This window comes from Sprattus sprattus (assembly GCF_963457725.1).
Source record: "Sprattus sprattus genome assembly, chromosome: 6".
In the NCBI taxonomy this organism is placed as follows: domain Eukaryota; kingdom Metazoa; phylum Chordata; class Actinopteri; order Clupeiformes; family Clupeidae; genus Sprattus; species Sprattus sprattus.
In genome coordinates, this window is record NC_137925.1 from 19545005 (window position 1) to 19617093 (window position 72089).

Consider the following 72089-nt stretch of genomic DNA (forward strand, 5'->3'; position numbering starts at 1 on the left):
TTTAGGTGATTTCTCACATCTCCAGTCAGCCTTAGTACATTTCCTGAGCTGCAAAAACCGCAGGAAAAAAGCAGCGATGACACTAAAGAACTGCTTTCACTGCAAACAACCAGTGTTCATAACATCCACATGATTAACATTCAAAATATCCTTAATTACTGACAACTGACGCAGACACCACATTTTTTATGAGATGTACTTGACAACCTGGTAACAGCTAACGACAGCTGCCTGTTTTAAGACAAGAATGTCATACATATGTTGACAAGTAAGTTGGCATGTAGTCATTAGTCCACAAGGATATCCAATGACATAACTGAGATGACAATGACACAATGACGTCCATCATGTTAATGTTATTGATATTTGTCATGACACCTCATACAGTGTTAGGGGCACAGCAGACTGTGTCACATGCAAATAAGCTGCCATTAAACATTATGAGAAAATCCCTGACGATAACCAGTAATGGTGAACATAGCACCATCATTGGATATGATCTGTCGTAAAACTGTGTGATGGTTTCAGGCATCTGAAATTACACATTTATGACATGGTAGTATGATAAGGTAAGCAGCATCCACAAACTCGTGGTGTTTATGTGTAAATAATTTAATAATTAGACTGTGAGCATTCTCCCCCTTACAGACGGCAGAGTGTAAGAGAGTGGCAGGGAGTCAATAATTACTCACATTTGCCAAAGACCATGGCCTCGGGCGAATCAGCCAGATTAGAGCCCACCGGCCCTGCTGCGGAGCTGGCCGAGATGTTAAGTGAAATAACTGGGATTGGGAAATTGATTGCGCTGTTGAGAACAACCCCAGGGGCTTCCTTCGCCATCTCAGACACCTCAGGTTCTAGCCATGAATTAATGATCTGAGGGGCGAAGGGCCTCCTCAGCGTTGTGATTGTTTATGAATTTTAAATGTCGACAGGACGTGTCACGAGAAGCAGCTGCACCACGTCTAGCGATTTGAGAAGACATATGAGTTAGTCATGCAGAGCGAGAGCTGATCGAGGATCAATTAAAAATGTATCCATTAAAGCTCGGATGAATATTGTTGTGACCATATAGAAGTAATTCTAAATAGAACACTATATGATTGGTGATTCCATGTGATTTTGAAATGTATGCAAAATAAAATAAAATAAAATAAAATAAAATAAAATAAAATAAAATAAAATAAAATAAAATAAAATAAAATAAAATAAAATAAAATAAAATAAAATAAAACAAAATAAAATAAAATTGAATCAAATAAAATGAAAGAAAATGAAAATGAAAATGAAAATGAAAATGAAAATGAAAATGAAAATGAAAATGAAAATGAAAATGAAAATGAAAATGAAAATGAAAATGAAAAAATAAAATAAAATAAAATAAGATAAAATGAACCAATAACTATGTGTATGTAGATGCTGAGGGTCTGTGTTGTTGTGTTAGCGCTGCTTCAGAGCCAAGAACTCCATCGTATTGATCAATAGAGCCGGGGGAGACCACAGGGACGACTCTCTGGCTCTCATCTCAGGATGCCAGCACATGGTTTCAGTGTTCCATTTCAGAGACCAACCGTGTTGATAATAAAATGCTGATAATCAACAAGAACAACAAAGCAAAAGAGCAGCATTAAAAACAACCAACAACAAGAGCAAAAAGCACAAGGATTTGAAGGTGTAGTCCTTGATCCTGGTGGAGGATGAGGACTCATCAGCCAACCAAATTACAACCCTAGCCTTTGCGGCCCTGAATCAGTGTTGTCAATTGGCTGGAATAGTTTATGGAGCCAGGACTGTGTACGAATATCTGCTTTCTTTTGAGCGCACACACAGAACAGACTGCTAGAGGATCATGAGGAGCCATTCGTGTGCAGACACCTGGAGTACAGAGCTGTGTTCCTGGTGCTTTGCTGCCTGAAGGCTGGGTCTGTCACCTGAAGGACATGTTGACATGGAGTAATAACTGAATAAAAATTAAAATAAACATAAAATAGACACTAACATCATGTTCAGCAATCGTATCTCTCTTCCAGCATTTCCTTTAGCATGACAGAGCATATTTTCTTATGTCTTCCTTTCTTTTTTTTTGCGCTGACATTACTCAACATGTTCTGGACTGGTGTGATTGCATGTGTTTGTGTCTGCTTCCCAATATGGGCCAGCCACTGTTTTCGGCATTAAAAACAGGCTCTGTGTGTGTGTGTGTTTATGTGTGTGTGTGCCCCTCAGTGTTTCCCGCAATGCGTGATGCTCTCATGCCCTTGCGCCAGCCTGATGTGATCATGTGATCTGATATGGATACTATGAGCGGAGCGGCTTGGCTGGCCGCTAATAAGGCAGCCCAGGAGGCCTCTCGGCATTGATCGCGGTGGCCACTAGACTGGTACCCAGATGATAAATCATGTGAAAAACGTTTGCGGGTGGCAAGAGACACAATTAAATTGGAAGTTTGCGGAGCAATCTGTAAACAGGAAAGGGCAATGGCTCCCCCGAGGGCCTAGTACGGAAGTCTCTCACACGCCTGGGCAAAATGTGTTGGAGAGCAAAATAATGTTTGGTCAAATAGAAGGGAGAGAGGAGGGGAGGAGGGAATGGGTGTGTGTGTGTGTGTGTGTGTGTGTGTGTGTGTAGGGGGGGTGGGATGGGGGTCGGACATGAAAGGCAAGTTTTGGAGGGTTTATTCTACACAAGCGGTGAGAGTGATCATCAGTCTGTGGACATGGCCCAAAGGATGCTTCTCAATTTGCTGCCGCAGAGGTGGGGAAGTCAATGGAGTAACCTGAGGTCAGCTGCAGGCCGGGCAGCTAGCGGGGCTATTGATGGAGGCAGACTACGCTTGCAGACATTCAGAAGAAGAAAAGCAGACATAATACTTCAACATGTAGATGTGTAAAAGTCAGTGTGAGAGAGGGAAGGTGTAGAGGAGGACTCTGATATTGCAGTGGGGAAATCTATATGAAAAAAAATCAATCAGTTAAAGAAAAATCTGGCCAGGAATTTATGCATCCTGGAAAGTGAAGAATATATTAATAATATATGTTATTATTATTACTTATATTACTAATAATATATGTTATCATATTTTCACCACTACTCAACACTATAAGTGCAAATCTATGTACTACATAACTGGCATTATCACTCCAGGCATTTAAATGTCACCCCCCCAAAAAAGGAAATAGATAGACAGAAATGGAGCTGAACAGAATGTAAACAGAACATGTTGTGTTATCAAGCCACTTAAAAGCCATCACAACTCATTACCAGTCTACCCCTGTATGGTTTGGTATTTTGGAGTAGTTTAAATGTCAGAGGAGAGGGGACAAATGCTGCATGTGTAGTGCCTAGTGTTAGCTCACACGGGAGCTTTATCTACTGGTTCATGGTTTCTTCATGCACCTATACCCCTTAAAGGGCTCCAACAAAACCCTCACCTGCCCACTGCCTAGAAACCCAGAGACCACCCCACCCCGGAGCATTCTGGGGGTGCTTTAGCAACCTGACTGGACAAGATCACAAACATTTCAAAGTGAATTAAAATTCACAGGAGCAGGACTAAAACCGTTCCAGGGTGTTTAAAATGCCCTGTACATCCAGAGGGCCGTAAGACTCAACAGCAATAGAAGCTACACAGCTCATGAACACGTTACTATGCTATCCATATGGAAGATTCTCACAAAGAGGCGAGTAAACAAGGGTTAATTCTCCACCCTCAATCAGATTTATGGATAGTGCTGGATGTATGCCTGCACACGTGGACCTTAATAAGCAATAAAATGCATGTTTATCTCATACCCGCATCATGTGGTTGTTTTGTTTCTTGTAAAGGTGTCATGTGGTGAGTATGTATTTATATATTTATTTGCAGCTTTGTATGTTTTGTAGAAAGAATGTGGAGGCACATGCATTTCATTGGATTTTAGTGGTGTGTGGTTGGTGTGCCTATAAAAGTGAAAGAAGTCATTCAAGGTAAATTCAGTTTGCAAAAGCCAAAAACGCATCCCAGTTACGCAATGCATTGATCTGGTCACAGAATAGGTTTAACAAGCACTTGTTTATCTTTTTTGGGTGTTTACTGGTAGTATTGACAGCATCATGTTTTTCATTACACATTTAGTTGCTGGTTCCTTCCCAGGAAAAATAAAAATTACGGGGGGAAATAAATGTGCTCAGACAAATACGATTACAGAAAGCAGGTCGAAAAATCATATCTATATATAACCTTTTAAAACCTGATCATCTGATACGCTACCTCAAAATGCAGGGGGTGAATATAATAATTCAGAGAATAATATGGATCAGTCCAACTCAGCTTTAGGGTCTGCTCATAATTCACAAACCAGGCGTTCCTTGATTGAGTAGCCTCAATAGGTAAACTATTGAATAATAAATAGCTTCTATTTTACGCCCTGCAAGGTTAATTACCTCATATTTATGTATATATAACCATTCAAGTGAAAGAGGTAAAATCTGTTAACAATCAGTAGGCATCCTGTTTTTGTTCTGGTTTTTAGGTATTGTTATTCTTTCAAAGACAGGTCTGTCAAAACAGGCCATAAGGCCTTTAAAGCTTATCATGTAGGTTCACAGTGTAAACATCAGCTTCGGCTAGAGAAATTACACCTGTCAACTAAATAGTGGGGTACAGCTGTGCCATGTAACAAGAGAGATTTTCTTTTGACTTTGTTTTAACCTCTTGGCTCAAAATCGTTTTTTCTCCTCTCTGTGCCACAGCAGAAGCATCGCTCTGTTGTGTGCTGTAAATAAAAAGTGGTCAAAAATTAGACCCGAAACCCAAACCAGGCAACGTTCAGGTCCAGGAGGTCGAATTTTAAATTGCCTGAAAAAAGCAGAAAATCTGAAACATTCCTCTCAGGCCGAGACCCTTTGGTGCCAGAATACAACCTTCCTCTGCTTTAAAGTAGGAACCACTGGTGATAGGCTTTGTTGTTACTACATTGTACTTTGCCCTTTAGACTGTTTTGCAAAACATTATTTTTAAAATGTCCTTCGTGATTGTTTATATTTCTCTCACCAAAGCTGTAGAGGTTTGACAGGCTTTGAACAGCATTTTTTTCATCCTCATGAATCTGCACACACATGGTCATTTGTGAGCTGTGTGGCAGCTCCCCAAATCTTGCATTACTAAACCAATTGGCTTTCCTGTAGAAATATTTAACGTTTTTCTTTTTATTGACTACAGGAGTAATGAAACAGGCTAACAGGCTTTCAACGTTACACACAGAGGTTGAACTTTAACAACATCAGCACAATTGTATCAGAAACAAGTGGCATTGACAGTATTTAGGTGATGCATTTCCATAGATGTACCGGACCGTGTTGATTGCGACTTGTGGCAATACTTTTTGAGCCGGAGTGAATCGCATTAGCTCATCTTCCCATTAATTGAATAGCACTGTGATTCAATTGATTAAAGCTTCCTGGCAAGGGGGCTGGAAATCCAATTCAATTATGCAATCATCCAATCAGTACAATCGAGTTCATAAATGCCATGAACTCTGTCTCGAGCATCATCTCACACGGTTGCGGACCGTCAACTGCTGTCAGACGCAGTGGCGTGTGGTGATGGAGCAGACAGAAAAAGGGGTGTTGTTGATGTGTGTGTGTGTGTGTGTGTGTGTGTGTATATGTGTGTGCGTGTGTGTGTGTGTGTGTTTGGGGGTGGGATGTGCATCAAAGCTCTTTCAGGTCAGTGACGGCGAGGGTCCACCACGGAGGGCTGTAGCGCCGTAGGAGGCATTCAGCAGTCACGCAGGGGGTCACCGGGAGCACAGGAGAAGCCAGCTACCTCCTGTAGAGTCCCATCAATTCACAGCCAGGATTAAAGCTCTGTACACTCAACACACACACACACACACACACACACACACACACACACACACACACACACACACACACACACAGATACACACACACACAGATACACACACACACACAGAAAATCATATACACAGACTTACACACACAGAGACACAGATACACACACACACACACACACACACAGACAATCATATGCCGAGACTTCCACACTTACTCACAGACTTACAGACACACAATCATACACACAACTTTTCCTGACCCCATCACCAGCTCCGAGGGCAACTGGATCCCTCTATAGTCCTTAGTTCCTGCAATGGGCCTGAGCAAAACAATCCCATTTCAGCGTGCCCATTATAAGAGAGAGGGTGACTGAGTGCATTCTGTCTTTTTTCCAAAAGCGTTTTTTTTTTTTTTTTTTTTAAGACTCGGGGGTAAAGTTGAAGAAAATAGTTTTGTTTACTGTGACTGTCACCCTGCAAAATCCAAGTGTTCCTCCCCAAACCCACCCCATCTCTTAACTTTTTTTTTCTTCTTTTCCTTTTCTGCCTTTGACTGCACGACTGTTGTTGCTGTGAAAGAAGCTCTCAGTTAGCACCGACATGAAAAGGAGAGGGGCTGAGCACCGTCATGTGATGGGCCTGTTACTTCCAGTGAAATGACGCAGTTGTGACCACCCGACACACTCAATGAAGGCCTTTCAGAGCGTGTGAGCTAGGATAGGTTGACGCAGCTCATAAATACAACCCATAACTCCCAGTGGAACTATGAGATCAATGAAATGATTGCTGTGATATGTGTGTATGTATGTGCACATGTGTTCGCTTTACTTGCATACGTTGTCTCCCCATGACATTACCGTGTCACACTGAATTTAATTCATTTTTAAATGAACTTGTAGGTGAATGCTGAATCCTTCAGAGAAAGGTTGTGGTGCTGTAAAAACAAGAAATGTGTTGAGCTGGGTGAACTGAGATACTTCCAAAGCGGCGGGCTATCTGGCCAGCCATTTATTTCATGTGTGCACAGCGCATGTACGTGAGGTGGGTAGACTCTTACACTCCTGCACTGGCTAAATCTGACAGCAGTTAGCAGGGCATATTACCTTTGCATTCAATAAGTGTCATTTAACAAGCAGTGAGAGGTTTATTAAACAAGCTATTTCATAACCACCTGCTTTCATTGAGCCAAGGGGGGGGGGGGGGGGGGGGGGGGGGGGTTAGCCTCCGTGAAAGAAGCACAATTATGAGAAAGGCACCACACCAATCAGCTAAAGGCTGACGTTAATAGTGTTTTATAAGACAGTATGCATTGTCATGAACACATGCTGTCAATGGAGTCATCTGTAATGTCATGACTTTGCCAAACGTGTAGCTATAGATGCTACTTTGTGCCTTGTATTCTTAGTTTTACTGGTATTGTAATCATTTGTTTACAATTAATATGTCATCCTTATTGAAATATGGGTGTGACTACCACTTCATCTTTCAGTTTACTAGTCTTTGGAAAATGAGAAATCCCTTAAAATATACTGTATGTAGCAAGTGGGCAAGAAGTGATAGTTTGGTGCTTACTTCCTCTCCAGTTGCACAGTTAGTCTCTCTCTATCTGTCTCTTTCTTTCTGTCAAACAGTACTACGTCACTAATTGGGGAATGGGTTGCAATTGATTAGGCTACCTGACATTTTATCCACAGGCTTATGTATAGACACCTGGGGTCCTAAAGCCGGTAGCTTGTCAACACCACTGGTTATTGCGATTTGTAGCAGAGGCACGGGTGCTTAGTGAAATCAGCAGGTATGTCTGAGCAAAGGTTTCTTTAAGTTCTTCCTTAACTGATGACTAGCTTGCTAAGTGGCTTCTTGTTAACTATTGTATAGGAGGGCAGACGTTGGCAGACCGGCTGTATTTGGATGTGCTTGATGTGCGTGTGAGGGACTGACGCTGTGTCGTTCGTTATTTAACGTTATTGAACGTATCCGTGGTCTTTTACTCTTTTGTTTGTTGCATAATACGGGCAAGTCATTCCACATTCCAACGCCTTATGGAACGGATGTTTGGTGATCGTCGCTATCAGTCTGTCCTCCTGTATCTTGATGATATCATCATTTTCTCTTCTACTGTACAACAGCACCTTGAGCGGTTGGGAGAAGTCTTCGCGAGGCTACAAAAGCAGGGCCTGAAGGTCAAGCTGTCTTAGTGCCGTTTTTTCCAACCCCAAGTGAGCTACCTGGGGCACGTTGTGTCTGCTGAGGGTGTGGCCACGGACCCCGCCAAGATTAAGGTAGTGAAAGAGTGGAGACGTCCAGGTCACCTGGCCGAACTGCGGTCTTTCCTTGGTTTCGCAAGCTATTATCGCAGATTTGTGGAGGGTTTCTCTAAGCTCGCAGCCCCTTTGCACCATTTAGTGGGGAAGCTGAGTGGGCCAAGACGGAAAGGTAAGAACCCCCACGTCCCTTAGACGACATTGTGGGACGATGCCTGCGAGAGGGCATTTCAGTCTCTAAGGGAGAGGCTAACCACTGCCCCTGTCCTAGCTTAAGCAGACTTCCAGAAGTCCTTCGTCCTTGGAGTAGATGCCAGTCATGGTGGCCTAGGGGCCATCCTCTCCCAGGAACATGATGGAAAGGTACGCCCAATCGCATTCGCCAGCAGGGGGTTGAAGCCAACCGAGAGGAACATGGACAATTACAGCTCCATGAAGTTGGAACTCCTTGCATTAAAATGGGCTGTTACTGAGAAGTTCAGAGAATACTTACTAGGAAACCATTTCACCATCCTGACCGATAACAACCCTTTAAGTCACCTACAGACTGCTAAACTGGGAGCAGTTGAACAACGCTGGGCCTCTTAGTTGGCATCATTCAACTTCACGATCAAGTACCGCCCTGGAAGAAATAACCAAAATGCTGACGCATTGTCCCGGCAATACCTCGAGCGATTTGCCATTGGCACGGAGGTCCCACTGCTGGGGGCATGGTCAGGTACCTTCGAGCGAGCTACCACAGAGTGCCAGTGCCAAGAAGTGATGGCTCTACCAGGCCACACACCCAGAGACCTACGGCTGCTACAAGAGGCAGACTCTGTGATCGGGCCTGTGTGTAGATACCATCGGGAAGGGAGATGGCCACGGGCTGATGGGCGGGAGGCTTTGTCTATTCCCAGCAAAGCACTGCTGCGCCAATGGGACCGCCTGGTCGAGGAGGAAGGGGTGCTGTACCGCCTAATCCATGCCCAGGGGGGAAGGTCCAGAGGTACTTCAGTTGCTGATTCCCCAATGCCAAAAGGAAAATGTCCTTCGTAGTGTCCATGACCAGCAGGGCCACCAGGGAATTGAAAGAACCCTCCAACTACTGCGGGCCCGCTGTTTCTGGCCAAATATGGCCCAGGACGTTGAAAGATGGTGTCAGCAGTGTCAGAGATGTGTGCTGGGAAAAGCAGTTCAGCCGAAGGTCCATGCATATTGGGGTACACTCCAGGCCACCCAGCCAAATTAAGTTCTGGCTGTGGACTTCACCACCTTGGAGCCGGCGAGTGACGGAAGAGAGAACGTCCTCGTCTTGACTGATGTATTCACAAAATACTCAAAGACCAGAGGGCTGCCACAGTGGCACGGCTGTTGGTACAGCAGTGGTTCCACCGTGCACAAGACCACATATGCTAGAGACCTGGCCTGAATTAAGTTCCCCTAGTGGCCCATTGCCGAGGTTCCCCAGTCCCCATATTGTGGTTATGTATTTTTGTATTATTTGCTTATCCGGTGACCAACCAACCCCACTGAAGTGTACTATTTATTAATAAAGACTCCTTTTGTACTTTCACAAAACAACTGTTGCAATAGTGTTATTGAGTTCCCCTTGCTCCAATATAATTAGATCACTTCAAGGGGTGGCGTAGTCGACAGTACCCGAGAGGGTGCTACATATAGTTTGGAAGTTTTAAGTCTTTACAGCCAGTTGAGGATACTTGGAGGAATATAGACACTGTGGTGCTCTGTAATCCAATTGTCCACTAGGCAGGACATTTGCCTTGTGTTCACTGAATTAAACAAAACAAAAAAAACAACAAATACTTCTTATTTAGTGCAGTGCAGATGACCGCAGAGGGATTAAAGACATGCATGTAATTCCTTAGAGCATGATTTAATTTTATGAACAACGTTTCTAAATTCTAATACAAAATCACATTATCCAGCCCCATATGACATAGAGAATAGCCTTGCTATCCAGCCGGCAGCGATGCTCTCTGTGATTTAAGCGAATCAAAATGGTGTACGACAGTATCCAAAAAAAAAGGAAAGAAAAAGGAAAAACACAGAGAGCACACTAACAGACCCACAGAATGGATACTACAGCGCTGAGCAAGAGAACTGGCGACACATTATATAACGGCTTACATGGAAAGAGCAGCAAGGCAGCACATGGGTTTCTTAAGGCCGTTCTTATCTCTCCGTTAAGGTTAGCTCCCTTCGGTGGATTGTTGGGAGAGCGTCTGGAAAGTCCGGCTAAGGCGGCGGGGAAATGCCACAGAGCGAACCCTGGGCACGTAATGATACCTGGAATCGTCTGCGTGCTCAAAGGGCACAGAGCATGTCTCACAGCCAGGGCCATGTGCCAGATACTGCAGATAGAGAGGATGGGGAGACAGAGAGAGAGAAAGGGGGGAAAGAGAGATGGACTGAGAGACAGAGAGAGAGGTAGGGAGGGAGAGTGAGAGAGCAGGATGGAAGGAGAGAGAAATTAAGAGAAGAGAAAAAGAGAGAAAGAAGGAGGAAGGAAGGAAGAGAATGGTTGAGAAGAGGAGGGGGGGGGGGGGGGAGAGAGTGCAGGAGTAGGCTTCATCCTCCAGGATGGCTGAAACGCCACCGCTCTGGTGATCTTTATCAGCCCCAGAGATTTCATAGACAAGCTTCAAAACAGCAATCTGAGGAGAGATAGTCAGCAATAAAGTCAAGGTTCTTCGCAGAATGCTATCAGGGCTTAATCCAGCCTCCAGATTATTAGATTTGGAGGCAAATGACTAGAATGGAAGATACACAACATTTGTCGTGCCCCTGGTCACTGCCATGATGCAACTGCGATAAAACGCCATTTTGACCCGTCTGCTGATATACTTCACGGCTGACCACACATGCTGGATCACTGACATATGCATGGGGACAGCTGCCCAAACAAGACAAATGCACAGAGCTGGTCATCCCAGTGTGAGTAGATATCACAAGATGACATGCTTCAGTACCACGATTCTCTTGCCTCATCGACAGACTTGGGCAATGTGGTATGCTGACAGAAGGTTTCATGGGTCTACGAGTCATGTAAGACAGAGGGACTTTTTATTTTCATATATCATTTATAAGCTCGAACAATAACAGGGACAATCTTCCTGCCTTTGTGGGTGACCTCACTCCACTGTGTGAGAAAAGCTTGGTGCCTAGATGTACTAATGGATTCTTGACACACACACACACACACACACACACACACACACACACACACACACACAAAAGGTAAATCTGGGGAGTATTCACAAGTACATGGTTTAGTAAGAACACATGGATAAGTCAACTGTGAGTAAAACCATATGGCTCTTCTTTAAGAAAGGTTTATGACTTTTACTCAGAGTTTACTACTTCACTTGGAACACCCCCTGGTCACATGCTAACTCACAGATGGAGCACTCCCCCAGTGGGTGTGTGTGTGGTGGTCCGGTGTGTGTGACGTCCCTGACCAAGATCACTTGACCTGGTCCCCGAGCCCCTAAAGGCTGGCAACTGCTCCTGGGGTCCCGGAGGAAGGACAGTCTAGGATGGGATATAAGCAGAGAGTGAATTCACTGCGACCCCGGCCTGCGTGTGCGTGTCTGTGTGTGTCCTGTGTCTCCACCTATATGCACGTGTGTGTTGCTGTGTGTCGTTTGTGCGACAATTAAAACTGACTGAAGTCAGCCTTGTTTTTGTGTGTGTGTGTGTGTGTGTGTGTGTGTGTGTGTGTGTGTGTGTAATGTCTAACTTACAGCTGGACAAGCACCGGCCCAGCATCAGACATGACAGACACACTCAGCATTAGGCATCACAGACACACAGTAGTACAACACTCAGCATTAGACATCACAGACACATACAGTATAGTACAACACTCAACATTAGACATCACAGACACACACAGTATAGTACAACACTCAACATTAGGCATCAGACACACACAGTATAGTACAACACTCAGCATTAGACATCAGAGACACACAACACTCAGCGGCCAGATTGATGGACTAAGCACAAACCACACTACACACCTGACCCCCATCATCTGTTCAAGCCTGCCAGAGAGATTGGGACTATGACTGTGTGTGTGTGTGTGTGTGTCTCTTTTAGTCTTAATCATTTCTTGACCTTGCTTTGTATGCATTTTCAGTCTTGAGGATGTGAACTTTAAATATATTTTATATATTTGATTTCAATTTCCTTATTTTTCTATTAAATCTATATATTTATGTATAGAGTGCATGTTGCCTTGTATGCTATCTGTTTTAGTATTGGTGTTGGGCTGAAACGCACATCACATCAAAGTACACAGCACATCACAAGAGTTATTTCACAGTTTGTGCATATGTGTCTTTGTCAACAATTTAAATGTAGTACAAGGGCATGTGTCTGACTCTAGGGATGCAGGAATAAAGAGTGACAGGACGTCTCAACCCCTACTGAACACGACATGAACCACCCACAAGATGAAACAGCCTTTTCAGTGTAAGGACCCCATGCTAAGACACACATTTGTTCATAGGTCAACTCCTACAAACACACAAAAAAAATGAATCACGAGCCTAGTGTATGCCCCCAGCATCAAAGATGATCATCGCCGTTGTCCGGGCGACAGGGCTTTTAGCGGGAGAGAGACTGCAGCTGCAGCAGGAGAATGAAGACGCAGACTGCCGGGTGTTTGTCATCCTCCAGTGGCTGGACAGCGCCACTTCAGGCCAGAGACACCGGAAGAGTGACAGGACAGAAGAGAGGGCACAGGACGGTAGGCTAATAAAAAAAGAGACTCCAGCTGATTGCCTTGAGCTACTCCCAAGTTCAGGGTTGGTTCCCCAGCACTTGGTTTCTAAAAATAGCTGCCAGAAACGCTGGCATTAGGCCTACCGATCTTTTGGCTCTCTTTTTTGTTGACAGTGTTGTTTGTTTATGGCCAATGACAAGGTCTTTCACTCTTCAACTATGTTAATCACATCAGTCACACTACATTAATCTTTCCGAGGTTTAAGACACTTGAGTGTTGTAAACCCCCCCACCCCTCGCACTAAGCCATTCCACCAAAGATAATTGTTAATGCCTTATCCAATACACTACTAAAACTAAAAGGCAAGAGTGGTCCAGAAAGAGCTAGGCTTAAAACATTTTGAGATCATCAACCTTTGATGAGATGACGGATCTGGACCAGCTGATGTAAATGTAGTCTTGGGCGCTGTGCGCTATAATGTGCAGTAAGACAGACAATCGCTACCTCCTTTGCCACTGTTGAGGGTAGACTGTTTCAGACCTACCTCAAGCCCAGGCAGACATGAGGAGAGACAGAGGATGAATTATGCCTGTGAAAGATCATCCCCTGATGCTTTATTCTCCTTCATTCGCCTTGACTCTGCTGAACCCAGAGGAAGTCCATTTCTTCCCCCCCAGACACCAGTAAAGGCTTTGATCAAGGTGGGTGTTTTGTTTTTGTCATAAATTGTTTTATTTAATATGAAAAAAAAGAAGCATATTTGTAACAATATACAGTGTAACAGACCATGGCCCACAATCAAAGTCAGGTTTGCAAATTGCTCAATAAGGTCAGAATATGACAAACCAACGTAATGAAGACATTTCTTGAAGATTATTGTCTTTTGCAAACATGAACTAAACAATAATAGATTGAAAGAACAATAACCTTTTCCCCAGGACACATAGGGGACAGGGGGCTAGAAATAACGTGGTTGCTGCAAAGCTATGACTTGAATAGACAGGGGTTAGTAGACAAAGGAAAGTTTATGAGTTATTCAGTTTGTTTTTCCGGGAAACATTAACTGAGGCAGAAGATGGGGAGGACAATTTAAAGCCCCCCCAATTTGAGACTCCAACGACAAACACCATTAAACAGCTCATGGAGTTCTTTGCTATGTACTGGCCTGGTTTATCTGGTTTCTCTTTCAAAGCAACAGGAGTCAGGAATGACATTTGAACATCACATCACAGGGTGACAAGCTGTCCCCTGAGACAGAAAGAGCAAAAGAGAGAGAGCGAGAGAGAGAGAGAGAGAGAGACTGAGCCTCACTCAAAACAAACGATATGGATTTATTTTTGCGAAGAGTGGTTTCTCCATTTCACAAGGTATACTTTGTAAACCACAATAGCAGAACTCGAGAGTAAAAATAAAACCCCTCTGAATGCCACAACCTGGAAGTTTTACAGCTTTGTAAGACTCTATTCGGCACTGCAACAATGTCTGATTAAAAAAAAAAAACATCACACACACACACAACTGCCATGGGATTACATCTGGTGTGTTGGAATGAGGACATGACAGTTTCATGAATCACGGCGAGACACTTCTGCTTGATGAGGTAGACTTCAGTGCTCTGAGGAAATGAGGAAAGCTATTGCAGGAATGTAAACCAAGCCAAAAAAAAATGAGAAAACCACATTCTCCCATGTCTGTTTTTTTTTCATTCTTTGTTTGCTGAAAGACAATGCTCATGATGAGCACTAATACATCAAGTTTTTTTGTTTATTACATTAGGAGAACGGCTTCAGGCATATGGTTATGCAGGTCTGCCCTGGGTTTTGAAATATACATACCCACTCTAACTCACCTGTAAGAATAAAGCCAGACATTTCGTGTTATCAAAAATTTGCACTCGTCCTCCCCTGTAACCATGGCTACCCCCCTATGTAAATGTGCTTTGGATGAAGCAAACCCAGAGATGGAAATTAGTCTCCTAATTATCGCTAGTGCTGACATGAGGACTCTGAGGAAGGCTGATAGCCTGACAAAGCTTTCCAAAGACCCACCCAGAGTATTAGCTTTGGATACTGAGCAGGGCAGAATAATGGGAGGGTGGGGGGGGGGGAAAGAATGTTTGCATTTCCAAGGGAAAATGATTGCACACAAAATGGAATGTCACCATTCTCTGCTTTTATATACAAGAGGATGACTTTATATCTTTATATAAGATTCATAATCTAATGTCTAACAATATAGACGAGAATTCATTTGAAATTCACATTACTTTAGTTCACATCCACTGTGCGTTTGCAATTTGAGTGTAAGTTACACCGATGACATCTCTGCAAATAAAACCGAGGGAAACGGTGGTTCTGGTAATTATACATTCATGATAGCAGGAAGTTCTTTTCAGGAATGTCAATTGCAATCTTGTCACAAAAGCATGAAAAAAACAGTTATAAAGGCCATTTTCAGAACAAGAATGCATCAGCACCCTACAGCAAAACTCAAAGCAACAGGAGAGAGTGTGCGTGGGAAAGAAAGAGGGTAAATAAACTTTTCTTCTTGTTAAGTAACAGTTCAGCTAATTTTCCTTTTTCCCAATGTGTCTGCATAAAAACATGGCCCATCATCCCATGACCTCTGAAGTGTTACGCGTCACGACCCTGAATGTGTTGGCACCCATGGCAAGAGAGACCTTGTGTCCAAGAGACTGCTAGAGGCCACAAAGGAAGAGCGGAGCACGTTGGGTACGAGGCCAGATCCTTCCTCTGACGCACTGCAGCAGACAACATCCAAGAACATTGCAGAGAAAACAACACCACTTGGATCCACTCAAAAAGGCAGATAAAGATATATATACAATCTCTTAAAAGGTAAAATGTTTTCAAATGTTAGGTCCACCACAGAATAATCTGACATGCAATGTCCTTTGAATGTAAAAAGGACCACGCCAATATGGCTAGCTACATTGTTGACTAAAGCGAAACAGACAATCTCTATGCAGGCTATACGCTGACCTCGCCATCAAAGACACACAGTTCTTCTCTTTCTTGTGTTTCTCTTTTTCTGTTGATTTTCTTCTTCAATTTAGTAAGACTGAAGCTCAATAGAAAACAAACATACATCTCAGGGAGGGGGGAGGGGACGGGGTCCCATTACGCTTGTGCTGTCATGCTTTTATCTAAGAGCATGCAGGGATCCTTTGCTATTTTACCACAGGAAAAAGAGATTTGTTTAAATACAAAAAAGCGAAACTAAACTAAACTAAAGCACTAGTCTGCCACCGAGCTGGAGCGTGCTCTGCACCACTGCAATGCCTACCCCTCACCTGAAGAGGGCGACGTGCAGGCTGGGTGGAAACCAGGGGCCGTATTGCACAGAGGGAGAGAAAAGCTCCAGAGAAAACGTGCGCTTCAAGCAGTGGTTTATCATGAATATATGCCCAGAAAAGAACCCTGGACAGAGTACCAAGGTGTGATGTCACGTCTCTTTTCTTAATTTCTATAGATATATATATAACTGTAACATGGTCTGGTTCCCCTGGTACATTTTATTCACTGAATCACAGCTAAATAAAACAATTGAGTCTATTTTCTGTGATGATGTTTCAAAATAAACGAAGGTTGCGATAAAGAAGTAAAGTGTATCGGTGTATTTCTGTCATCATGTAACGGCTGTGTGTCCATTCAATACTGAAGAGGAGACAACCTCCTTGCCTCTGACAGGCCTCTGGGTGTTCCTTCCTCAATAATGAATTAAAACATCCTTCTTTCCAATAAAAATGAAATAAAAGAAAGAAAACTCTGAAAAACAGACAGTTTTAGTTTCATGTCTTTCCATTCATAACACAAACGTTGCTTCCGACTCCAGGACATTTACATAAGAACATCCGAGTTTACAGGCAGAACACTGTTCTCAAGTGATGGTTCTATTTTAAAACAGCACTGCTGTTCTCAAGTGATGGTTCTATTTCAAACAGAACCCTGTTGTCAAGTGATGGTTCTATTTAAAAACAGCACTGCTGTTCTCAAGTGATGGTTCTATTTCAAACAGAACCCTGTTCTCAAGTGATGGTTCCATTTCAAACAGAACCCTGTTCTCAAGTGATGGTTCTATTTCAAACAGAACCCTGTTCTCAAGTGATGGTTCCATTTCAAACAGAACCCTGTTCTCAAGTGATGGTTCTATTTCAAACAGAACCCTGTTCTCAAGTGATGGTTCTATTTAAAACAGCACTGCTGTTGCTGGAAGAAGTAACATCACCACCTTGGCACTCAGTTCCACCCAGAGAACCACACAGGCATGCAGGCTTGGCTCAACACAGAGGATACACATCCACTTTCTGTGTATATATCTATGCATATGTGTCTGTATGGTAAGCTTATATGGTGTGTATGCGTGAGGTTTAAGGTTTAAAGTATGCCATGATGTCACTGACACACAACACATTCAAACCTGATCTGATTCGTCACGGGTGGCAAGACTGCTTCTTTGATGCATTCAGAGAACTCCACGCGAGGGTTAGTAGTAAAAATCTAATAAATTCTAAATAAGACTCAAAGCAGCTTCATCTGTATAATTATACAATTTTTGTTAATATATCTATGAATGCCATTCTCTAGAAAGCGAGAAAAAAAAACGTTAAGCAAAACAGAAATAGCGACGTTAAAGAGAAAGCTACTCCTTGGAGATTCATTTCAGGAAAGTGGAATCCCACAAAGAAAAAAAAAAACAATTACAAAAATAAATTTTACAAATTGAAAAAGACAGAAATAAAAAGATCACAGCTAAACACAGACAACATTGATATACATCTTTGTTTCCGTTGCTTGAATCTAAGTGGTAGAATAGTGGTAGAAACAGGAGAAACAATAATAAATGCACAAGTGTCATTCTCAAGTAAAAGGGGCTCCTTCACAGAAAGGTCCACGTGACAGAGCCACAGGAGCAGTGGCCAAGGTCCATTGGTGGCGGAGGGCGGGGCAGAGGGGGGCAGGTTTGCACTCCCCCCAGCCCAGTTCAGAGTGACCTCCACAGACAAAGAGGAAGTGGAGGAGGAATAGATCAGTGATGGCTTCTCCCATGACCCCATAGGCTGGTGGGGCGTTGGTTATTCGTCACGTAGCACAGTTAAGGCTCAGAGGAGGACATGTCCTTACAGTCAAGTAGAGCTGTGCTGCATTAGAGTGAGACAGAGAGAGAACCAGAGAGCCCAGTCCGCAACCTCCTCTGTCTCTCTCTCTCACACACACACACACACACACCCTCTAAATGTAAACCCACATCCACTCCCACACACACACACACTTCCAAATCCCAGACCACTCCAATTAAGAAGAGGGTAATTGCCTGCTACTCAGGACAACATGGTAATGGCATTTAAGAAGTTATCATTCAAAGAGAGAGCCTGGAGACTGCAGTAAGCAGTGATTACCTCAGATATGAGAACCATAAAAACGAGTGCGTGCGTGTGTGTGCGAGAAAGAGAAAGAGAGAGAGAGAGAGAGAAAAAACTCCATTTGTGTGGCTTCCAAAGCAGGCCATCCCTCCAGCACACAATGAGACAACCAGAGATCAGTCTGAACCACACACACACACGCACGCACACACGCACGCACACACACACGCACACACACACGCACGCCACCCCCACCCCAACCTTAAACAACACAGGAGCAAAAAGAGACAGAAAGCAAGAATAAAATAATGGAATGGAATAATTCCGGAATAATGAAAACAAATCCTAAATCCGCTTGTGAAGTGGGCCTCCATCGCCATGGATCCTGGGGAGCTCCCGTGCGTGGGTGTTTGGCCCCTGTCCTTTGTGTAGACAGAGCTCTCTGTCCGGGCAGGACACGAGAGGAAGGAGAAGAGGAAGAGAGAGAAAAAAAGCCAGGAGGGGGTAGTGCAGAGAGGGGGGTGGGGGGGGTTTGGGGCTGCCCCCCCCCCTCTCTCTCTACCTCCCCGCTGCTCTCACTCTGTCTCACCTCTCCTCCAAAACCTCCTGTCACCAGTTGGCCTTCACCGCTTTGATGTCACTCACCAGGTTCTGGGCCAGGCAAATGCCGAAGATCTGCGGTGAACACACACACACACACACACCACACACACACACACACACACACACACACACGCACACGCACACGCACACGCACACGCACACACGCAAGCAAAAAGACTGGAGGTTAGATCAAACATGAGGGAGATCGAGAAAGCATCCTGATCAATATTCCTGTCAGTGTTTGGTCATCAACGCTCCCAGGCTTCATGTCAGCATGGATGAATCTCTAAAAATGTGTGTGTGTGTGACTGTGTGTGTGACTGTGTGTGTGTGACTGTGTGTGTGTGACTGTGTGTGTGTGACTGTGTGTGTGTGACTGTGTGTGTGTGACTGTGTGTGTGTGACTGTGTGTGTGTGTGTGAGAAGAGAGAGCGTTTCTGCAACTACACTCACATCTGCAACTACACTCACAGAGTACAGTACTAGTAAAATCCCAGCCTCACCAACAAATAAAACAGATGCAGTGAAACTGAAAGATGTGTTAAATAACTGAGCCAGTTCTCAGCGTGCAGAGACTCAAGGTGTGGATAACCCATAGGCCAGCCACAGAGGTATACCCTTCAGTCTCCTCCTACATTAGTCAGATGTTCAGTCTCAAGTAAAACTACTTTAGATTTACATTCCATTCTGTTACTTTTACTCTTATTTAGCCTAACACCACAACATGTAAGAAGCGTTTGACTATGGAAGCAATGGCCTGCAGGTGGCACTGTTGAGTCCATAGCTTAATTACATCTGCACCAAAGCGCAACGCAAAAGAAACATAGGCAAATGGGTGGATACCTGGAGCAGTGCAATGCCCACAAAGATCCCGGCCACAATAATCAGGTTGTCCTGGAGCCACTTCTCAAACTGGCCCACACAGCCCTTGGTGTAGATGTATTTCTGCTGATCCAATTCCTAACACAGGAGGAAAGAGAAAGAGATTGACATTTTATTTATTTATTTATGTTGAATGACATGCTTGTAACTTTGTCTTCTGCCTAAATATCTTGATGCACTATCCATACACACACTCACATAAGTATTATTCTTTTTATCTATTTTTGGTGGGTGACCTTTCCCCGCTAACAGGAACAACTCGGTGGCCTTCACCTGCACACACCTTGTTATGCAGGAGATGAATGGAGAGCAAGCTTCTAGCCCACGCTGCCCCGCCCTGCCCTGCACTGCCTCCGACAGCTACACCACCCTGGCCCTGTGCCAGCTCACAGTCCTTGCCAACAGGTCAGGGCCTCTTATAGCCAGAGCCCATTCTGCCACCAGCACCCAGACAAAGTTTATGCCATGTGCCCGGCAGCCAACACAGAAAGAGGGTGGGTGTGTGTGTGTGTGTGTGTGTGTGTGTCTGTGTGTGTGTGTAAGAGACAGATTTAAGGGTGTCTGTCTGTGTGTGTGAGAGAGAGATTTAAGGGGCTAAGAGTGACCCTGTGAAACGTAGAATGGTAGAGGACACACACACACACACAGACACACACACACACACACACACACAGACACAGACACACACACACATTCCCCTTTTGTTTAGCCAAACAGGCATATCACCAAGGATCCCTTTGTTTCCTTTTAACAGGGGGGGGGGGGGATGCACATTAATCGGCTAAGAAAAGCAGAGCCAACCAATCCGACCTGAGCGGAACTCCCAGGGAAGCCAATGAAAACAGCACAGGAAGAGCAGGCCGGCTGGGTGCTGGACCTCAGCTGCTTCCCAGCGTCTTCTTCCTGTCTAGTCTTTCCTGTCTGCGTCTCCTCCAACCCAGCAGCCCTGGCCAACTCACCCCGCCATCTGCCTTCATCGCATTTACTTTCAAATGCTTCCACGAAGGACTATTAATAAATAAATACGCAACAATTTCATCACAAACGTCACAACGTCAGACAAACTGGTCGGGGCTTAAGTGAAAATGTGATTGTCGATCAGAATTGTCAAGGCCTTTCTTCGACAACATTCCACTAAATAAAGACAAAAATGTAGGTTTAAACAGGAACATTAGCTGGCTGCTTTCGCTATTCATGGTAAGATGCGGAAAAGAAATGTGCTCATAGAGTATGATGCCACCCTTCCTCTGCTTTGATAGTGTCACCACACCCTCACGCAAACCACAGCATAGACACATGTACGCACACACGCACATAGCACACACACACACCAAAACATAGACACATCTACACGCACACACACACACACACACACACACACACACACACTGTATACACACACACACTACAACACAGTATGTACACACACACACAGCGTGACTTTGGGCTTGCAGAGGCCGCTCACTGAGCTCCCAATTACAGACCCAACTGCCTTCCCGAGGCTAAAAACAGGAACCTAATTATCACTGTTAAAAGCTGGTACTGTTATTAAGGCCCTGGGCTCGGAGAGCTCAGGCACACCAGTCATCCACATAAGCCCACATGGTGTGGACATGTTCACTCTCTCTTTCTCTCTCTCTCTCTCCACTGCGCCTTCTGTACACAATTCCCTCTCATTGCTGCTTCCATAATTATCACTCACTCGCCATCCCTTTTGCATCTCTGTATTTATGAACACACTACTCGCGCACTGCCCTCATCACTTTTGTATTCTTCTCAGGATGTGATGAATATAAATAGGTAACGAGCGACAGCACTGTGATTGCATTAAGTTAAGGGCTAGATTCATGAACAGAAGTTATGTTTTTTAATATGGACCGGCTGGGAGTTGGGATTCAATATGCCAATCCAGTGCTAGGGAGGACTTCATGAAATAATTATTATTGAGGGAACAGAGCCATCAAGTGTCCAGTCCAGCATTTATTATTTATCATATCTTTTCTATCAGATGATCAGAGAAGAACTCTGGGTCTGCGGTGCAGGATGGTGCAGGATGCTGCAGAGTGTGTGTGAGTGTGTGTGTGTGTGTGTGTCTGTTCCTACACTCTATCAGCTTGTTGAGAAGGTTTTTTTTTTACTACTCCCATCCTATGGCCAGCACACACCCCTCTCTAGCAAATAGTGTAAGCTTCTGATAAACAAACTAAGGCGTTGTCTATGCCTCTTTCTCTGGGCTGTGAGGAGAATGGTGGGCAGGTGGGCAGTCGGGCAGGCAGTCAGGCGGCGGGCAGGCAGGCTTGAGGGCCCTTCACTCCTCCGTGGTGCGGAGAGTGCGTGCTGAGCAGGGGTATTTGCCCACTACAGAGTAAAAGACTACGTGAAAAAGGTGCGAAAAACAGACTTACCCCCTGAAGCCGCACGTCATATCCACACTGCGTGTTGAGCACATCCTCCTGGGGACAGAAATACAGAAATAAATATAAAAATCCCCCGTTAGTTCAACAGGGCACTAGAGGTATCTGGTCACCCACACCCACCACTTTGTCCTCAATGTTTCATGTTGATGGTTTCAGCCATTAATCTCTGGTTTGGGCCGGCATTAAGGATCTCTTAACTGATCCCAAATCATTCCATCTCTAAACTCTAAACAAAATGGTGCGATGACCCCTGACCCCTGGTTCATCTTTGTGGAAATGCTTTTGCTATTGAGTTTCTGATCCAAGATCATCTCTACGCAAAACGTTTGCTCAGCGTAACCACATCTGCTTGAGTTCTGCATCCGCCCCAGAATTGATATGATGTTATTCCATGTTCTTATCTGCTGTGCACTCACACGTCCGTATGGGAGTCTGCGAGAGTGCACTCATGTGTCTGGGTGTGTGTACCTGCACGGGACTATGACTAGGGTTGATGCCTGAGTGTGTGTGTGTGCGTGTGTTTGTGTGTTTTATTCTTTTGAGATATCCCAGGAATTCTGAGCATGTGTATATAACATAATAGACTGATGTAGGTAGGTATATATTGATTTCTGATACGTGGGTACAACAACATTTCTCCTCAACACTTTATTTATGTTTTTAAACTGTACAATATATATATTGTATTTACTGCGAAGCATGCATTTTGTGTGGATAGCAGGCGCCAGCGCTTGTGTGTGTTGGTTGGTGGTTCACTATGAATATGTCTATTTGTGCAGGCTTTTGTGTGTGTGTGTGTGTGTGTGTATGTGTGTGTGTGTGTGCTTTTGTGGATCAGTATGAATTTGTCCTTGTAGGTTGGCGGGTCTGTGTGTGGGTGGGTGTGTGTGTGTGTTTCGGTGGGTTGCTGCAATCATGTATGTATTTGCCCACACTCAAGTGTGTGTGTGGGTGTGTGTGTGTGTGTGTGTGTGTGTGTGTGTGTGTGTGTGTGTGTGTGTGTGTGTGTGTGTGTGTGTGTGTGTGTGTGTGTGTGTGTGTTTCTGTGCTTACGGCGGGGTCTTTGACACAGCAGGAGAAGGGTACTCCGCAGCGCTCGCGGCTGGGGTTCATCTCGGTGCAGTTGAAGTAAATGTTCTGGTTCCAGTCGTTGGGTCCGTGAGCTCCGCAACACGACCACTGCAGAGCACAGAAGCACCGCAGGTAGTCAGCACCCAGCGGACACCACTCGTATCTTACTCTCTTTACACACACACACCAAAGCATAGACACATCTACGCAAGCACGGACACACACACACACACACACACACACACACACACACACAGGTCTCTTAAAAGCTCCTCAGGCCGTTAAAGGCTGCCAAGGTTGAGGCCTGACAAATCTGTTGAGAAGCCAGGAGAGTCTGGAAGGGGTATACATCTCACAGGATGTTACATCACACAGGATGTAGAGAAGACAGGCACAGATAATACACCCGCAACAGAAACACAACTCCACTATGTGAGGCTTTAAAGTGTTATTCTTTGTGTGTCTGTGCCACCTCTTTGTGAGATAGAAAGAGGGGGGGGGGGGGGGGGATCGAATCAGCTGGAAGAGACACAAGCACAAGCAAACAGACAGAGAAAAATAGAATGGGAGTCAGAATAATCAGAACCAGATCCATTGAGCCCCAAAGAGAGCGGCAGCAATGGGCCAGGGCCACTCACATATTCCTGTGCAAAGTCAATGAGGTTCTGCAGGTCAATATCATCCCGGTAGGCTTTGACGTTGTTGTTGATGAACAGATTGAGCTGGTCTTTGATCCAGTCCTTAAACACGAAGGCCAGGATCCCCGCCGTCAGCTCCAAGAAGAAGATGAGCCCCAGGAAGACAGAGAACTAGGGGACAAACACAGACCAGTCATCACAACCAGAATAGACAGACTATTCACTACAGGACACCGCTCATTAGACTTCAGCAGGGATACCAGATGCCCTTGTGACTTCCTGGGCCCTAATTTAATAGAAGGGCACTATGGATTCTAAAGTGCCACGAAGAAGGGCATCGTGTAAAGCTATTTTCATTAGTAGGGCATATTCATCTGGTAACTTCATAAACATGTGCAAAGAGTTAAGTGCCTTCGCAGCATTTTGGTGTGTCTGATCAAAACAATAATCGATTAGAGAACGATTCAAAGGGCAACGTTTCGATGTTAAAATGATTCACGATGCATTTTGCCCTTCATGTTTTCTCCTTTCAGATTTGAACTTTATTTTCCCTTTGAACTTTTTATTAAACAGCCGTAAAAAAAAAAAAGGACTCACATTACATAAAAAGCCGCCTCTGTGGCCTACTGCATTGTAAATACAACTTCTATAAAAATGTAATTGTTTTCACATTAAAACAAATTAGGCCCACAGGGTAATACAGTAAATGTGCTACAAAACACAAGTTTAACATAAAAACAGAAGGCTCTTATGAGATCAAACATGATTATTCATATCACAAGGTAATAAACAGACATTCATAAGTAGGCTTATCAGTGGTAAATACATGTAAAACCTATTGAAAGAACCGTGGATTGTATTTGGCTAGTATGACACCGCAGGAAATGGTAGCAAGTAAGCTTCTAGTACAAAGCTACGCTATTAAGTAGCAGAGCTATATTAAAGCTATATGCTCATTCACCAAAGGGATGTCTGGACAATTGCGTTCAAATTAGTTAAAAATATGATCAAACTATCTTGTGACTGTACCTGTCTAACATCACAAGACCAAATGGATTGTGTACAGTGGCCGTGACCGTGGAAAGATTTGTGTACACTAACTGTACTTGACTAGAGTCACAGGAAGGTGTAATATTACGTAGTGAGAAGGAGAGCATATTTTTTTGTCTGCAGATGGGATAATTGCCGTAAAATGTTCACTTCAGGGGTTAATCTAAACCAGGAAAGAGTTTATCTGTCCCTTAAATATATTTTCCATTTTAAATACATATATTTTTACTAACCAAGGCTACTGACACTGACATATAAGACAAAATTATAGTAGCACACAACCACATAAAGCTGTTTTCTTTATATAAACTCACAACTAGAGCCATTGTAATAGTGATTGTGCAAGAATCACCTTCTTCATATAGGGGGGCCAAAATAATAAGGTATTTTCTAAAGCCTTAGTCTAGTCAGCTGCTCATCTATTTTTCCTGTGTTTGGTCTCACAGTCAAATCCATCTAATGATATGTTCTATATAAAAGGTAATTTCAAATCTTAAAGTCAACACGCCCCATCCAAGTATTAGAGAGCAATGAGCCGAAGCAGATGATACATTTCCTTCCCCGTCATTCCCTTCTCACAGTCACACACCTCCCTGACCTTGTAAGCCCAAAAAGGGAATTAATCGAGGTCGACTCCGAAACAGCTTAGCTGCTAGTTTCCTGATAGGATTATAACCTCCGCTTGTCTTATTGGCAATTTCTGAGTATTTACTTCATAGTTTCACAGACTTTTTGGCTTTTTCCTGACAAGTAGGAAATCCTCGCTGATTTACAGAAAGACTTTAATAGTCGTCCTATGTGTGCACACACGCCAATAGCAACTCCGCTCCGCCAGCCCCTTTGATGTTGCCCTATTTGAGCGATATAGGAATGCCACAGCGCCTAACGCAGAGCTCACAGCCTTTCAAATACAATTAGGGCCCAGTTTCATTTGCAGTCGTACATGCACAGTTCATGCCAATTTTGTTGGTTTTCAGAATGGAAACGGAAGCTCCTGAGGGACTTGTTGGTGGTGGTGGTTGTTTTGTTGTTTGATAGATCTCTTTGTTTAAGGCGGTTTTTGTGCTACGCCTAAAGTTTGTTTCCCAAGAGAACCTTCAACGAGCCTCTTCTCTTCAGGCATGCACGGATTCACTAAACACATCCGGGACTTCAAGACACCTCTTGAAGATGGATTCAGTAAATTCTAAATATTTAACTGTGATGATAATGCAGAGCGAAGGGAACACAGAACAGGCCTCACACTGATGTAAATTGGATAACAGTTTTCTATATGACTCATTACACAGACTGGTCTTTTAAATTATCATTTAGGCTTACAGAAACATTGCAACTATGGCACAAAATGCACAGAATGCACGCACACAAACACACACACGTACACACACGTGTGCACACACACACACAATTCCCTCTGTTGCGGCCTGCGTTTTAAAATCAATCTGGGGTTGGTTCATTTCTGCCAGCTAATTTGAACAGGATCCTGCAGGGGAGGACAAAGTGGTTGTTGCAGGGAGACCTATGTGCATATTTACACTGCTTGGGGGTATCATTACTCCTGAAGCCCACCACATTTGGCTGAGGGGGAATTAATGTAGATTCATCTTCTTCCCGGCTGCTTGCGCTCAGGCTAACCACATGGGAGAGCAAAGGAAAAAAGAAAGAAAGAAAAAAACAAGACAAAAAGAAAGAAAGAAAAAGAGTCACACCAATAAAGAGCCTGAACAACAATTGCTGGAGAAGTGTCCAACCTCCTGATTGGTTGAGACAAGTTTAGAGGGGGAGAAAGGGCCAGAGTCAGCGCTTTGAGAGAAGTGTCTAGACAGCGGGACCGCCGAGAGGGCGTTAGGAGGGGAGGCTATTAAACCAGGAAGATGGAAGTTATCTCTCAATATGGCTCTTCTAACAGACAGGGTGAGGATGAAGTTTGATGGCCATTCAATTGCAGTACGCCTCCGGTGAGAGAAAGATGTCTCGAAATGAAATCTCTGTGAGCCCATGCAGCCACACGGCTCTACAAGCCTCAATCTGTTCGAAATCTCCAAGAGCCCTCAGACACTTTTGAGTGAAATGGAGAATTGGACCATGATGGAAAACATACTGAGAAGAAAGAAAGAAAGACAGAAAGAAAGAGAAGATGGGAATGTAAGCCATGGTAGAATATCGAGTGTGAAAAAGAAAGAGAAAGAGAGAGAGAGAGAGAGAGAGAGAGAGAGAGAGAAAGAGGCTCAATGGATCGAGCACAGACTCACAAATTTGAGCAGGACTGTATTTTCCCGCAGCGCTCCGATGCAGCCGGCAAAGCCCAGGATGAACATCACCGCTCCCACCACGATGAACAGCCACACCGGGTCGAACCCGCCCAGGTCCGTGATGGACGAGATGTTGGACAGCACTCCCTGTGGGCCAGACAACCAGACAAACAAAACCTCAACAAACCATCAACAACAAACCCTACGTCCACTAAGCACAACACCACACCTCCACATTTCCCAGGCCCCCTGGCTCGCCAGGTAACCAGGTTAACCGTGGTGAGGTGGGTCGTATGAGGCGGTCTATGGCTATCTTGAGGGAACGCGGGATCAAAGAGATCACCAAAGCGCCTGCTGCACATTACCGGTGCTCACACCGGTACATGGCGGGCTTCTCCCGTCCCAAAGGAACACATCTCACACACAACTAGATAAAGATAAAGAGACAAAGCTAGTGGATGTCTTCTCCATCACATACAATTTGCTGACATGAGTGGCGTCATTGACTAAGCAATCAAAATCTATAACCCACTTATCAATTATTTACATTAAATTAGAGAGGCAATTCAAGAGGCCATGTGATGGAGACATTAATATTAAGTTTTACCATATGCTTCAAACTCTCCTGTGCTAGCCGATCAATTATGCACTTAATTGGTACAACTTCCAGCTAATTAATCAGCAAATTGACTGTTGTTGTCTCAGTGTAGTCCATGTGAAAGGGAAGCCACCCATGCCTGCATGGCCGGGCGATGTCAAAGCTGACCTTTTGGTGTAACAGTGACAAATCGTGAAGGGTGTGGATGGCTTTGCTACAGATGACACAGGGCCGTGAACTAGGCGTGGTTGTGAACTCGTTTGGTTTCGACTCAAGCTCAGTCAGCTCGCTTTCTCAGCGCTTCCTGCGCGTACAAGTCTGCTTGGTTGTTTGTTCCTGTTTTACAGTCTAATGAAACCCTTGTGGTTTCTTATTTACGCGCATGTGGGTTTTAACAGGGAAACACACACCCAGACTCCCAGAGCATGTGAGAACCACTTCGTCACTTAGGCCCTCTTAGTCCAAACAGCGAGAGATCAAAGCCTTTTCATTTTTTTTTTTGTTCTTCTTCTTGGTATCTCTTAATTGTATCCCACTGAGGTTTTGGCATGCAAGCTCGTCATAAAAAAAGACCATAAAACAACTCAATGTGACATGATTCAATTGGAAAGGTCACATTCAACACGACGAACACTTGTTTCAAGAAATGCACAAGCTAAAGCTGATTTCCTGATCTGGCTTTAATGGGTATGGAGACAGACAGAAAGAAAGAGAGAGAGCGTGAACAAGAGAAAGTGAAGAGAGAGAGAGAGAGAGAGAGAGAGAGAGAGAAAGAGAGAGAGAGAGAGAGAAACAGGCCTTGGCTGAGGAAATTGACTATGTTGCTTTGGAAACCTCCTAAATAAGGCGACGGGGAATCTGAGGTATGTGAGCTGTCTTGACGGTCTGTGGTGCTGCCTGCTCACCTTCTCAGCCCATGCCCAAAGTCCAATGCCAAGGAAGGCAGCTCCCAGCAACTGAAAAAACACACACACACACACACACACACACACACACACACACACACACACACACACACACGAGGAGAAGAAAATGTCATTAGTACGCAAAGAATGACAACATGTAATTAAGGGCTAATAAAATTCAACCTGTGTCACTGAACCTGGTTTCGATTCATGGGAGAGCTACGTTGTACAGTTATAACAGCACAGTTGTCAGGATACGGAGACCTTACACTTGTCATTGCAACAATGTTGATAATGGCAAAACAGCATACTGATACTGGGAGTGCAAGTGTGAACGTGTGTTGGGAATCTTTCCGTTCAGGCGCATAGCATAGCAACCACAGAGATATTTTCAGACAACAGGGGAAAAAAGGAAAGAGGGAGTCCATCCATCCATCCATCTATCCATTCACCCATCCTTCTCTCTCTCTCTCTATCTCTATCTCTATCCCTCCTTTCTCTCTCTCTCTCTCTCTATCTATCTCTATCCCTCCTTTCTCTCTCTCTCTCTCCCCCCTGCCTCCACCAGCCAACACACAGCAACCATTTCGGGCAATTGTCGTCAGTCTATGATTGAATCACCGAGACCCACCACTTCTCTTAACAAACACTTCTTCTGTTATTTCATTTGCCCATATTCTTCTCCCAAGGTTAGCTATTGTGCCTGTCCTATGATTCTCATTATCTCATTGGGGATGTAACAATCGGGGATGGGGGCGGAAAGACGCGGAGGGGAACGAGAGGACGTACACAGAGGTCAGGTATCAGGGGTTGGTCAGAGCCAGTAATCCCATTAGCCCCGGGCTCAGCCTAATCCGTGGGGATTAGGAGAGACATGCTGCTGGGAGAGCGAGAGCGTTCATACCTTTAGAGCAAGCCCTCTCTCTCTGTCTCTCTGTCTCTCTATCTCTCTATCTCTCTCCCTTTCTCTCCATCTCTCTCCCTCTCTCTGCTCTGATCGCATCACTCTCCCTCTCTCTCCCTCTATCCCTTCCATCCTATCCCATCCCATTCCAAGCTCATTCACAATAATCTGCCAGCACTCCTTTTCTCTCGCTCCCCATCCCTCATTTACTCTCTCAGTTTCTCTATGTTCCTTTATCTGTCTCTTTACCTAACCTCATCTTCATATGCCTAGGTATAGCTGGACTGGTGACTGGTAATATTGTGCTTCGGTGTAACTCTTAGTGACTTATAGCCCTCTGGTTTGCCTAATAAAACCTCCCTTCCTTCCTTCCTTCCTTCGCCTCTCTCTCTCTCTTTCTCTCTCTCTCTCTCGCTCTCTTTCTATCTTTCTCTTACTCTATGTCTCTTCCTTCCTCTCTCTCTCGCTCTATCTATCTATCTATCTATCTATCTATCTATCTCCCCCTCCCTTCCTTCCTTCCTTCCTTCCTTCGTCTCTCTCTCTCTCTCTCTCTCTCTCTCACTCTCTTTCTATCTTTCTCTTACTCTATGTCCCTTCCTTCTTCTCTCTCTCTCTCTCACTTGCTCTCTGCTGTGCCTGGTCCACGTGGATGAAGGGATTAGAGATAGTCACTCAAGAGAGGCATCAGCCGCCTCGTCAACACCTCATCCCATTATTCTCTTCATGGGGGGGATGTCCAAGTCATCCAGGGTCAATGACAGAAGAGCTGTCAACAAAAGAAAGGCCCACAACTTGTAGCATAGCACTGGAAATAGTGTCATTGGAGGGGAAATATGGTTTGTTTGATTATGCATACAAAATGGCAACGTGAGTTGCCCTGCTTAGAGAGCACTTCACTCAGTAACAATGCCATCTAATTCAGACATACAAACCATTCTCTTGGCTGCGTAAATAGAGTGTTAATGTTAATGTTTAGCTAAAGTGGGGAGAGATATTTTCACTGTGATATAAGCCCATACCTGCCCACCTCATTTCTTGCAAATCACAATTTTAACTGGGGGGGGGGGGGGGGGCAGAAATTGGCATGTTGGCATGGGATATTAAACAAGCCATATATGCCGCCTCCTGCTCTGTCTCACTGCCCACTGCGAAGTGGAGATTGAGGCGTGCCCCCCTCATCTCCCGTGCTGATAATTGTAAATGGAAAAAAGAAAGTTAAAAAATAAAAAGGAAAAGATGAAACCACAGCTGCCATTGATCGCCAGCCAGCAGCTCAATATCAGCACGTTTGCTCTCATCAATAATTTATAGAACCTGTGAAAGTGACTCAGAGTTCCTGGCTCATTAGTTTTTTTCTCTTCTCTCTCGTGCATGTGAGTGTCTGTGTGTGTGTGTGTGTGTGTGTGTGTGTGTGTGTGTGTGTGTGTGTGTGTGTGAGTATGTGGGTGTGTGTTTGCGCTGTTGAGTGAGTGAGTCAAACGGAAGGGCGAGGGGCTTGCTGGGAAGGGGATGGAAATGTGCAAACGGTGCCATGGTGCAGAGCAGGATGGAGAAGGGAGAAACGCGCATGTGGTTCCCATCTGCTAGATGGACCCGGACCCAGACAGGATGGAAAATACAGATATGCTCGCTCACTCACTCACTCACTCTCTCAAACACAAAAACATATCCAAAGCCTAACACAGCACACGAAGAAAAACAACAAGGCTAACAAAACACAGTCATGTGTGACATTTGGTTTGCTTGCAAAACAAGTATGAGATTACACGCATTATAATCTGGTATAAATGCTGCCTTTGGTACTACTTGTGTTGTTTTTTAATGTGCTACATGAATAAATGTGACTTGACTTGATAAACAAAACACATACCTGTCCCTAAACTCAACTCAGAGACTGCGAATAGTTTACTCAGGATATAAATGGACAAACACAAAATGGTTGGACGCATACTTAAACAATAAACACTTTGACTTTACTTACAATCTACCCTTTCTCTACCGCAAGCACGCACTCAAACAGGCACACACACACACACACACACACACACACACACACACACACACACACACAAAAAGGAACCCAACCACAAAACAATCCCTGCTGTCCTTTGTTTCCGCAAGAGAATCCCCATGTGACAAAGCCGTCACACAGGCGGGCAACACAAAGGCCTCAGCGCTGGTGAAAAGGGCTGTCTTGGGAGGAGGGGAAGGGCAAAGGGGAGGGCAGGAGACAAGGGGGGGGGGCATTCTCTCCCTTCAGACTGGACTGTGGGAAGGTCCTCACTCCCACACGCCATTCCTTCACCCTGATGTCTTATTTGAATACGAGTTTCGGAGGAGAGGGGAGGGGGTGCAGTAGGGTGGAGTGTTGCCAGGGCAAAAAGCCACTTCAGATGCCACGGGGGAGACAATTGCGGGTGTAGGCGGGAAAAGGAGGGAGGGTGGGGGTGTGGACAAGGGCGCACTGACTGAAGGGCTAGCATCTCTCAAACACTCCCCACGGAGCCTGAGGAGTGCTTCTTAAACTGGCAGCTGGGCAACGGGGGCACTGTAATTATGGGTAGTTTCACAGCGCCCGCCTGTATATTTTCAGCGGTGCCATGGGAGGGAGGACAGGTAGGGGCTGACGAGGTTCAAGCCTCCCTGTGGGGCTCCTGAAATACAACAAGGAGGAGAGACGCCGCGGCTCCAGACACCTGTCAGACAAAGGAAGGCGAAAATAATACAGTGCCCTCAGGCAGCCCGGGGACAACAGTTCCATGTCAACTTTGAGGAAGTGACATACGAACTCTGTGCATAGCCTACCAATTTGTGAAAAGCACACACAGACACACTACACACTATACACACACACACACACACACACAAACACACACACATTCATTTTGATAAGCCAAATCATCCTCGTGTTCTTTTCAATTTAAGTACATTCGGAGGTTACTTCCACTCAGTGGAAGCGCCAGTCTGTGCTATTCTCAAGTTCACACAGGCCAGCCGCCACAGACCTACAGGCGACCCCTAGAAAGCAATGCTGTGGGTGGGATGAAGACTTGGAGAGCAGGGCCTGGAAGGCTGCTGACAGTCCCATTCCATATGGAGCTTCATTATGCAAGGTTAACATTTGGAGGGTAGGAGGGGAAGGGGGGTGTCTCACAAACATGAAGGCCAGGGTGGGGGCCATGATAGCAGTGGTTGTGGTTGGGTGTGTGGGTGTGGTTGTGTATGTGTGTGTGTATTTCTGTGGAGGGGAGCAGTCCGCTTTCAGGGACAGCCCCCTCCACACACACACCTCTGTCACCAACACCCTTACAACAACAGACAAGGCTTTCATTGCTCATCGCTGGAGAAACAAAACCGCAGTTGGAGTGGAATTTATGACACAGAGGCTCCTCATTATCATAGAGAGGGACTCCCAGACTCCGCACACACTCCATCATTTGCTGGACATATCGCTTCCCAGCAGAAGTGTGTGTCTGTGTGTGTGTGCGTGTGTGTGTGTATGGTATTGATTCATGCAGTGCAGATGACACAAGCAGCTAGATAACAACATGCCATTTCCTCCCTGATAAGTTTCAGTACAATAGAAACACTGATTCTAACTACAGACTGTTACGCAGTAGAAGACTGCTATCACTAGGCAACCACCCGTGGGCGAGAGAGACGTGCTGACAATAAGAAGAGTGGGTTGATACTAGTTGATATACCAGTTCATCATACAACCATACGAGACTGTTCCAAGTAAAGTGTTCCCATAACAGAAGTTTTCATACAGATGTTTTGCACAATCCCACCAAGACGTTCAACTAAATATTTTACCAAACAAGCTCTCCCCAAAGTGCCATCTCCGAGTCACATTAAACAAAAAGCCATATGTCCAGTACTAAAACTTCACACAGAGTGTAATCTAACAGGATTCGAGCAGATAACAATGACATGCAAGTGATGTCATTCTTCTGGGCAGTTTGGTGAAACAGTGCCGTAAATATGACACTTGAGACTTGGAATCCATTTCTCACATCAAACCATTTGGCGTTTCACAACAAATCGTTTTGAAAGAACAGTCACCCTACAACAATAAAATGAATACTGTGGTATACAAGCTAGGCAGCTAGTCAACTACCTCTAAACTTGGGAAATCTGGAATTTAAACAGCATTGTTTAGAAATAAAGCACATTCATTCACGACTCGAGTAAGTGGCGACGCTATTAACATTTTAGCTTACTTCATTAGCTAACGATAAGTAGCTTATCTTCAGCTACCAATTTGAGGATTGATCATAGACAGTGTGACTCAAAGTTTAAATGTTGTTGTGAGGTAATACATGAATTATAAGATATTCTGATACAGTTCATATAACTTAGTATAAGACACGGTACTAGCACCCCTGTGGACAATCATTTTGTTCAGTTTTGTCAAACTAAGTTACTCTGGCTAGCCAGCTAATGTTATTTTTGTGGTTTCTCCAGCCCAACGTTAAGTAACAAAAATACATAGTACTGTCTTGTTTACTACCATTTTGGACCTAAATGACATTGCAACACTACAAGACCAAGTAAGGAATTGGTACTTACCCAAAATATAATGTTGAATCCGAATAAAAAATATTTTACACAGCAGCTTACTTCGGCTCCTTTCAAATGATGGTGTTTTCTGCTCATTCTTCTATGTAGCGAGGCTAGCTGGCTAGCTAGCTAAGATGCAATTGTTTGGTTTGTTACGGATTTGCAAAATAATGTTTGTCAGCGATTAGCCGTAGCAGGGCAGCTTAATTAGTTCTGATTAGTTAGCTGGTTAAATTTAGAGTCAAATACGTGAAATAAACAGCTAGCTAGCTAGCTAGCCAGCCAGCTAGTAGCTAGCTGAGTCAAAAATACATACCCAGCTATCTTGTTCAATAACGTTAGCTAGCTAGCTAGCTAGCCAGCTAACAACAACCAACCCTGAGATTTTAGACATAGAAGAGATGCATCATCTAGCTATCGTTTCAGGAATTTTCCAAATTTCCGATTTGCTAGCGCAGTTATCTGCTTTCTAGCAAATGAATGTAATCGTTGAAGAAACGCGTGTTGTCATGGACGCACGGACAATTGTTCCAGATGGAGGCATTTGCTTGTTTGATATTTCAACCTTGTTGTGAATGTTCTGAGACAACAATCTGAACCAGCAGTGCTGTCGTACAGGGAAAGCCATACAAATCACCTTCATTTTTGTTAGAGGGACCTCTAGTGGCACCCAGATCAAGTCGTTACTTCAAAGTTATTTAGTGAAGTTAGGCCGACACAGTGACTATTGTAAACATACAATGTGGGCCTAATTGAAAAGGAATAGCCTAAACCACTTTTTTGTTGAAAGTGGTGATTTGTTGGTGTTGTTTCATTATTTGCTTTGTTGTTCATCTAAAGAATAGCAGTTGGCTGACTGAAAAAATAGTCTTTAAGCATTTTCAATTGTTGGCTATACATTGAGGTACTATGAGGTAAAATATCTATTGGCGATAGAAGATGTCTCTTCTGTAAGTAAAAAAACTGAATTTGATCAAATAACTGGACGACTTCCTTAAAATCTATAACCTCACAGAATCAGTGACGTGCGGTGAAGTCAGTACGAGGGTAGGCACTGAGTTATGAAAGCCAGATTACTTTATTTATTGTTTAGGCTAATAGGCTACGTCACAACAGTAGGTACAAGTGCGGCACACAGGCACGGTCGATCGATGTATAAAAAAAGAATCCAATCACGATTACATATCGTACTCTCAGTCTCGCACACGCACGCACACCAGTTAATGTCCATCATCAGAATGCAAACATCTTTATCCGCACAGCGGCCAATTATGTATGTCAGTCAGCAGCAATGAGAACACACACTGCTCAATTGAATATGAAAGCAAATGGCTTGCAGTCGGCATTAATTCAACCCCACACTTATCATTTCAAAATTAAGCTCAAAATAGTTTCTAACTCACCTGACTAGCACAGCCACAATGCCAATCTTTTTTGTCATACCAGTCCGTTTGAAACGACAATTTTTGGTCCCTTTTTCTGCAGAATTTCATTTAGTGTTGGAATAGGCCTCCCTCTTGCTAGTTACTACTTTTTTCTATTAAAGTCGAGTTTGGAGAAATGTCTAAGTTCCACAATATCGGTAGATACCGCTGTTGTCATTTTTACTTTGATTTTCGCGGGGATTACGCTTAGCTGGTGTAATGACGTCAGCTGCGCAAATGTCCAGTAATATCTCAATTTTAATTGGTCCATGTTTGATACGTAACGTAGATGATTACTGGCATAACATATTTACGTGCAAAGGCACAGTAGAGTTGTGCCTTTCGACGTACATATTAAAGAATACAGAATCTAAGTGCGCATGCGCGATATGAGTTTTTCGCTGCCGTTCAAAATGAATGGACAGTAAAGGCACTGCTTATTCTACCGTTTTTTTGTATTTGTTTATGCGTAACTGATACAATTGTCATCGTAATAATAATAATTGGAATAACGTATGTATTGCATATATAAATCACAAGAATACTCGGTACAAATACAAATACAAGTTTATTAAATAAAATTATTTAATAAACATTTTTACGTTTGAATTTTGTCAGGGTAGGCAGTGCCTACCTTGCCTACCCTGACTGCACGTCACTGCACAGAATGCTAGTATGGCCTTATCATGATTCAACATATCAAATGACTTTTATTATCGTGATTCCAAAACAATAATGGTTACCTCCCCTCAATGTTCAGCCATTCAGAATGACTATTTGGATGTTAAACGTATGTATCAACACATCAAGTGACTTTTTTTATATTAAATATAAGGTGTTTTCCAAATTAGATATTCGCTATGTTGCCAGATTTAATCTTGCACTGTTGCTGTCAGACAGGCTTGGGTTCAGATAGACTTCGGTTTTCCTGATGTTGTTTTCACAGAAATACATTGAAGAAAATAGCATATAAGTAATTTTCTCAAAACATTCTTCAGGCTCGATCGGGTCCTCCTGGGACCCAGAAGAGAACTATAAAGCATTATCTGGCAATTAACCTGGTAAAAGTAAATGTAAGGGGAATTTACAAATACATTTCTTTCAGAGGAGAAAGAGCCATCTCAAAATATGTTTAGGAACCATACTGACATCTTGGGAAAATCATTTAGATGTTATTGCTTTGTGCTACTGTTTTGCCTCATGATTGCAAGGGAATTGTATGGAAACCTAATTACGATCCAGAATATGCTGCTGGTTGATCCACAGAGACTCGAGAAACAAGTGTGCAAGTGCCAACGCTTTTATTTTTGTGTTTACTTAAATAACAGCATCCAAAGGATAAGGATATATAATGAGAACAGTTGATTACTCAATTGTGACAGTAATCTCTATTTCAATACAAAATAAAGAATAAACAATTCCCAATCCCGATCAAATTTCTCTATGACACAGGGTCACCTGAAGGATTGCATAGGGGTCATGAGGAGGCTGACCAGCCAAGGCACTAAGAAGGTTATTCTAGTCAAAGATGCCAAGTCACTATGCAGCTGGTGTCTCCGTCAATCAAAGTAAATCAATGTAAATTCTCAGAAATCTGCTGAGGCACCGACATAAGGTGCCAATGGGTTGCCACGACGATGTGGATGAGACTTGCTTTCTTAGCCAGTTGCTCACAACAAGCCAGTGAGACCTAAATGAGACACAAGACACCAAGGAGGAAATACAATCCACGCAAACGTACGGCGATGCAAAGATTACCATGTGGTGCAAACTAACTTTGAAAAAAATCAATAGGCATTGAGAGTATACAGAGCCAAAGCAATCAAATAGGATCTGTGACTCCTGTTTGTGGAATACAGCTGGTCTGTCATGTGTAATCTGTGCCATACAATTGAGTAATGAAGTGCAAAAGTTAATCTCTTAAAATGACTAAAAAAAGCTAACATGTGCACCTGTGTGGATTATATCCAATAACATCTAGTCTATTATAATCTGACAACTAGTACCATTTCAAACAATTTTAACACACTCTCATTTGTCACTGTCATATCTGTAATGCATTGCAAGCACTCAAAAAATCTTTGGTCACACTCTATACTAAACAGGCCTTGCTACAGTGTAACTATGAAATTAAGTACAGTGTAAAACATGAGCAACCAGTTATTGATACTTTGCACTTACATAATGTATAATTAGGGCTGGAGTTATGTAAATACAGAAAATCAATGTGCTGTTACACAGTGATAATCACTGTTACACTGCATTTAACGGTATGGTTACAAGGCATCAAGTATATGTCATAAAAAGTGTTACCAAATCTCTGCTATAGAAACCACGTTATAGAAAAACGATCTATCTTGGTCGACCCCTTTGCAATAAATCCATTTATGTGTGAGAATGAGTATGTTACATTATAAGCATGTCTCAGTGAAACATTGTTATTACAATCAAGTACAGCTTGTGATCAGTCAGACAACATTCAGTTACTACATACTCTTGTCAATCTTTTACATACCACTTTTCCTTCACCTTTACCTCTTCACATCTCAAACACTACACATTTAGTAAAACAAACCTGCATTTAGTTAATGTTACGCTGCATTCTGGTGTTATAATCTGTGTATTGCACTGGGCAGTTACAAGAAACACCAGCGTGTACTTATTCCTATCTATTTAAGATGGGGACAATTAACACTCAGAAATACAACTGGAATTAGTATTCCCTGCAGCAAGCTGAGCCCCTCTCCTCTCCTCTCCTCTCCTCTCCTCTCCTCTCCTCTCCTATGCCTGGGATATAAATGTTGTTTGCAGAGGGAAATTGATTTCCTTGAGGCTTTTATTTATGATCAATTACAGTATGTCCCTCTTCATGATCATCAATCTGCTCCACTAAGAAATCTTCCGACTCCACAGAGGCGTCGGAGTCAGTGAGGGAGCGCGTGTTGTAGAGGCGCACGGGAGAGCGGATCATGCGGGTGGGCGTGGGCGGCGGGCTGGTGAACGTGGGCGACTGGCTGCCCAGTGAGCGCGGCTGGAAGGGGCTCAGGGGCTTGTGTTCATAGGACAGGATGCCCCCGCCGCTGCCTCCACCAGGGGGCGATATGGGCAGCCCGTGGCCGCTCAGCGCGCCAGGAGAAGGGCTGTTCTTGCGCTTGGCGGCGTTGATGATGTTCTTGGCCAGCAGTCGGTGGTTGGCTTTAGTGTCCTGGCTGATGATGGGGGATTGGCACCTGGTCTCCCACAGAGGGGACACAGGGGAGGTGGTCATGGCCCGGTGGACTGGTCTTGGAGAGGGGGCGCTTGTTGTGGAGGGGCTGGGAGACCAGACTAAATTGGCTGGGCCTTCTGGACTGCTGAACCTCCTGGTTAAGGTGGGGGTCCTGGACGCTGTCGGCGTGGCTGGGGTCTCTTTCTTAGTCTACGAATTGAAAAACACAAAAGCACATATTCTGTAAACATGAAGAGTAATATCAAACATTTGTGGAATGGATCTTTTTTTTCACTGTAGGCTCTAGCAAGTCCTGGAATGCACATCACACAAGTAACACTACCCGCCCGGATTTATTTTCGCATGCAACGGCACAGTTTATTATAGCATACGTCTTTCATTCAGCTAATGATTTGAGCACATGCCTGGTCACCCCTCTCATGCAAGAGGAATAAAAAAATAAAAAAACAACTAAAACGTTTTTTTATACAAGCAAGTTTCAAATAAGAGGCTACTTGTGGGAAATTATTCAAAAGAAACACAGCAGGTGACGTTAATGACTACAAACACCTGTTTCCCAGGTTAAGTCTTCATCGAAGAGCAGGTATTACCCTAAAGTTCCTCAAGCAGATTTAAAAATAGAGTCCCTTGCATTTGTTTCTCTTTGTCAGATAAAGGTTGCAACACACTGGGGCTTCATATGCGGTTCAGGTTACCCCACATGCTGCACATCCAAGGCGACTAACCTTTGCAGAGATATGACTTTACCCTGCTGAGGTTGCTGGGTAGCTTTACGCCCCAAGCCATTGGGTGCTGTCACTGAGGAAGAAGGGTGGGTGGGTGGGTGGGTGGTGGGGGCTCTGGGGTCATAACATTCATCTAAAAGTCCAGGCCCAGAGGGCCTGTTACAACTCCAACTGTTTACAAGGGCAAGGTAGGAATGTGCAGAGAGCATTCATATTCAGCCCGCGTCTGGATACCGCCACGTCAGTTTTCAGCATCGCTGGGTCACACTATAGCATCCATTTCTGAGTGTTTTTTTTTACCTTCTACAGAGCAATACGTGGCCGCATTAAATGGCTCGATTTGCATGTCTGTCTACTTGTCAAAGCATTACGGACAGAGCAATGGTTGAGGAAGCAGAAAATTGCAGAGGGGTTCATTGGGGAAGCACATGTGCACTAAAATCAATGGCAACAAAACGAAGAAGGTAAGTGCCTTGACAGGGGAAAAAAAGAAGAAAGACCAGTAAGTAAGAAGAGACAATGAAAGGGTTCAGAGAGGGTTTTAATAAGACAGGAAGGCAGAGAAGGATAATTTTAACAGCCTCGAGAGGAATAAAGAACGGAAAGAAGATTGAGAGATGAAGTAAACAAGGAGAGATGTTAAGTGGCCCTTTTCACTTTCATAACAATGTCTGAGACATTCTGTGTTTCATGTAATGATATTCATGAAAATTCAGCTTCACCTGGAACTGCAGCTTTGCCAAGTCGAGGATTTTCATAATTAACTGGTAGAATTAGCATGCACTGTTGACTACACATATAAATCAAACAGGAGCACACAGCATATCATTTAACTTAAAGCATGGATACAGTGCTCTCTGCCAGGAAGAAAAAAACCCAGAGACATTAAGGGAGTTCCCTCACTTCTACTTTCAAGTCTATCTTCCCACATTAAATTGCAAATCATAGATCTTAAACCAGAGACACCATCTGCTAAAGTGCTTTGCAAGCCGGTACCATCCTGAAAGTTTAAAATTTGGAGGCAAGCGGTGGAAAAATAGGAAACTGCTTTCCCACTCATATTATTTGTTTCTGACAAAATACAGGCAACACTTTTTTTTTTAAATAATACAAAGGCACTCTATTGGCATCAATTTAACATCTGTAATATATTTAACAAATGCAGCAATATATTCAGCGAAGCTCTATGTCTTGTGCAAACCACTGCCATCTAATGTTAAATCTAGGAACTACATTGTTAATGTAATTCCATCGGCCAGTTGGACATTTGCATCCTTATTCCCAAGGAAGACAAACTGAAGGCCGTATTTATTTTTTCATGAAATCAGAAAATAAATGGATACCTAAAACCTAATATGAATAACATGTTTTTTGAGGGTATAAAAATAATCCCTGGCGCGCCTACTGGACCAAAACCAACAAATACACGCTGACAAACTAAGTATTACACAATCAAGTCAGCATGCAACATCTGATCCTCTTTCTAGTGGGTGTGCTTTGGTCTGTATAGTATGCATCTGTGTTTTAGTGATGTGGTTTATAGGAGTAGAAAGATGGTCTCCACACCTGTGCTTCAATCCCTGCCTTCCTGGCAGAGAACGTGGGTCTGGGCGCTTGCCCAACGGCCGAACGCGGAGAGGCGACCCGCTCGGGGGTGTAGGTCATCACAGGTGACGTGACCTCTCTAGGACTGAGAGGGAGAGGTGGTGAGAAGCAAGCTGGTCGGTAGTTGACCGGGGCACTGAACTGTGATGGGACGTGCGTCGGCAGCGACGTCTGCCTCGCGTAGGACTGTCCCATGACTACCGGTTTGGGTGGAGGTGCCCCCCTGGGCAGAGAGCTCAGGGGATCCTTGGTGGGGTTGAGGATGAAGAGGGAGGAGTTGAGCTGGTAGGGCTGATGCTTGGACAGCTCCATCTCCATCCTGGTGCAGCCGTTCTCCAGGATGGGGCTCGGAGGGGCGGGAGCCGGGGCCGAAGCGGGAGCACGTGCTGGAGGGTTATTTTTCTGGCTGGCCTGTTGTGCCTTGAGGGTCTTTGAGATCTGCGTGCTGACGTTGGAGGCAGTGGCGATGGCCTTAACTCGACCCGGCATGTTTGACGGAAACACCCAGGAGGGAGGCAAAGACATGGTCGGGGAGGGAGATCGTATCTGCCCGTCTCTCCTCGCGTTATCCAAGACGTATTTCTCTACCCTGGACTGCCTCTTGGCGAACAGCTCGGCGCCCTTCCCCGACACGTTGGTCAAAGCTTGCTCTGGCTTGTGCTCCACCCTGGCAGCGGTCCTGGAGCTCTTCAAGCACGAGGACCACGCCGGGGCCATGTCCTCCACCACGCGCTCCTCGCTGGCCAGGAAGTTGGAGGCCTCGGCCCCCAAGGCAAGGAGCTCCTCCTCGTGGACGTTCTCAGGCAGAGGCCTCTGCTTCTTCTTCTCGTCCACTCCCTGCACCAGGGACAGGAGGTCTGGGTTAGGCGAGACTTTGGGCTTCTCCTGGAAGGTGAACATGGACTTGCGAGTACCACGGCGCGCCGCACCTTCGTCCAGGATGCCCGATCGGATGGGAGTCTGCGGCCTCCTCTCGGTCAGCATCTGAGGGATGTAGGTGGGCTTGGGAGCAGTCCGGGGGATGTGGTATGCCGGCAGAGGTCTGGCTGATGGACCAGGCGTCATGGCTGGGGGAATGGGGCTGCTGTAAGACGGCAGCGGAGGGGTCGGGTACGATGGGGCGGGAGGCGGAGGGGAGAAGGCCTGCTTAAGGGGTCCTGACAGGGGCGGCTCTGAGAAAGCCTGCAAGGGTGGCTCCACCGCATACGTGGGGGTGGGAGGCTCGGGGAAAGCCGGGAGGGGGGGCATGGAGTAAGAAGGGGCCGGGGGGATGTCCATCGCTGGACTGGATCCAGGGGAGATCTGCACAGTGCTGGGTGAAAAAAACGGACGAGCCGTCCTGTTGACGATGGTGGATGATGATTGCTTGGCCACTGGTGTGAGGGGTTTGCTCGGGGCGTCATGACAACCATTCGATATCTCGCCAGGAGTCTCCACAGAGGCTCCAGCATACGCTCCATTAACCTTGCCTTCTCCTTGGCCGGCGCTGGGGTGAGCTGCACTGTTATTGTCATCCTTGACAGTCACCTCCTCCCTCAGCTCTTCTGCGGACTCCACGGGGAGCTCCTCTTCCTCCTCCTCCTTCTCCTTGACGGGCAGAAAATGTCTCTCCTGCACACTGTTGTCAACATCTTCCACGTCATGGATGGCTTCCCCCTGATCCTCCATGATGCTGTTGCCCCTGCTCTGGAGTGCACAAGATGACCAAGGCAGCTTGGCCTCACTGTTTCTATGGTTTAAATCTCCGTCCTTGTTCTCAGCGGTCTGCTTATTTTCCCATGTTAGCTCTGAGCTCCGAGGCGAAGTGCCAAAATGTTCACTCTTGGACTCTTCCTCTTCTCCTCTTCCTTCTCCTTCTCCTTCTCCGTCTCCTCCTCCTCCGCCTCCCTCGCCAAAACTGACCAGGGTAAAAGCGTTTACTCTCTGCCTGCGGCGGTTGAAGAGTTGGACACCTCGCGAGTTGGACGGTACAGAGAGTTGGGCAGCGATGATCTGGCTCCTCGACCGGGCCTCTTTCAGCTCCTTCTCAGAGAGACTAGCACTTCTGCTGAGGTCTGCAAGCAGAAAACAGAGTAGAAAAACACATCATGAATATTTTGAAGCAAGAAATTCTAGAAAGCATGTAAATATTTGCCTTGCAGTGCAACATGCAACACTGCCACTACAAATATGACACACACAGAAGAACCTACTCAAACAGGCTCATAAATGTGCATGTGCATGTGAAACACCAAAAATGAACACTTTTGCAGGTCGCAGGAGGCGCATAGAGTGCTATTTTAAAGCCACATAATTGTTTCTCTGGCATATGGTTTTGATTGCTACATAATTCAACCAGTGCACCCCAAGACGTAATACAGTCATAAGGTATTTGGTGAACTAACTTAAAGAGCTGGAAAACCCTGTAGTCTTCTACATTACGTCCATTAACCTCATAAGAATCAGTGGAGTGGATCATTAGCACTGTCATACCAGACATACCTGCAGCAGCCAATACTAATTTCTTTCATGTGTGAATAAAATAGCATAGTGTGCTTATTCATAGCTCCCACTCTCACTCTCTCTCACACACACTAGCACTCTATCTCTCTCTCTGTCTCTCTCTCGCTTGCTCGCTCGCTCGCTCGCTCGCTGTCTCTCTGCTAGGATCTGTTTGTCTTGCAATAGAAATTCCACAGTCAGCAGTTAACACCAGATCTAAAGACAGAGTTCCAAAGGGGGCAATAAGATGGAAAGGCTGTAAGCTGCCGTTCCATTCGGCCTTAATCATAAATAAATATGCCTTTCACTGTGCCAAGCATATGGAAGAATCAGGTCAGGCAGACTGACACAGAAGGGCAGCTTTGCAGGCGTTGAAGGGTGAAAGATTTATACTGGTAACACTGATTTAAACAGTTGTTGTGTCTGAAGAGAGCCGTACCAAATGGGTGGATGGACATAGATGTCAAATGAACCAAATGAGATGTTTAATGTTAGCATGGATATACCTTGTAGTTTTATGGAAAATCATATATCCCTGGTAAATTTGTTCTCATTAAGGTGCAGACAAAGATTGAAACAGAGCTCTTTTTGTTGAAAAAATGGCAAAGGTTTATTGTCTGGGCTTAAGACCTTCATTCCAGGCTACACAAGTATTTCCTTTACCATCGGCAGCAGTCCCCTCCCAAAGCATTCCTCAACTGCCGAGAAAACTCCCGGCCTGAAAGTGCTGCCACACACTCTCAGAAATATGTCTTCAAGGCACCACACACACACACACACTCACGATTCATGACACATTGACACATTTACATTCAAACATCCGCAGTCCCCGAGCAAACTATGCATTTAAGCTCTTGAACTTTGACCTGGGGTGTTTAGTGTCTCACAGATCTTGTAAACACATTAATAGGGTCTATCTTCACCAGGGGGGTAAAAACAAGTCAACTAAAACCAACTCTGCCTTGGGTAATAGTGATCTGTGCAGTTTGACATTCTCTGGCCCCAAACTATTACTCCACTCCCCTCACGTTTCACTGTTATCACAGAGTAAATTAGTTTGTGATAATACGCTCATTGCCTGGTTTACTTAAGTCCATGGAGAATAGCAACGTTGCTCTGGACTAAGCTGATGACTGAATCAAGGCTGTGGGTGATGCTGCTTGAAGCGAAGCGAGAGCAATCCATTTTTTAATGGCGCAGTAATTACATACTTGTTGAAGACCCATCCCCTGGGAGTTTGGCTTTCAACCTCAGCAGGTTTTAACTACGTCCTGAGGGACTTGGTCCACAAATTCTGAACAGCATCTTGAGAAACAAACAAGGATAATCCTAACAGGTGTTGCTTTTATCCCAGGGATACTTTGTTTAGTCATATGAGACATCTTTGTGGAAAGAGAGTGGGCTGGTGGACGAGCCATGTGCTTTCCATTGGAGCGTTTGAGGAGCTCAAAGGATCACTCAAATAAAGTACTATGAGACATATACAGCCGAGGACACAATACTGTGCATCTGCCACTAATTGGATACTCATAAATTCGCCCCTCATTGCCTTGAGCCACGAAACACAAAGACATCAAAAAGTAACCTCAAAAATGCTAGTCCACAGTTTCCAATACAAACAGCTTTGCTATTTATCTCCAAACCTACATTTCATCTCATTTACAAGAATTGATTACACAACACATTTTTTCTAAGGTGATAGGAATTTTGTCACGACAACATTAATGTTGAGAGAGTTAGATACATGCAGCTCAGGTAGTGTTTGTCCTATTGGCTAACGGTGTGGATTACAGCTGCATACCTTGGCCTTGAGTGACAGACGCAGAGGTGCTTATGCACACAATAATAAAGTCTGCTTACGTGTCGGCATATACTGAAAGACGATGAGACACATTTACAAGAACATGAGATAGATTTACACTTCTGTCTTTCTACGTGTCACTATTATGACACCTATTTGGCACCAAGACTATTTCAAGCCACCATCAGGGCACTGTTTTGGTACACTCACGTTGGATCCATAATAAGCCGTGAATTAAATTAGGCAAAGTATCATCATCAAGTGCGCCAGCTGGTATGTGCGCACTACTTCAAATGTATTACCTATCTAAGTTTATAGCTAACTTTTCTTCGCATAGCCTAGCAAATAATCTTTTTTGCAAAAGATAGTTTCCTCCGATTAATCCAAAACTCAACCCGAGTGCCTCCTCTACTTGGTGGCAAAGCAGCCTACCGTCTCACTTGAGTGAATCTCGTACAATTTTAACATTTCCTCACCGCATGTCAACATGCCCTTGAACAAAAGACAACACAACCTGCTTTCTGAGACACTCGTTACCCCTTTGGTGCTCTGGACATGCTTTTCTTTTCAGTTTTGTAAACAAATATTTCTACAACCTGTACCATGTGACATCATACCGAGCATCTCGAAAAGTCATGGGTCTTCTGGGCGTACTTTCATATGGCTGAAGTTCAAGTTTGCCCTGAACAATAGTAAACGCTAAAATTCAAAAACGTCAAGGAAAAACTTGTTTATAACTAGTTTCTGAACAACGCACTACAGCATCAATGAACCTTTCAAACTTCCAAGCGGGTCAAATATGTCTGAATCAAGGGTCTCAAATGCAACTGGTGTAAATCTTCTATAACGAGTTTTCTTTAAAACAGGTATCCAATTTCCTTACCTTTTGAAATTCAGAACTCCGTTCGCTTTTTGCCGCTAGCCCCACAAGCTTTTCTTATTTAACTGTATCTCTTTCCTCCACACCCCCTTTTTGCAGCTCGAACTTGGATCGTATTTCGTTCCGTTGCAAATGATGGTCTCTACTGCGCGCTCGTGCTTCAGCCTTCTGACGCTGCAGACTGCCGAGCAGAGAGGCTACTAGGCGAGGCTTAGTTGGATCCCGAAACGTTTGTTAAACCACTGGCATCAGTTTTTCACATTAAAATGAGAACCACTCGTTTACACGGAAGTTTTAGAAAGGGCAAGACAAAAAGTACCTACGTAAGTAGTAGAAGAGGGAAGTCCCCCTCTAACTACAGACTTATGACTAATTCGTTTGGTTTACCAACTCAGTTGAAAAGATATGTGTGTGTGTGTGTGTGTGTGTGTGTGTGTGTGAGAGAGAGGGGGGGAAGACAGTTTGAAAAACACAGAGATGAATGCTAGTGGTCCTCTCCATCCACCAGTCGGTTATACATCCATTTATTTTTAAAAGGCAACCACTCAAAGCTGTGTCATCACCTTTTATGAGACCCGGCAGAGGTGGGGAACAAATTAAAGCTCACAAGATAGATGACAAGAACCACAGCAGGCAGACACACCTGACCTTGTGGACGGTACAGTGGGGCTGTGTTTGATTATCTGAACAACCCCTTCTACACTGACTGATCGTTCCCCAAAAGCCCCAACACTTAGGGAGGAGCAGGAACTTCACTCTCCACCAGGGAATGTGGAGGGAGGGAAAGAGAGAGACAGAGAGAGAGAGAGAGAGAGAGAGAGATAAATGAGCATGAACTGAAGTGAGAGAGCAAGCGAAAGAGAGAAAGAGCAAGAGCGAATGACTGAAAGTGAGTAACAGGAAAGGGGATAGTGTTTGGTTTTGTGTGTGTGTATGTGTGTGTGTTTGTGTGTGTGTCTGTGTGTGTGTGTGTCTGTGTGTGTGTGTGTGTGTGTGAGTGTGTGTGTGTGTGTGTAGGTGTGTGTGTGTGTGTGTGTGTGTGTGTGAGAGAGAGAGAGAGAGAGAGAGAGAGAGAGAGATGGACATTACAGAGTAAAGAAGAGGGAGGGGTAGAGAGCATGAACTTGGCCTCTGGCAAAGCTGTGAGGGTCTCTCTATGGCCTGCTGTCTTGACACGGGCAGACAGACAGTCCGACAGACAGATAGTAGGGAAACTCCCCAAAGCAGAGGGCTTGAATCAGATCAGATTACCCTGTCGGATGTTATCATTCATAGGGGGACAGGGATGGCGGTGCTCTCCCACTGGGCATGTGTGTGTGTGTGTGTGTGGTGTGTGTGTGTGTGTGTGTGTGTGTGTGTGTGTGTGTGTGTGTGTGTGTGTGTGTGTGTGTGTGTGTGTGTGAGCATGTGTGTGAGAGAGAGATAGGTGGGGGTTGATCTCCATCCTTGGGGTCAAAACTCAAAACTGTTGACTGTAGTTTGACCTCTCTTAAACACTCCAGGGGGGAATCTGCATAGGTAGAACAATGAAATGCTGTTCTGAATTTTTAGAAAAATGGTTATAGTTTATCCTCTCTCAGAGTTTTAACACACTGTTGCCCTAGGCCCTGTTTGTAAATACAGATGTGTTCAATACTCTCAAATGTGGCGAAATTCAACCCTTGATGATTAACATGGGGGGGAAATCTCCTTTCCTATGGTTGTGGCCAAGTTTTAGTCACTTCTCTGGAATAGGCACATTTAAAGACATTTAAATAACACAGTTAAAGCTGGGAAAACTGGACAAAAAAATGTGTTCCTACCCAAATATGTGTCTAAAAGCGTGTTGTGTGACTCAGACAGGAGATTTTCTGATTATCTGAAAAGGCCACAGAACAACGCTGTAAGGCTCAACTGGCGTGCATGTCATTTTGTTTTCCATTTCGAATTTTCAACAAAACTGCCTCATAATTTTGGAAAACTAGGAACGAGGACAATAACAGTGGTTTGAATCATCATATTCTATACGTCATCAGCTTGTTTCATTAGTTAAGATGTAACAAGGCTGGCAAAACTTCACAAATGTTTTACTAAGGAAATTACGTATTCTGTGGGGTGTTTTTACTGTGTTTGCTTTTTTTTACAAGCAGACATTTGTATTGTCATGAAAAGGAACCGTTGACATACACCCTCAGCAGACGAAAATTATAAAGGATTTTTTCCACTTAACTTTTCCCACAAGTCTGTGTGTTATGGTCACTGAGAATGTAGAGTATTGAACCCCTGCCACACACACACACACACACACACACACACACACACACAAAAAGAGGGTTGCAGACCTGATTGCATTTCCATTACCATCAAGTTATTCCATTTTAACTACAAGGAAGCAGATGTCTGGTTGAGGCCTGGACTGTCAACACACACTGTGTTTGTGTACAGAGGGGCGTGGTGATCTCTTTTCCCTGTTTGTTCATGCAAGTGCAAAGCAACAGTGATCTTTTCCTCAAGATAAGCCAAGACGCACTCTAAGTTTTAACGCCCATCTGTAACTCTAGAGGGTGTTGTTTTACAAAAGTGCGGTCCTCGACCACAGAGAGCCTCACTACGCACCCCCATTCCTGATGCGCCCTCCCCCCCTGCACAACTTGATGATGTACACGGTAAACACCCTCAACTTGCTATGTCAATGGCACTTTCCTAGATAGTTTTTCATTTCAACCAAACAAAAGAGAAAAGCATGAGGCCCAGCCTTCTACTGAAGCTGGGCTGCTAGACCAGAGCTCTGACAGTGATAGGGTTTCGACTCTGCTGAAAACTCTTCATTGCCCTGTAAGTCACTATAAATAAAAACCATCTGCTGACTCTCACCAAAGCAATGTAGACAAAAACACCTATGAATATTTACTTGTTTTTCGTCCAAGTTGACTGTCAGCGGAGGTCACGGCCGGCTTCCCTTTCACCCAGCTGTGCTTGTCCTTCTTCCAGCTGTCGGCGGTAGGGCTTGTCCCAGCCTGCCCTGCCAGCTCCGTCCCCTGCCGGACCCCCCTGCTGCTGAGGCTTCCCGGGCCAGAACCGGGGCTCTGGTCCGGGCCCGGGCCCACTCCAGGCAAGCTGACCCCTCTCCTGATGGGCTCGTGACCTCTTGTCTCCATCTTCAGTGACGTCCCTTGCTGGAGGCTGGATGAAGGGGTGTTATCGTTAACCAGTAATCGCAGGTTTGGGCCTTTTTTTTCTTCTTTTTCTTCCAATCACAGAGCCCTCTCTCGCAAGCACCTTGAAGGCTCTGCTCGAAGACTCTCTGTATCCACCACAGCGTCCGTGTCCGTTCCTCCCGTCTCTCTGTCTGAAGGGTGGTCAGTTTGGCCTGAGAGGAGGAGGGTTCTTGGCTCCACTAGCTGAAGGAGAAATGTGTAACAAAAACAGGACCCAGAAGTGGCAGGATCAGACCGCCATCTGAGGTTGAACCTTACTCGAGAACATGCTCCAGCACAGCAGTGCTTCCCCGTCCAGTGGGTGGAGAAGACGCTGCTGCTGACGCGCTGACCAGCAGGGAGCACTTTTACTTTCGTCCACAAAATGCTGTCCAAAAGCTAATATGACCTCCCAAGAGACGTTCCCCCTAGATCTCTGGAAGCGTTCCCATGGAGGCTTGCCAAGAAAATTTCGCAATTGCAATTTGCTCCACTGCAAATCCCGTAAGCGCTGAATCACCATCCAGTTTTTTTTCTTTGTTTTTTTTTTTGTTTTGTTTTTTTCTACTTTAGTCTGCCTTCAAACTCCAATCCAGACATTCTTCCTCCTCATCTCATATCCCCGACAGCAAAACATAGCCTATCCTGACACAGCGAGCGTCGTAATCTCAGACAGGCAGATTATTTTTCTTTCAGGGACACGAGAAGCTCTCGTTCTTACAATGTCATCTTGGTATAACAATGCCTTAGAAGAATGCTGTGTGCTCAATCTTCCCCTTAGTTCATTATTGTCCTGGACAGAAAAAAAGCCAAGCTAATTCCAGTCATGTAGAGTCAGAAAGCAGTGAGCATTGAATGTCATTCTTGAGCAGTTTCTTTAGCGTGTATTTATTTTCCCAGCATATGGCCTTTGTTATAATCCCTTTGTGTCTGCGGCCCCTCACCGAAACGAAGCCCTGGGTGGCTTTGGCCCCGGGTTTGAGGTGCTTTTCAGACAGGCACAGAAGCTGACAGTTGGTTTATTTGGACACTTCAGCTTAGGTCCAGTTGAGTTCAGGTCTCGTCGGAGTATGATGTCTGGAGCGGTTTATCTGAATGCGTTCACGGTGTGAGGTGTAAGGGTCTCAGCCCTGGCAGAGAGGAGGATGGGTAGATAGGGTGTGTTTGGGGCCGTTTGGCATCGCCTCCTTTTGTCTCTCTCTGGGCCACAGTCACCTAAAAAACAAACAGAGTGTTGACTGAATTTGTGAGAAATCTTTGCCTTACATGAGATGCAGGAGCTTCACACAGATGCAACAATTTATAGTACAGGCATATTTGAAAGCGGTTAAAGCTTTTCTTTTTTTTTTACTGAGAATGGATATGAAATGGTCTGGGTACTGGGGTGTACACTATTGCTGCAATTACTGAAAATATTTTATGTTCCACCAATTTATTCACACTTAGGAGACCAGGCAGCACTACTCTTCATCCCCTAGTCTGCAAAACCATTCAGTATGTGCAAAGTTACTGGCTGTGTGTGGAGGTTAATGCACCAGAAAATGGTCACAGAAGATTATAACGATAATTACCGTGGCAGCAATATCACCACCACCGTTTCCTTTAAGAAATAAAAAACAGATAAATGATCTGCACCCATTGAAGTGCTCAATTTTCCATTCAAAGACAATAAAGACTGCTGCCTTTATCGTCAGGCAGGGGTGGAGGAAGGAACAAGGAGATGCCTAAATGAAAAGCCACAGAGTTGAGAAAGGACCGTCTCATTAGATCCTGGATTCAAGAGATCCTCCTCATTACTTGCCAAAGAAATGACTGCTGGGGGCTTGAGCAGCAGCCTGGAATTAATCCCAGGTTTTGCCGTCTAAGTGAGGGACGGCGACTGTTCAAATATGAAATGTGTAGCGGTTGCCAGAGGGTGCGACTAAAACAAATGAGGCCGAGGACTCCAGCGAGACTCCCAGACACACGTCATCTTTCACATCCTGTTTGAGTAAGCTTTAAGGTAGGCTAGCTTCAGGGAGGAAAAGAAGGCCTCGTATGTCATCACTTTTGAAGTCTATGAGCTAATAGACTGGAGAAAAAATGGCCGCCTGTCATCTGTTTGATGTATCCTGTCGTGCTAGCATCTGACAGATCTACGCCCATGGGGCCGTCATGACCGCCATGGCCGCGGTTGTTGTTTTTTTGTTGTTGTTGGGATTATGACTGGTAGCCCTATCCCCACCCTCCATGCTGGCTGACAAAAAGCAGCACACAGAGAAGAGGTCCACTGTTCGTGCCCACTAGACGAGCCTGCTGTCTGAAACCACAGACCATCGCTCAATCCAAACCCCCTCACTTTGCCAGGGCTCGCCCTCGTGCATTTTCACACCGACCCCAACCCCCCCCCAACTGGGTGCCCCCTCCTTCGAAACATCTCTGGGTGAAGAACAGCTGCTTTGTTCTCTGGCAACAGGATGTTTGTTTTATCAGAGGATGGTTTCTTTTTAAATTTCTTGCAAAAGAAAATCCCCCCCTGCTGCTAGAGCATCGATGCTAATCAAGGTGTTTATCGGTCTGAAGTTGCAACATTTCAACATGTCTCTCTTGTTTACTGTAACAAGCGTTGCCTGGAGAGCTGAGTTGTTAGTATCAGTCAGATGGATCACAATCCCGTTCTTTGTCTTTGAGCACAGCCTTTGATAGTCCAGGGGAATTATTCATTGTGTTCAGGGTGGGGATGGGGGGGATGGGGGTGGGGGGGGGGGGCATGCAAGTTTAAATTACTCATCTGCATCTGAGTCAAGTTCAAACTTTCCCACCACTATCCAGTATAGAAATGATTTTGCCAGACTGTCATACGCTGTCATGATTAGAAACACTATAAATCAATATTTTCTTGTGACAGGGTGCTCTGCCTTTAGATCCTTCTCTGCTCAGATGCTGTGACATCTCTGTCATAACTCAACTCAGGCAGAGAAATAAAAAACAAGGTGACACTAACATGGACAGTGACAGAACTGACAGGTCCTGACACCCATTGTCAAGTATGATCCAATTTTTATGACCCTGTCACAAATACATAAAAAAAATATGTCAAAAATCCCCCAAACTTTTTCCCCCTCTCCCTGTCACTGCATAGCTTCTCGTTAGTAGGCCTTGTGCGGCCAAGTGTGAGATTATAAATCTGTCACCTCCGAGTTCCCAAATGGCCCACAATGCATTGCCATCACAGGTATGCCCAGTCTCTCCCTCCAACACACACACACACACACACACTCACACACCAAACTAGCCAGCTGCCCCCTCGTGCAGACGTAAGGAAATGTGATAAGGTGCACAGCAGGTAAAGGAAATTCCTCCAGGACGTTCAACCGTATCACTTACAGGCAGCCATAACGAGGCGGCGTATCAACACAGAGGCTGACACATCTAGACAGCAGCCCTCGGGGCCCGGGGCCTGGCCCTCTAGTCTCTCCTATCCATTACACTCTGACAGGCACAAATCATCGACAGGGGCAGAAGTACCTGGAGTTTTTTTTTCTCTTCAAAAGGGGGGAGAACCTGCTCTTGCTCTCCAACACACACACACACACACCCACACACACACACACTCGAAAAAGGGCCATTCAAAAGACAACACCTTCAGAAGTGCTGGAAAATAATTTGAGGGTAGTGCTCCGGATTTTCGCATTCCTAGCCACATAAGTCCTCGCCAGCCAGCCAGCCAGCCAGCACGATGGCCAGCATGCCTTAGCATGCGCGGTGTGATGACAGACGTTCAAAAATACAGGCTGGTCACACACTTCAGTGAGCTTCAGAAATGACTGGGGGCTTCCTTTCAGCCTTGGCAGCCGCCCTCCCAGCGGGCTCATAGGAATGATTAGGGGAAGGGAAAGAAACACAAGATCAAGGGAGATATGGAAGTCAGCCCCGATCTATTGTTCCAGGTAACTACCATGCAGGTTTGTTTTCAAAGTAGACAACATTAAGAACATGTGAAAAACATTAAAACTACCATGAGCCCTAAGGAGACTGGCTCCTTTACATTAACCACAGAAAAAAACACTAAGTAACGAAAAATTCCATGTTCATTTAAACTGAGATTCAATATGTTCAATATGTTGAAGTGAAGTTCAATATGTTTTCAACTTTCCAAACTGAATGAACTGCAATCAAATCACCATGTGCAAAACACCTCTTAATTTTCGAATTGCTCTAAGAACCAAAGAAAGACACCAATTAATTTGAAGGAGTCTCTCCCTGATAATCATTATTAAGCCAGTGTTACTGCTGCCCTCAGAGGCTGAGAGCACCAGCACCTCTCTTTGTTCCATGGGGTCTGTCAATAATACATAAGAAATGACTTTCTCCAGGACAACCCTTCATTAGATACACGTTCTCCTCTTTCACGAGGGGGTCATTTTGGCCAAACATGCATGCACACCATTGCACAGATGGTGACTAGGATCTAACATCTTAGCACTCATCTAATCTACAAACAAAAACAGACATGCACTGTCCAAATGCTTACAATACAATTTTAAAAGTACATCCAGAACCACAATCCATGAAATAAAATGTAAATAAAAATGAACATTTAAACTAAATTTAACTAAAGTCTTTCATTTTCAGAAATGTGTGTTGCAGAGCTAAGAGCTGGAGGAGTTTCCTTTTAGATGAGCCTGACAACAGGTGATCATTTACAGCAGGGCAGTCCAGCTTTATCCCCCTCCACCCCCAGCGGCATGCTCCATAAAAACCTCATGGCCGGCCGTAAAGCCATTAGGCAGCACCCACGGCACTCACCTGGACTCCCGTGCAGCAGTAGTGTGCGACGCGACCGGTATCCTCTGCCCCTTTTCAGGTCCTCCGTGCGTGCGTGCTCACACACTCACGCTAACACACAGCACGGCACGGCACAGCACAGCACACCACACCTCCCCCTATCTATCTTTCCCAAAAGAAAACTCTCACTCTCCCTCCCTCTCTCTCTCTCTGACTCTTCCTCCTTCTCTTTCTCTTTCCCTCAATCTGCTTCTCTCTCTCTCATTCTCTCTCTCTCTCCTAGACAGAAACAGGGGAAAGGGGGTGTGGACCGCCAGCACTTGGAACACAGAGGGCTCTTTGTCTTCCTGTTTCATATGGTTTCCTTCAAGCATGCATACTGAACACATTATGCCATTATATATTTTCATATTCAACACCGGGCCGATTTGAGAAACCTGCCTACTTTTTTTGACCCCCTACACCCCACCCCCACCACTCCCCCCGTGCCCCCATCCTCTATATTTTCTCTCTCCTTAATTTCTTCTTACTCAAGGGTAGGAACAAGGCAAAACAAAGGATGATATGTGGATGAGGAAATGTATTCTAAACTCACTGCCAGCCCGGAGCACTTGTTTATACTACTCCAGACTGCTGTGAATTCTAAACGTAACCACGGCGAGCTCGGAGCTCTTCCCCCTGAGACCGAAGCCAATGGGAGCATGTAAAAAAGTAGCACAAAGGGCCTTACAGATGGCTTTTGCAGATCTGTCCTGGGCCCTAGACGATAATTCACGGACACTAATACACGTCTCAGTAAAGTAAGGCACTCCGGTCCGCTGTGGGATCGAACCCAAGACCCTCTGATCTCCACCTCACTGGGGCCGTCTGAGGCCCAGAAATGAACTCTGAGATCCTAACCTTGAGCCACAGACTAAACTGTGCGAACACACAGTGATTCATACCGAGAGTTGTACCACGTTGTAAAGGTGCCTTTAATTCATTATTGTTATGAAGGAATAAAAAGAGGGCTGCTATTAGGGGGAAAAAAATGATAGAGCTGTTCAACAGGACACTACACAGCTGTTGGTTCACATAATTTCCTCGCTGCCATTACTCTTCCGTAACTAAATCATTTTGTATATATGCAACCGAAAGGTTCATTCAAGGTTCGCCCAGACAAAAACAAACATCTGTATGATGTGGACATATATCACACATTTCTCTCCATCTCTGTTAGGTTTAACACAGAACTATCAAATATGCATGGGTCTCTGCCACGCATGTGCGCCTCGGTAATTTGAGGCAAGCGGACATAGTTGGCCGGCGAAGGGAGCGTACCAGTCTCCAGACCAAGGGCTGGGGCTCGGCAGCGCGACATTTTAAACAGAAAAGTGAAATTCCAACGGGAGTTATTAAAAACTCTAACAGACCCGTGGGTCAGCTACAGATGCAGTCCTGAGAACACTAACCTTTAAAAACTTGGGCTGTTAATTTGGTCTCAAGAGCATTTATTTTCACAATGCATTTTTGTAGTTTATAACAAGCCATAAAATGCACCACACCAAACCAATCTAGGACATCTGCTAAATTTGAGCTATCATTTATTCATTGTACTGTACTGTGTTTACTCTAATGTACAATTCATTTCGTACAAATGACAAATGTGGCAAATATACAAATGTATTCTGAGTTTTCAACCTCCAAGCAGATCACTTGCTGGTTATATCCACAGGATGAATTCATTAATCCTTAATCCTAGTTACTTCTCTCTCTCTCTCTTTTTTTCTCTCTCTCTCTCCCTACTTTCTCTCAGCCTCCTTCTGTTTTTGTTTATTCTTGCCCTCTTCATCTCAATGGAACAGGGTTCTGTTATTAATACCCCATGCAGCTGCTATTACAGACATTAAGCCTCTTCCTTTCGCAGACCAGTGTGACTTTCCACAGTAGCGACATTAATGTGTGTGTGTGTGAGTGTGTGTGTGTGTGTGTTTATATGTGTGTGTCAGAGAGAGAGCGATAGATAGAGTGAGTCTTTTTGAAAGAGTGGAGTGTGTGTGTTCAATTTCAGTATGAACTAGAGAACACGACTGAGAGGGAACACAGAGTGAAATGTTTGAACATTCCATCAAATCTGGCCTTCTTCTTGAGCGAGCTGCGAAGAATTTCCTCAGTGATCTGGTTTACATTCCCCCTTCTTGACTTCAGCCCATTCACCCAGACCCATTAAAGTGCGCCATGACCGAGCACAGACATGATTAAAATCATACTCAGCCAAACCCAGAACCCCCTTCAGAAACCCTTCCATCACACACATACAAACACACACACACACACACACACACACACACACACACACACACACACACACACACACACACACACACACACACACACACACACACGCATGCACACACACACACACACACACACACACACACACACACACACACGCATGCACACACACACACACACACACACACACACACACACACACACACACACACACACACACATACACACACCCTCAGGACCACCAGCAGTACATTTCTACTCATCATGTAAAATGAATGTGTGACACAGTTCAAAGAGTTGTCAGTTTTTATGAACAGCCATGGAGAGCAGGCCAGATCAAATATGTCAGTGAGGACGCCTTGCTGTTTTAGAAGATTTACACCACAGGGTGAAAACAGCGTTGTCACCACCTCCATCTGTTGATCGACTTTTAACCAAGGCCAAAATAGTCTGTAAGTATTATTGTAAATCATAAAAGGGAGCATCTCCCAAAAAAAGAAGGAGGCCCTGGAGGGTGCAATAGGCTGCAGACGGCACTAATGCCTAACAGCACACCATCAATGAGCTGAGAATATGCTTTGGACCAACATGAACAGACAATCTTTCAGAAGCAGGCTTTCTTTGTGCGCAAATAAAAGCATTCTCCTTTTTTTGGCTTCCAAAAATGTCTCAATTTGTGTCATTAGATTAGGTTTGGTCTTAACATCTCACAAGATGGGGAGAGCACTAGCGTAGCGGTAGCGGCTAGTTTGGAGTCCGGCCTGAGGTCATTTCCCGTACCCGCTCCCATCTCTCTCTCTCTCTCTTCCTCTCTCTCTCTCTTTCTCTCTCTCCCTCTCTCTCTCTCTCTCTCTCCCACTGTCCCCCCTTCACCTCCTGTCTAGCGTAGCGGTAGCGGCTAGGTTGGAGTCCGGCCTGAGGTAATTTCCCGTACCCGCTCCCCATCTCTCTCTCTCTCTCTCTCTCTCTTCCTCTCTCTCCCTCTCTCTCTCTCTCTCTTTCTCTCTCTCTCTCTTTGTCTCTCTCTCTGTCTCTCTCTCTCTCTCTCTCTCTCTCTCTCTCTCTCTCTCTCTCCACTGTCTCCCCTTCACCTCCTGTCTGCTACCTACGGTCCTGTTGATTAAAAAGACTAGGAAAGCCTGAGAAAATAAATATGCAAATAAATAAAAAAATCCCATGTGTGAGATAAATGCCTGTGCTTGGAGCTGACTGTGGCCGTGTCTGGCTCAGAGTCGGAAGTAGTGTGGCCTGCCTTGTGGTCTGGACGTGAGTGTTCACTGTGCTGCATGCCCAGGCGTGGTGAAGGGTGTGTGAGCGGTGAGCAATGTCTCCAGACAGCTACAGGGCTCTTACGACTCTTATGACAAAATGTGAGTGTGTCTGGGTGTGCGTGTGAGTGTGTCTGTGTGTGTATGTGAGTGTGTCTGGGTGTGTGTGTGTATCTGTGTGTTCGTGTTTATTTCTCCTTCAGTTTTGGGTAAGGCACAGGGCGTCAGCAGCTTGCTGCACAGTGGAGGGGGCATCTTTCTCTCTCCTTCCAACCCGCAGTCGTCCCGCCGGCTCCCTGCACGGCCCTCAGAGTTTGTGGAAGGAGTAATAACTTGTGTTTTATGGAACCTCCTCCCTGCCTCTGGAGGTGCATTTCAAAAAGCTCCTGAAGTCTCTGCTCTCTCTCTCTCTCTCTCTCTCTCTCTCTCTCTCTCTCTCTCTCACACTGTTAGCCCAATGTATTCATGAAGCATTTGTCAAACGATGAAGAGGAAATAAGGGCCATTTATCTCCCATTCTTTCAAGTGTTCGTGAGAAACCACCCCTTCTGCAAATAAACCAGAGGGTGAGAGCTCTTTCTTTCCTTCTCTCTCAATCTCTCTCTCCCTCTCTTTCAGTCTCTCTCTCTCTCTCCCTCCTTTCCTCTCTCTTTCTCTTTCAGTATTTTTCACTCTCCTTTTCGTTCTGTGTTTCACTGAAGAGACAGAATCAAGCCCAGATGAATCAGCATAAACAGACTCTAATACTCATCGCTGGGGATGGAGCTTGGCAACTATCTGTCATTGGTTTCTTCGGAACCCTGCACTGTTTGTCCAGGGCTGTTTCAGAAACATGACAGAGCTGTTCCGGCACCAAAAGCATAATCAACAATGTCGTCAAGACAGCCCTGTTTGGCCAACGCAAATAAACACCGGATGTTACTGTGAAACAGCACACAGAAAATCAAATCTGGAGCATATGTGTGTGTGTGTGTGTGTGTGTGTGTCTGTGTGGTTCCTCAGTTTTTATAACGAAATATTGTGAAACATCACATCATCGCTTCAACGCCTCAGGTCTCCCTCCCGTTTTGACAAATTCATGTCAGCACCTTTAGTACTGAATGTGAGCATTCATCTCAGCCGGGGGAGAGTCCAAATCAATCTCAACGAAGGCTGCCTGCAAGACAAAACTTCTGTGCTTTTCATTTCAGCCTCCCTGAATCAATAACTCATTCCTCTCTGTGTTCTGTGGACTCTTTCATATCATCCCCACATCAGTCCTGACCACTACCCACACAGACATTCTTGAGCCGTGAGGTGCACATGTTGGCCTTTTTCAAACAGGATCTGATGTGAAATGCATGAAGCCTGTCCCGAAACACTCGGAAACACAGTAACACTGCAGGTCCAACTAGGCCCAGCTGAGAGTACTGCCTGCATGTTGCATGTGATGCTTGAGCTACCTGGTTCTGTTTCATCCACTTCTCCTTCCTGATATTTTGAATTATGGTGCCAACGTTTGAAAGAATGAGAGGAAATGGGTGGGAGTGTTACCTCCGTAGTGTCTGTGTGTGTGTGTGTGTGTGTGTGTTTCCTACGTAGTGTGTGTGTGTGTGTGTGTGTGTGTGTGTGTTTCCTCCGTAGTGTCTGGGTGTGTGTGTGTGTGTGTTTTCTGCATCAGCGACGATAAAGGAATGCTTCTTGCGCACATGAGTGGCTTTGCTGAGATTTCAAAGCGAGTGAGCGAGAGGCATTGGGCCACATCGGGTCTTTCTGCTCGTGGACAAAAGCCCAGTTCCACAAGATGAAAAGCCGGCCAGACCCATTTGGCCTGGCAAGAGCGTGCCCTTTTCCCCCTTTGTTTTGGTCAGTGCACTCGGGAATGTAATCGACATCAATCCAAACACGAAAAATAAAAAAAATTCTAAATTCAAAATAAACACAAACGACCCGCGCACAGATGTTCACCCCGCCTTGTGAAATAAGCGTTTAATCCGTGCCACACAGAGCTGAAGTCAACCAAACATTTACAAACATTTACGCTCGCCTGTTGTCTATGCAGTAAATTACATTAACCAATTTTACTCAAAATAGCAGGCCTTACTACCACTGTGATTGGGCGATGTGGCATTCCAGGAAATCAATGGCTCCAAATGTGCTTGTGCTGCTCTGAGTGTTTCTCTTATGCGAGTCTGTGCTTCCAGCAATTAGGAGAGGCTCCCTGCCATTGTACCGTACACCAGTCAGTGACGATGGAGAGCAATTAAGGGCTTGCAGAGATCCGTGTTAATGACAGCGTTCAGGAGGCATACGTCATGCAACACTGCAGCCATCCACGAATGAACCCACAGCACCCCGTTCCATGGCCTGTTTCCCTGAATCTGCCCCCCCCCCCGCCCCAGCCCAAACGCTTGCACTCTTGCCCCCCTGCCTGATTGACCTAGTTTGGGGCTTGAAGAGCCTTGCATGAAGCACGTTCATTACACCGGTCGACTTTTTCGACTTTCTGAACAGTGTTATCCTTTTCGTTTTATTTTTGCTTGATGGCCTCCTAAGCACAAGGGGGCTTCTCAGTCAGACCTGAGTTTGTACTCCAACCTCCTCCACCCCAGCCCCCTCCCCCCCCCCCCACCCCAACCCTCCCCGGCTCTGCCCCCATCTGGGAGCAATTATCCAGCATGACTCCTGCCATTTGGGCTCCAACTTCTCAGATTTTTATTTTTTGATTTAACAAGCCCCTCCACATCTTTCTCTTTCACGGACTGTAGGTATTTTTATTCTCTGCTCTCCAGTCAGTCATTTTCCACCTCCTCTCTCCCCCCCCCCTCTGTCTGTCTGACAATATTCAACCCTTTTCATAACACTTTAGAGTGTAAGAGATTAATTAATTCACTGAGAGCTGCAGCTCAACCAGGCAATGTGAGGCTGAGGTAAAATTGTCAGGTTGAAAATGTTTTTTTTTTGTTTGCCTTTATTTATTTCACGGCAAGTGCAGAAGCTGTCATCGCTGATTTTATGTCGTTAATCCATTGGCCGCGTTCATAAAAGTCTATTATGAGATAAGTAATAGGTAACATTTGAAGGAGAAAACAGCCGTTTCCCCTCTTTTCCAATGCATACAAATGTCTGAGCTGAGAGTGATACTCCCTTATTAAGGTTGAAATTGCCTCTTGTAAGCAGGGAGTATTCAAATGAAAATATTCCACCTTAGGTTATCAAAAACGCCTCCATAAAATTGATGAATGAGGATAAAAAACAATCTTTTTGCAATGTCATTCCATGGTAAATACAAAAGCCTAAATCTCACTCAAGTTACTCCGTCGTCTCACCAGATTGTCTGTGGGCTTGGGGGTGAGCATCGTTTTCACCTCTCCTCATCTGTTACCACTGCTGCTGTTTCCAGTCCCCCCCCCCCCCCTTCTGATTAGGACTCCCAACACACAGTCCATTAGTCTGCCTGTGCAGGGCACAGCATGGGTCACACACGGCTTTTCAATTACACCAAAACACAAGAAGGGAAACAAAGTGAGCGAGCAGAGGAACATAGACAGAACCGTGCGCCTGCATAGAGCAAGAGAGAGAGAGAGAGAGAGTAGGATGAAGATTATTCATCCAATATGGAATAGTCGGAAAGTATGTGAGGAGGGGATCATATGCAATACTGTGCCCCCACACAGAGGCAAAGGGCTCTTTTCGCAGGAGTGAGATGAGTATAATTTATGTTGTATGATTTGAAAGGGCTTCTTGGCTCCAGACAAGCGGGATGTAAACTCCTCCTCATCAGGCTTCTTCTCCAGCTGCCAGGCAGATGGCCCAGCTCCGGGCTCTGGAGGTGACCCCCTCTCTCTCCCCTCTCTCCTGGATGTTTCAGAGGATGGTACACAAACATCCATAATGTATATAGGGGCCCCACTGTAAAACTCTGAAGAGATGAAAAAGTAGCGCATTTGCACCGAGGAGGAGGAGGAAAAAAAAGGAAAAGCACCTCCAAAGGAATAAAAAAGTATCGCTCCTTTCACTGATGGCTCAACCGGGAGCCGTAACTCACCAGCACGAGATTCATTTGTACGCAGGCACCCTCTGTTATGTAGTGACCCCTCACTGCACAGCTCCTTTTTAGGTGGGTGGGGGATGCTGGGGAGGGTTGGGGTAGTTTTGGGGTTTGGGTGCGGGGGCGGGGGCGGTAGGGGTTTCATCGGGGATTAGGGCCACAGTCCTCCTCGGTTGCTGTGGCTCCTTGCACATCAGAGCCGTGAGTGTCGGGGAAAGAGTGGATCTGCGCGTCTAGAGTCAGGGTTTAAATCAGTCAGAGAGAGAGAGAGAGAGAGAGAGAGAGGGAGAGAGAGAGACGAAGAGAGATGGAGAGAGAGCGAGAGAGAGGGAGAGAGAGCCAAGCTTATCTTCCTCTTCAACCCTGAACATCAAGTTCAAAGGCTGTTTTTAAAAGCATTTCTTGTACTTTACCCCACCTCCACCCCCACCCCCACCCACCTCCTACTAACTTTTTGAGCACCTGTGATGTTTCCAAGGTTAACATTCTGCACAAGTGATTTGACATCATTCCACTTGACTTGGAGGGGAAGAACTGGGACTTTCCAACGACAAGGTTTACTGGCAGCACTGCAATTTGATTATGGTTTGGCTTTCTCTGTAAACACATGACCAGAGACACCCGCAGAAACATGAAAACAGACTAAAGTATGTATTTACAAATACAAATACAAATACTTTTATATACAGCCGCGGAAAAAATTAAGAGACCACTTCAAAATGATCAGTTTATCTGGTTTTACTATTTATTGGTATGTGTTAAAGTAAAATGTACATTTTAGTTTTATTCTATAACCTACTGGCAACATTCCTACAAAATTACAAATAAAAATATTGTCATTTAGATCATTTATTTGCAGAAAAATGACAATTGGTCAAAATAGCAAAAAAGATGCAGTGTCTTCAGATCTCGAATAATGCAAAGAAAACAAGCTCATATTCAATTTTAAACTACACAATACTAATGCTTACACTTAGGAAGAGTTCAGAAATCAATATTTGGTGGAATAACCTTGATTTAAAATCACAACTTTCATGTGTCTTGGCATGCTCTCCACCAGTCTTTCACATTGCCGTTGGGTGACTTTATGCTCCTCCTGGCGCAAGAATTCAAGCAGCTCGGCTTCTTTTCATGGCTTGTGACCATCCATCTTCCTCTTGATCACATTTCAGAGGTTTTTTATGGGATTCAGGTCTCGAAATTGGGCTGGCCATGACAGGGTCCTGATCTGGTGGTACTCCATCCACACCTTTACTGGCCTGGCTGTGTGGCATGGAGCATTGCCCTGCTGGAAAAAACATTTCTCAGAGTTGGGTTTTTTCTTCCGGGACAACGTTGTACTTTGCCTGGCTGAGGTTTGTAAAAGACCATAAGGATTGAGAAAAGCGGACTGGAGGGTCTTCTAGTTCGTCTTCTCTGATGAGTCCAATTTTCAGCTTTGCCCAACACATGGTCGTCTGATGGTTAGACGGAGACCTGGAGAGGCCTACAAGCCAGAGAGTCTTGCACCTACTGTGAAATTACCACAATGAAGGGACTGGAGAATTATCCTTACAACTTACCAAAGCTCCATGGACATTGGCATGTGGCCAGGAATTGAGTTTCCTGACATTTACATGTACCTGATTTCGACAGGGAATTGGGAATCAATAGGAAGAAAAGGTAGAAATAAGTACCGTCATTTCACAAACTCAATGTTTTGATTTAATAGATGCTTAGACTGTTTGCCCTACCCTTTGGAATAGTGTTTGATTGTAGGAAAATCATTGAGACTTGAACCTGAACCTTCTTATTATTGTTGTTTTGTTTATGGGCTGGCAGCCAGTGCGTATTTTTGTTATTCCATCAGTACTGGTGACAGGACTCTTAAAGACATTGCCCTTAAATACCTTTCGCTCCACCTTCACCCAAGTATCAACCGCAGAGCTGCAGAAATTTAGCAAAGTAAATGTATAAACTGCGGTTTATAGTCGGGGTATTACGGTACACTTTCTAGAGTCTTCTTGGATTCTGCTTTCTAGGGGGATATTCTCTTCGAACACGGCTCAGCGTTGCTTAATGTTCAAAAATACGATCAATGTTGGCTTTTTCAATTGGAGATGGTGCTTCTGATATTAAATTTGGTGGCTATTGGAAGCTAATTTGGATGATTAAGACACGTTAAGACTTTTCCATAATTGATGTCAATGGAGAGGAAAATGCTTAAAGTAATAAAATAAAGTCCATTCTCATAAGACTTCGGTTTAGTTTTTTTGACAAGTGTAAGTGCTTATGACGAAAAAGAGCAAACAAATTGGTGATCATTTGGTGATCATTGAGCGCTGGTCTGGAACATTAAGCCATGTTAGGCCTCCTCACATTTAGAATGTCCCCTCTCTAGGTGCCCTTGAAGCGTAATGGCTGTGAGCACAAAACATTAGAGGGTACACAGACGTCCATACAAAGCCGCACCCTCCAATGACGACATTTACATCACCTCACGCCGACCCACGTGTACTTGCGGATGCGCGAAGTATAATCAAACCGCGATAGTCTAGCTGCTATCTGGGCACGCCTTTCAATACAGGATGCACTGGATGGTTGTATAACTGTTAGATGCTTTCCCTAATAACCCTGAGTATTGCACAGTGACCTCATTCTTGTTCCGCATGCCTTGAAGGTCAAGTATTTGCTTATAGCTTTTGTGTTCAGCCGCACAAGAGGGCTGTATTACCTTTACCGCACAATGTACAGTGTTGCTTTTAAAATAACAATACACCGTGGGCTGGGTCTCTGAGGCCTGATTAGTGCCTTGACATACAGGAACCTGGCGCTGAATTGAGGAAGAGGTGTGAGGCTGGTTTGGGTGAGACCTTGTCAACAAGTGTTCCGCCGCGGACCCCGAGGTCGAGAGGCATCGAGCGGCGGCGCGGGGCGAAGGCATTTCCTCTGTTTCAGTGGGTTGGGCCGGGTTAAGGGCCTTAACTACAGAGCTCCGGTGTTCTGCTATTAGTGGCACAATGCAGATGATTAATTTGAGGGTGTCTGAGTGCGGCACCCTTGTTTTTCTTCACCCAGTGACATATTTCTGAGGTTTCTTTGTGACGGGTTTATTGCGTGCGCGTCCGTGAGATTAGACAGTTTGTTTTAATTTATTCCACACTGGGTAGGAACTCACACGAGCTCACACAGTCTCCTGCGGCCCAGCTTGCATTCCCGCCTTGGTGGATGTGGGCAATGTGCTGTTTCCAAAACGGCATTCCTCTCCAATAAGAGGACACAGACAGCTTCAGACTGCATGATGACAGACTCTATGCCCAGGCTGGAAGAAACTGCATTCTTTCAAAATCAGAGCGTATGCACTGACATCATTCAGTGAAGGCCAGGCGGTAGTCATTTTTGCAATAACAGTATTATCAGAAGAGATCTGGAGGTCTTTTCTTCCAAAGAACAACCTTAGCCTCGCTCTCTCTGCAGGAGCAGCCTGTGCTGCGGTTCATAGTGATTTAGTACATAGTCTGGAAACCTTCAGTTCCTTTAAAGTCCTTGGTAAAAATCAAATACTTCTAGACAAACAGTGGCAAAACCTCTTGATCAGAAAAAAAGGCAGACATAAAAGACACCTCATCGGAAAATACGAGTGAGCTGCCTTTTCATTAAAGCCTAGAACTATTTAGGAGAAAATTTTACCTCAAGGAATCTTCCCATCTATAAAAGTCTCTCTCTCTCACTCACTCTCTCTCCTCTCTCTCTCCCCCTCTTTCTCACTCTCTCCCCCTCTCCATCTTCTTCTCTCTCTCTCTCCCTCTTTCTCACTCCCCCCCTCTCCCTCTCTCTCTCTCCCTCTCCCCCTCTCTCTCTCACTCTCAGTCACTGACTCTTTTCATCCTCTCAATTCTCTCTCCCTCTCCTGCTGCATTCCTAGTCTATGAAAGGTTGGTCTAGAAAGGCAGTGAATAGTTCAGAGAGTACCTCAGATGGTGTATGCGTGTGTGTCTGGAGGTCAGGTGTGAGTGTGTGTTTGTGTGTGTGTGTGTATGTGTGTGTGTGTGTGTGTGTGTGTGTGTGTGTGTGTGGTATGTGTGTCTGTGTGAAAGAGGAAGGTGCATGAGAAGAAAAGTATGCGTGTGTTTTGTGTGTGTGTGCGGTGTGTGTGCGGTGTGTGTGCGCTGTGTGTGTGTGCCTCCCCAGGGTCCTGCCCTCACGCAGCTCCTTGAGCACAAAGACGCAGCTGACCGCAGACGTGTCCTCACCCCGGACGTCTGGATCCCTCATGCCCCCGAAGACGAGGATGACATCACCCATCACCCTCCTCCTTCCTGTAAACCCAAACCACTGCTTTTCACATTACACACTCCTCCCTATCTCCTAACTGCACATTCACCTGTCTACAAAACCCCACTAGCAGCCTGGTAAACCTGCTCTCAGAGATGCAGAGAAGGGAAAGGCATGTGAGAAAGGCAAACCAAATGGCTTATTCCTAGTTGAACAGAAATACTGAGGGTGAACGGCTGTATATTTTGAGTCCACACGTGTCCTTAGAAGAAGAGTACAAGAGTGTTTGCCCTGGCCAAAAGCCCCCTGCCTCCCCCCTGTGCTTAATCCTGAAGATGTCTCTATAGCCTCAGCCTTCTTCAGTTACATGTCAGATCAGACAATGCGAAGTAGCCTGATAACCCTACGCTTGTTTTTTATGTGCCACTGATGTCTCCGCTGACTCATAAAGAGTGTTGTTGAGAGTGCTGGTTTTGATGGGGCTCAGAGAGGGAGTCATAAATAAAGTCTGTGTGCTTGCCTTATCATAAGCCACCCCACCCCACCCCACCCCGCCCCCAAAGAGGTCTAATCTTGGCTGACAGGGATCGCACATGTGAGGAATGCAGAGAGTCTGAACAACGAATAACCATATTAGGCTTCAGCCATCCTTGTGCAGCAACACGAAAGCAGTCATCGTCTCTCCATCCCTCTCTCTCGCTCTCTCTCTCTCCCACTCTCTCTCTCAATCCAGATAAAGTCATTCACAGATTCCGGAGCTGATGTACTGCTCAGAATTATGCCTATAAGGGCCGATAAGTGCCAGCGAGCAGCTCTGGGGTTCTTGCTCTTTCTCTCCTCTCTCCTGCCCAGTTTATTAGTTCTCTCGGAAGACCGCAGATGCTCTCAGGCTGCCAGACTCCTCCTGCAAGCGGCCTTCGCCTCAAAACCACCCATTAAAAAGCAAGGCTATTTTTGCAGCGCGGCCAGGGTCAGCTAAAAACCCAAGCGCCGCTCGTCCACAATTTCCCCCCTCAGTCCGGCACATAAAAACTCTAATGCCTCGCCTTTTTTCCACCAGCTTCAAAGCATAACGGCAGCCACGCAAATCAGATCTGGATCTCCTCGAAAGCAACTACCAAGGCGCTCTTGAAAACGGGACCTCAATAATCATGTACTTTAACACAAAATTGCATACTTTCAGTGTGTTTTGAGTTCTCAGAGTGGTTTTCCTCTCTCCTCCTCCTCCCAGCTTGTGATAAAGGCTTGTGTGTAGCTTGCTGCCGTGCCAAAATCTGTTTAGTCTGGGAGCAACGGGAAGGCTTGTGGTTTTTGACGGAGATAAAAGACTACCTCCCTCGACAGGAACACCGCCATGCTGCGCATCGCTTGTATTACATCAGCCCTCTCTTCCGCTACGGGGCAGATGGACGGTTTTGTTGGAGGCAGCGGTAGGGGCGGTGCCCTGCTAGGTGCCCACTGCCCAGCCAGATGTAAACAGCTCTGTGCTGTGCTACCAAGGCCTCTTGGAAAGGTTAAACATCAGGATGGAGCACGGTGCAAACGCAACCACCTTCCAAAGCCTTGCCAGTGATGACTTTGCAGGCATAAAATAATTAAATATCTATAATGGCTAATAACATTCTTTCCTCCTCTCTCTCTCTCCCTGTCTCTCTCTCTCCTCTCTCTCTCTTACTCTCATCTCTCTCTCAGTCTCCCTCTCTCTCCTCTCTCTCTCTTACTATCCTCTCTCTCTCTCTATCTCTCTCTCTCTCTCTTTCCTCTCTGACTCCCTGTCCATGTGGGATGCTTCCTCACTATCCCTTGAGCCCTGTGAGGTTTAAAGTCCTTCTGGTTCTGACTGCTCTGGTGCCTGGGTGTGTTCAGAGCAGCCCTTTTTTGGCAGGCTGGAAATCACCTTGAGTGGCTAATTAGGCAAGCGGTATGTCATTGTTGGCGTGGAGGCCGAGCTGCGGTCCGCTAATACCCGTGGCATTAGTTGCCATTGTGCGGCCACAGCGCACCCAAAAAAATGCTGAGCTGCAGCACACTCACTCAGCTCCCTGCCCCTCCCACACACCCTCAGCGCCCAATTAAAATGCCCCGCTGACATAATAACACAAAACAAAATCCCCATGCCATCGTGCAGTCAGAGGTGAGCATCCAGAGTGGTTTGGTGTAAACAGTTTGTGGGACGGAGGAGCTTCCGATGGCCCGTTGGGTAGGCCACTGTGGTCGGGTGGAGTAAGGTCTTGCCCATTTGCTCCACCATGCCAAAGTGCATGTGCTTTAGTGTTTCTACAGAGAGAGGTGGAGTATGGGTGTGGAGAGGGCACATGCTGTAGTGATTTCCCATTGTGTAAAAACCTCTCCGGCTTCTGACTGGCACTCGTTATGAGACAGACAGCTCCAGAAATAAAAGGGCAGAGGAAAGACTCGGCTGTCCCCCGCCCGAAGAATAACACCGAAAATGGATTCCAGAGCCCCAGTCCGGGCTCATTTGGGGCAGCAGTGTTTGAGTTGCCCCTCCAGCACAACTCACTTTCCCTCTCTCTTTCCCTCCTTCTCATTCTCTCTCTCCTTCTCTTTCTCTCTGTCAATCTCCCCCTTTCTCTCCCTCTCTCCCACTCATTCTCGGTTTCTATTTCTCTCCCTTTCTCTTTCTTTTTCCATCTCACTTGCCTACTTATTCTATCTCTCCCTCTCTCTCTCTCTCTCCTTCTCTAACATTTCCCCCCATCTTCCTCTGATTAGCTTCGCAGCTGATTCTCATTACCACTCTCCCATATTATTCCAGCGCCAGCCCCGGTGCGGCAGGAAAAAAACCTTGATTTTCCCAGTGGCCAACTCGTTTCACATTAAAGCCCACCAGTAGTCCCGTCCTTCACTAAAGCTACTCTGCTGAGACAAAGGTTGAGACAAAGACAGAGACGAGGGATCGTGTTTCCATTAACACTTGCTCTGCAGATGACATCATCCACGAGGACTAAGGGATATAAATCACTTAATCCGACACTATTTGCATTATGCACGGCTTCAGTTGGCCCTGGGTTCTGTTTTGGATGGGGTTAACTGACAGCGCGCTTGAAACATCCCTCTCGCAGAATGAATGAATAATCCAGCCCGCAGTGTGCTTGACAAAAGGCTGCACTGTTTGAACATGAGTGCAAATTATGTTTTTGAATACTTTTTGGAGACAGATGGGCAGAGTCTTGACGACTGAGAGTGGACCAAGTGTGAGAACGGATGCACTGTTATGTCCTCCCTGGCCTAGTGTGAGTTCTGTGTCCGTTACATAATCATAATAGTAACATCAAGGATATTGCTGATGCTTTCACAGTACAAGGCCTCAGGTTTTGTATTGTTCTTCAGTGAAATGTGGACGGGGGGAACACACCAAAGTAACCAGCAGCTCTGCTGCGAATCCGGAGTGGAGGCGAGGAGAGTCGAGTCGTCTGTGGCATGCCTGAGCACAAATAAACCTCAGAGTGCTGGAAGTGCTGGGCTGGTGGTTGGCAGGACAGCGGGAAATGACATGATTAATCTCAGGCCGAGACAGGAAATGACACGGTGTGGAAAGCAGCATAGCGGCTGTATCCCACCGAGCACAAAGGCCAGAGTGGCAGATTCTATCTGGCCCGCCGGTCCGGGCTAAGCTGTGCTGCACTCCGGCCCAAACGGCGCTGATTCACTGGCCCAGGAGGAGGCGTGTCAAACAGGATGTGACCAGGAAAGAAATAAGCGATTAACTCGTAGTGATTCAGAGGAAATGATGTTGCAGCCATAAACACACACCTATCCTGCAGCCACGGCCCATGATGACACGTCTCGTCTGAATCACAAACCACAATCTCTCTGGCCTTGTAGGCCTTAAACTTCCCTCGTAAGTCACACTTAGTACTATCCTTGGCCTGCTGTTTGTTTCCCTGCTCTGTACATGATTAACACTTATCCAGAATCATATCAGCCTTATACTGAACTCTGCTGGCGGACTTCTCCGGAACAGCCATTTTGACTTAATCCTGCTCTGATCAAGGCAAGGAGGGCCATATGGATCGTATTAAGACACACACCCACTTTCCTACAGTTTCCCAGCGTTCATATATCAGGCACTCTCCAAAACACTGACAGCTCCTCTATTTTAAGTCCACCATCCACCAACCCACAACAACCCATGCATGCAGTAATTTCTGTATTTCGCCAAGACTTAATTGTCTGGTTCAGCAGTAAACATAAATTTGTTGCTAGCCAGTCTCTTCAGTGTGGCTTCATCGTGTAGTGTAGACAGAAACATTTGCGTTGCCTAGTGAGAAGACAAGCGGCAAGCGATCCTCCAAGACGGATTGTGGACAGACTTGCGGTGGGTAGTGACCACCGAACGCAACAGACATGACGGGCCCCAACGACAAGCCGTCTGCAGCTGAAAAACGACCAAAAAAAGACAACATTGTTTTATTGTAAGGTGAAAATTACATGTTTTGGAGCTGCTCAAAAATATCGCCTTGTAATTTGGCCGTTTCAGAGTGGTCTGGTACACAGCTCTGAAACCTGTCTCGGGTTTCAGGATTTGTAAATCCGTGCAAACGCAAATACGGGCTGGCACGTTCTCAAGACCCGTTAGCAAGAAATGAGCTTTTCTGCCTCGCTCTGTTGTGGAGCCATCTGCTTCCTGTTGAAGGTCACCTGACTCTTCTCACGGTAATTGGTCAGGTGACTGAGAATGACTGTTTTTAGCAGCAAGGCCACACCGCCAGGAGCTTCACTGTGTCTCACACTTGCACAGACATATGGACCAGGGAACAAACACACACACACACACACACACACACACCTAGAGGGAAGGCTCGGATGTAGAAAACAAATGGAGTAATATAGCTTCTTACAGTTTCGTTAAAGCATTTTTAAAATTTCAGTGAAAACTCCTTCACCCCATGGATATAAAGTTATATACAGCCAATATGGAAATAATGTTCTAAACATCTTTCATTTTGGCAGTGCAAGCATTTACGTTAGCTAACCAAGCCAGATGGAGACAGTGAAATACAGATTCCACTATCCAGGGTGAACCTCTGTCTACCCCCCATGGCCACATGATTGAGGATGGCTTCCCCGATGGAAAATACCTGTATTCCTACAGTAGGAAACTCACGGCACTATCTGCCATCATTTTCAGCAGGACTCTCTCACTTCGTCAGTAAACTCTCCCTGCCTTTCCTGCTGCCCCGGGACGATTTAAAAAACCGACCGCTCGCTCGACGCGTTCCAAATAAAACAGCGGTTACGTCAGCAGCCGTCAGTGCCCGGCTCTCCACACACACTGTCAAAGGGAAGGGCCCCGACCAGTGTGGAGATCCTGTTCAGACAATGCGGCGTTTCCCCCCGCTAACGCCAAATCAAAACAGCCTTTGGAGCAGGGAATGGGCAGTGAAAACAGAGGCCCCCCCGAGCATCAGCGGCGAAGGCTGAGGGTCTGAGCGGGGTGAGGGGGGTGGTGTTGGGATGGGGGAGGGGGGGGGGCATGATGGGGAGGTGTGGGGTTATGGGCTGGGGCTGGAGAGCCTGGGGGGGGGGGCACACAATCTGGGATTAGTTTTCAGTGGACTGACAGGGATCCCGGCTCCAGCGCCGCCGTGCACTTCAAAGGCCCACGGTGTCAAGAGCGCCCTGCCCCTGTTACTCTAGCCTTTGTCTGGCCTTTCTCCTGGAATGTCAGAAATTTCATTTCGAGACTTTTTATGCGCTGCTGTTGTTGTTTTTGTTGCATGGGTAACACAGTATGAAACATTAAAAAAAAAAAAAAACATTTGATAAAACATTCATATTTGGTAAAATATTGATAAATTAAACACTCTGAAATATGGAAATTGGGTTACTTCTGAAAAGCTGTTTACACAGAAATATTCACAGTTTTTATCTTGCAACTACTCCTTGTTTTTTCCCCTCTCACTTCCTTTCTCTCTCTCTCTCTCTCTCACTCTCTCTCTTTCTTCCCTGTCTTTCTTGGGCTTAAGAAAAACCCAGTGGCGGAACAACTCCATTTCACAGTGGAGATTTCACACTTCAGTGTATGCAGACAAACCAGTATTGAGATTCG

At 45.3% G+C, this 72089-nt stretch overlaps 2 protein-coding genes across 4 annotated transcripts; both read right to left on the reverse strand.

The window, feature by feature from the left end:
* Positions 1-18784: 18784 nt before the first annotated feature.
* tspan17 (tetraspanin 17) lies at positions 18785-35612 on the reverse strand. Of its 2 annotated transcripts, none has more exons than XM_080841402.1 (8): positions 35506-35612; positions 28633-28683; positions 27130-27276; positions 23828-23998; positions 23172-23297; positions 22107-22154; positions 19663-19779; positions 18785-18891 (listed from the first exon to the last, which is right to left on the reverse strand). In XM_080841402.1, the coding sequence occupies exons 1-8, from the start codon at positions 35593-35595 to the stop codon at positions 18826-18828; spliced, it is 816 nt and encodes a 271-aa protein (XP_080697528.1). In that variant the 5' UTR covers positions 35596-35612; the 3' UTR covers positions 18785-18825. The 2 variants fall into 2 exon arrangements, with proteins under 2 accessions (XP_080697528.1, XP_080697529.1); XM_080841403.1 differs by lacking the exon at positions 35506-35612 and adding an exon at positions 34112-34650.
* A 1216-nt stretch (positions 35613-36828) lies between these two features.
* Positions 36829-50451, reverse strand: synpo (synaptopodin). Of its 2 annotated transcripts, XM_080841168.1 has the most exons (3): positions 49138-50451; positions 41047-43139; positions 36829-38944 (listed from the first exon to the last, which is right to left on the reverse strand). In XM_080841168.1, the coding sequence occupies exons 1-3, from the start codon at positions 49382-49384 to the stop codon at positions 38363-38365; spliced, it is 2922 nt and encodes a 973-aa protein (XP_080697294.1). In that variant the 5' UTR covers positions 49385-50451; the 3' UTR covers positions 36829-38362. The 2 variants fall into 2 exon arrangements, 1 of the variants encoding a protein (XP_080697294.1); XR_013968709.1 differs by lacking the exons at positions 36829-38944; positions 49138-50451 and adding an exon at positions 46251-46375 and having other exon boundaries at positions 43002-43139.
* Between the last annotated feature and the right edge of the window lie 21638 nt (positions 50452-72089).

Excerpts from the sequence above, each read along its gene's own strand:
- synpo (XM_080841168.1), bottom strand. The coding sequence starts at position 49,384 with ATGGAGACAAGAGGTCACGAGCCCATCAGGAGAGGGGTCAGCTTGCCT. Across the intron at positions 43,140-49,137 it reads TCAACTTGGACGAAAAACAA|ACCTCAGCAGAAGTGCTAGT; the intron begins GTAAATATTCAT and ends TTCTGCTTGCAG. Across the intron at positions 38,945-41,046 it reads AGGCAGGGATTGAAGCACAG|ACTAAGAAAGAGACCCCAGC; the intron begins GTGTGGAGACCA and ends TTCAATTCGTAG.
- tspan17 (XM_080841402.1), bottom strand. The coding sequence starts at position 35,595 with ATGAAATTCTGCAGAAAAAGGGACCAAAAATTGTCGTTTCAAACGGAC. Across the intron at positions 22,155-23,171 it reads GCTGTGTCAAAGACCCCGCC|GAGGATGTGCTCAACACGCA; the intron begins GTAAGCACAGAA and ends TTCTGTCCCCAG. Across the intron at positions 18,892-19,662 it reads TGGGCATTGCACTGCTCCAG|ATCTTCGGCATTTGCCTGGC; the intron begins GTATCCACCCAT and ends TGTTCACCGCAG.